Source organism: Hylaeus volcanicus, unplaced genomic scaffold (genome assembly GCF_026283585.1).
Source record: "Hylaeus volcanicus isolate JK05 unplaced genomic scaffold, UHH_iyHylVolc1.0_haploid 12175, whole genome shotgun sequence".
Taxonomy (NCBI): Eukaryota; Metazoa; Arthropoda; class Insecta; order Hymenoptera; family Colletidae; genus Hylaeus; species Hylaeus volcanicus.
Window position 1 is genome coordinate 243,189 of NW_026533131.1, and position 62,866 is coordinate 306,054.

Genomic DNA, 62,866 nt, shown 5'->3' on the forward strand with positions numbered 1-62,866 from the left:
TGCCGCGATAGCATCGGAGCGCTGAAAAGGGCAACGATGCAGGAGCGGCTGAGTCGCGGGCAGGAAGGTGACAGAGGCCAGAAGAAGAGTAGAGAGGTGGTCACGCAGACCGGGCGGGTCGTAGTCGGCTTGCTGGAAGGGACCGACGGGGTGGAGGGTACGAAGAAGAAGGCGGGTACCCCACCCACCGACAGCTCTAGCACCACTGGGATAGTGGTTAGGAAAAAGAGGGCGCTTTCCTGGGAGGGGTGGACATCGGTCACCCCTCGGAAAGAAAATAAGAAGAGAAACAAGAAGAAGGCCACGGAGGAGGTGGAGCAAGCCGCCGTGCCCCCACCCGTGCAAAATGCATGAGTCGCACGGGCTGCCGACAGGGCTGCCAGGGTGCGCCCCAGTGATGCCCCTGCCCCTACACCTAGTGGTGCCAATCAAGAGGGGGGCACAATCCTCCTCCCTGGCCCAAAGCAAACCCACAGAGGGAGGATAAGGGCCCAAAAGGAGGGAAATCCAAGGGGCCCAATCCTGGCAGTACGAAGGCTCGAAATAGAAACGGGCCGAAGCGGTCATCATCGCGTCCTCGGCCGGGGCGAAATATGAAGAACTGGTAAAGCAGGTGGCTAGCCAGCTGGGCGCCCAGAAAGGGGCGCTCAAGCAAGGTAGAAGGACCCGCAAGGGGGAGGTGTCCTTATATAGGTCGACCAAAGCAGCGGGGCAGACGAGTTGCTCAAGACCCTGGATGGTAGCATGGGGCCAGCCATCTCGGCACGGGCGATTGCCCCGAGAACGGAGGTGGAGATCCGCGATCTGGACCCCATAGTGGGTAGGGAGGAGGTTTTGTCCTTCTTCTGTGCCCGCTTGGGGATCGAGCCCACGGGAGGCGTCAAGGTAAAGGTGCTCAGGCCAACCTCCTGGAGGACCCAGGTCGCGATTTTGGAGGTACCCCTTAAGTGGCTGGGTAAGGTCACCGACGGAACCAAGATCTGCATCGGGCAGGTTTCGGCCCGTTTGCGGGTGGTTCCGACGGTGACCCGATGCTATAGGTGCCACGCTCTCGGGCACATTAGCGGGGCCTGTAAGGCAAAGGAGAGCCTGTGCCGGAAATGCGGCCAGCCGGGGCACGACATGATGGGGTGTAAAGCCACCCTAGCATGTCGTTTGTGCCTGGCCAAGGGGGCCACTCCTAAGGAGGCCGAGCATATTGCGGGGGCAAAGTGTGCCCCATGTATAAGGAGTACCTGCGGAGGAGCGGGGGTAGGTCAGCGGTGTGATGCGCATCCTGCAGATTAACCTTAATGGCTGCAAGATGGCGCAGGATCTGGGGTCCGGAGGATCTGGGGCGTCCACAGTGGTGGGTCTGACCCACTGTGGATCCGTTCTCTTTATTTGAGGGATGTCCCAGGTCTAAAACCCCCTTTCTCCCCACCTTCTCGCGGTGGACCCTGAGGGCGCACATAGTTGTGCGCCGCTAACGGGGAGAGGGGCACGCGGCGGGAAGTAGCTCCTGTGATGTGTGAGGCGATGCCGGCGGGATCTTCGGATCCTGGCAGGACCTTCCAAGCCGGTAAGGCTCACACTGAGTAGGGGTGAGAACCGCTGTACAGGGACGAGGAGAGGTCGTTTCCGGGGTTGGCCCTTTGGGAGTGTTCCCCTCGTGGGTAGGCTTTGCTTTCGGTCGCCCACATGGGGGGGGGGGGGGGGGGGGGTGGCGCCCGCGCGGCCGAGGAGGGAGCGACGCCCGGGTTCAGGATCCAGCCCCTTCGGGACCCCGACAGGGTAGTGCGCGGTGAGGTGCAGGTGTCGGAGCCTGCACCTGCTACGCGCGGGTCCCCCCTGTGCGGAATTCCCGGGGGGGAAAACGTATAGGACGGGCCCCGGGGAACTGGGGTAGGGGGTCTTGTCTTTCGTTAGGCAGGCCTCCCGAGGGTACACCCGTTCTCGTCCTGCGGCCCGCCCCACCGCGCACGATGCGCTGGTAAACCTGAAAACATGGACCATTTAAAAAATATAGGAAGCGTTGTAGCCGGGTCGTCCGGTGAGTGCAGGGGTGGAGAGACCGGGGTGGTGGATGTTCCTGGACCATCCAGGTCTGGGACATCGGGCGGGGTACGCGAGTGCTTCGTGGTGTTGGAGGGGCTGCCGCGCCCGGAAGCGGTCGCGGAGGAAGCCGTGTCGACGAAGCCCAGCTATAGGGCGTCGTCGACACGCGAGCTGAGAGCTGCTGGCTCGTCAGCTTCGCGGGCAGGCTCTAGGGCTGTTCGGCCATTCGCCGGCCTTGCTCCGGTCTGTCCGCGGGCAGGCTCCCGGCTGGGCGATGCTGAGGACGATGGCGTCTCCGTGACGTCCATGTCCTTAACATCTTGCGCCGGGGTCAAGCGCCGGGTTGGTATGCACCGGCCCGCGTCGCCCCCGGTGACTCGGGTGTCGGCCAAACGAGCCCGAGGTAAAGGTGCCTCGCCCCCTGTGGACATCGACGGTCCGCCTGCCGCCCTGTGGGACAAGGTGCTGGCGGAGAACCGAGCCCTCAGGGGGGAGAACGCGTCCCTCCGGTGGGATGTCGAGGGTCTCCAAGAGACTCTCGACGCAATACGGGGGGAAATGATGGCCCTCAAGCGGCGGCTTGATACCCCCTCAGCCAGGCCATCGCCTCCCCCCGCTCGGGGAGGTCGTGTCGGCGCCCATTCGTCGTCTCCGGCGACCAAAACGGGAAAGGACGATGGGGTCCTCCTGGCGCGGATCGGGGCACTGATTGACGCGAATTTGCGTCAATCAGGAGCGAGCTCCGCCTGGGCTTTCAGGGTCCCCAGTCACGCTCCGCAAGGCCTCTGGAGGGTGGATATGCCGGAGCGGTGAGGAGGCGGACGACCCCTGCGGCTGTGGTTGGTGCCGTAGCTTCCTCCACGCCGGCGGTTGGCGGGGAATCCTTCCCCGTCATTATTAAGCCGGCGGGGAGGAAGAAGAAGGGGAGGGGGAGAAAGAGGGCGCAGGCCGCCCTACCATCCACCCTTCCCCAACAGTCGTTGGCTCCTCCCCCCACTAATCCTGCGACGGCACCAGACAACCCCGATGGGGCTGCCTGGTCGCAGGTGGTGGGGAGGCGGGCGAGGAGAGCAACCGGGACCGCTTCGGCCGCGCCCGTGATCCCGGCCCCTCCTCAGAAGGGCACGAGCAAGAGGGCCGGAGGACTAAAGAAAACGCCTCCTCGCGTAGTGGCCCCTCCCCGTTCGGCGGCGGTGACGATCACCGACCCGGAAGGGAGCAAGGCAACCTACGAGGAGGCCATTAGAAGGGCTCGCCAGGGCGTCGATCTGGGTGCCCTCGGAATTGAGGCTCTCTCATGGAAGAGAGCCGTCACTGGAAGCCTGATCATTCAGGGGCCCGGTGCTGATGGGGCCACAAAGGCCGACGCTTTGGCGGCCAAAGTGACCGCCGCCCTGGGGGGCCTAGGCGAGAGGGTGGCCAGACCCGTCAAGAAGGCGGAATTCCGCCTGACGGGGCTAGACATATCCGTGACTCCCCAGGAGGTAGTTGCGGCGGTTGCGAAAGTCGGGGGCTGCACCGCCGAGTCCGTGAGAGTGGGAGAGCTGAAGGCTCCGCCCAACGGTCTCGGCACCATTTGGGTGCAGTGCCCGGCGGTGGCGGCCCTGGCCATTGAAAAGGCCAGGCGCATAAGGGTGGGGTGGTCCCTTGCCCAGGTGGTGGTGCTGGTGGCTCGGCCGCTGCAGTGCTTCCGCTGCCTTGCCGTAGGGCATGTACGGCAGCGGTGCACTGCGACGATTGACCGGAGCGGGCACTGCTACAGGTGTGGGAGCTCCACCCACAGGGCCGCCGAATGCCGGGAGGCCCCGCACTGCGCGGTGTGCGCCGAGTTGGGCCGGTCTGCGGGACATAAGGTGGGGAGCATGGCGTGATGATTTCCGGATCACGGAGTCTGACGTGTCCCGAGCTATCAGGGGGCTGAGGGCTAGGGGCAAGAAAGCTCCCGGCCCGGATGGAGTACCCGGTAGACTGCTAGCTTTGGCCTTGGGAGTCCTTGGCCCGGTGTACAGGAGCGTCTTGGACGCTAACCTGCGCCGGGGAATCTTCCCCAGTGTGTGGAAGAAAGCGTGCCTGGTTCTCCTCCAGAAAGGGAGAAAACCCGCAGAGTCTCCCTCTGCGTACCGGCCGGTGTGTCTGCTTGATGAGGCGGGCAAGCTTTTTGAACGAATCATAGCTGCCCGCCTCCTCGAGCACCTGTCGCGCGGTGGTCCCGACCTCAGCGACAGCCAGTACGGATTCCGGAGGGGTCGCTCAACGATGGACGCGTTGGAGCGTTTGCGCCTCCTCCGGGAAAGGGCTGTCGCTCGGGGCCGGGTGTTGATTGCTGCGTCGTTGGACATATCCAACGCCTTCAACACCCTGCCCTGGAGGGAGATAGCGGTGGCGCTGGATTATTTCCAGGTGCCCCCCTATCTCCTGGAGGTGGTTTGGGACTATCTCCGCGGCAGGGAGGTAGTATTTACCGGCCGGTACCAGGTTGTGCACACGAGGGAGACGCACCGCGGGGTTCCGCAGGGGTCGGTCCTCGGACCGCTTCTGTGGAATCTTGCTTTCGACGCGGTGTTGCGGGTTGCCCTGACACGGGTGTCATCCGCATAGCAGATGACACCCTGATTTATGCAGAGGGGAAGGACTGGAGTGGAACCAGGCATGCTGCTGAGTCCGCCTTAGACTGTGTTGTTGGGAGAATCCAGAAGATGGGACTGACCGTGGCCGCCGCAAAGACGAAGGCAATCTGGCTGTACGGATTGTCTCGGGCGCGGCGGTCGCCTTTAGGTCGGGATCTCCTGATTCGCGTCGAGGATACCTCCGTCGACATCAGACCCGCCATGAAATACCTGGGTCTAGTCGTCGACGGCCGCTGGCGCTTCAAGGAGCACTTTGACCTCCTGGCCCCCCGAATAGAGACCATGTGAGGCGCCCGCCGCTTTAGCGCGGCTGCTGCTCAATATCGGGGGGCCGGAGTTGCGGATCCGTCGCTTGTACGCGGAGGTGGCGCGGTCGAAGGCCCTATATGGGGCCCCCGTTTGGCACCGCTCGCTCGAGGCCAGCAAGCGCAGCCGCGCTCTTTTTGAAAGAGTGCGGCGGCGGCTGGCCTTACGGCTCATACGGGGATACCGCACCATTTCTGCTGAAGCGGCGGGCCTCCTGGCCGTGATTCCGCCTTTCCATCTGGCGGCGGCGGAGCGCGCGGCGATGTACGGGATCGCCCGAACCACTCGCCGCCGGTGGAAGTCGCGACCATGGAGGTAGAGGAGGTCGATGTGCAGAAGTGCCAGGCCCGGAGGGACACGTTGGCCCGGTGGAAGCATGAGCTTGCTTCATCAGGCCGTCCGATTGTCCGGGCCATCCTGCCCATATTTGAAACATTTCGAATGGATGCGGGGAAGGTTGACTTTCCGCCTCGCGCAGGTGCTGTCCGGGCATGGTTGCTTCGGAGAGTACCTGCACCGGATGAGGCGGGAGCCGACAGCGTAGTGTCACCACTGCGGCGAGGAGGTGGACACGGCGTGGCATACACTCGAGGAGTGTCCGGCATGGGCCGCGCCGCGCCGTGCCCTAAGAGCCGCAGGGGGTGGGTGGGGCCTCTCGCTCGCGGCCATGGTCGACCACATGGTCTCAAGCGAGAGGTCGTGGAAAGCGGCGGCCGCCTTTTGCGAGGAAGTTATGTCGCAACAGGAGGCCGCCGACCGAGTCCGGGAAAGAGACCCGGGCTCGACAAGGAGGGTGTGGGCGCGAGGACGTCCCTCGCGCCACTGCACGCCTCTGCGTGGTGGTAGGAATGGAGGGGGGCCGCGAGGGGCGCCCCCGCGATGACGTGTGCCTCGCACGGAGGCGGCAAATGTGGGGGGGGGCGTGAGCTGACCCTGGCCCCCGGAGGGGATACAATTCCCCTCGGGACGGGCCGAGCATGTGGACCACTGGATCTTGTAGGGGCATGGGAGGTGGGGTGGGGAGGGTCGTGGTGTGCCGGATCACGCCTCCGACGACCCTCCCTTACCGGTGTCGGCGTCTTCTTGTCCTGGCGTTCAGGGAGCTCATAGTTCCCTGAACCAGTACGGACATGAAGACGCCGGGGGCTGTGGGTGGACCGAGCGGGAGCTCGGGAAGCCCATTCCGACGACCCCAGGGATGTGGACACCGGGCGGGTCCCTCCGCCCGGGGTCTTATAGAGTAGGTAGTAGGGGAGGCTGGTACCCTCCCTCTGGGATTCATATAAGCTGGGAAGTGTCCTGCTGAATATCCGCGTGTTCCAGGCACTTCTCATGTAGCTCAGGCGGGTGTGGGGTTTTAGTGGGTAGCCATCGCGGACAGCCGCGCCTCCGGCGCTCCCCTCCCCGATGGTAGTCCCACATAACCTCGGTTTTCACCCCGGGAAACCGAGGTATGCGTAATGCATTTCTCCACAATAAGAAAAAAAAAAAAGAAGAAAGGATGGCGCAGGATCTGCTCGCCGTGACGGCGGAACGTCTTAAGGCGGACGTCGTCATGGTGGCAGAACCGTACAATATCCGTCGGGACTGGACAGCGGACCTGACCAAAAAGGCCGCTGTCTGGATTACCGGCTTCGGCGGTCTGAGGGGGGTTATGACAGGGTGGGGGCTGGCGACGGGTATGCCCTGGCCACGGCCGGGGCCACCCTGTTCGCCAGCTGTTACTATACCCCTCGGCTCGACCGAGAGGGGCTGGATGCCAAGCTGGAGATGTTAGAGGCCGCCGTTATAGGAGGACACCGGCGCCGGGTTGTTGCGGGGGACTTTAACGCGAAGTCCCCCGCATGGTGATCCCGGAGGCTCGACCCGAAGGGCGCGACCCTGTCCGAGTCCTTCGAGAGGATGGGGCTCACCCCATTGGATAGCGTGGGGCCGTTCCCCTTCAAAAGGAACGGCCGCACGTCCAAAATTGACGTGCTGGCGTGCGACGCCGGTACTCTGAGGGAGCTGGCTTCCAGCGCGATCCTGGAGGAGTACTCGGCGTCGGACTACTGGTACTTGTCGCACGTGTTCGGGCGGACCGAGAACGACCGGCTGTTCGGGCGGACCGAGAACGACCGGCTGTTCGAGCGGCGGTTTGCCATGGGCTGGAGGATCGAGACCCTCGATCCGGAAAGGCTTACCGCGTCCGTTGGACGTAGTGTTACTGGACTGGATCTAGGGGTCCCTCTGTAGCCCGAGCAAATAGAGGGCGTCCTGGATGCTATCGCGTGTGCAGATAGCATGAGATCCAGGATGCCCCCGCCTGTTAGATGCACGGCCAAGTACTGGTGGTCCCCTGAGATCGCCACAGCGCGACGAGGGGTGAGCTCCGTCCGTCGGAGACTCCAGAGGGCCCGCCAGCGGCGAAGGACCGGGGTCCCCGAACTGTTGGAGGAGTATAGGGAGGCGCGGCGTCGGTTGAAGGTCGCCGATTAATCATTCGGGGCAAGGAGAGAGTCTGGAGGCAGCTGTGCGGCATGGTGGAAAGAGATGTGTAGGGCAGACCCTACCGGGTGGTCATGAATATGGTCGCCCGGAAGGTCCCACCCCCCTGATGCCTACGCGCAGCTAGATGGCACTCTGGTCGGGCTCTTTCCGGCCACGGCGGACGCGGAGGCGGTGCCTCAAGAAAGATACCAGTTTTGGAGGGATCTGGGCGGATTCGTCCGTCGGCCGAACCCCCCGATCTCCGTGGAGGAGCTCCAAGGGGCTCTGCGGGCCACACACCTGGGCAAAGCACCCGGGTTGGATGGGGTCCCGGACAGAGTCATCGCCGAGGTGGCCAGGTGGAACGAGGGGTTGCTGAGGGCTACCCTGGACGGTTGCCTAAAGCACTCCTACGTTCCACAGAGATGGAGGGAGCAGAGGTTGGTCCTCATAAAGAAGGAGGGGAAGGATCCTGCTTCTCCTTCGGCGTATCGCCCATTGTGCATGCTGGGGCACCTTGCGAAGGTATAGGAGAACGTGGTTAAACGCAGACTGGAGGAGACGGTCGTCCCGCACGGGCTGTCGCAACATCAGTACGGTTTTCGTGCGGGCCGAAACACGTCCCAGGCGGCGATACACGTCCAGTTGTTGGCGGATGCTGCTAAGCAGCACCGACGATACTGCGTGTTCGTCGCCTTGGTCGTTAAGAACGCGTTTAACTCGCTCCCGTGGGTGTTGCTTATGAAGCGGATATGCGACAGAGGCATCCCCCGATACCTTCGCGGGGTGGTGCGTCGTACCTGTCCGGCAGGTACATTCGGTACGATACTGCCAAGGGTGAGCGACGCCGGAGAGTATACTGCGGCGGTCCGCAGGGGTCGGTGCTCGGCCCGCTGTTATGGAATATTTTCTATGACGGCGTGCTGGATCTCCGCCTTCCCAGGAGGTGCTCGACCATTGGGTATGCGGATGACGTCTTCATTGTGGTCACCGCACTGGACCGCGAGACACTGGATCGGAGTATCCAGCGTTCTATGCGGCAGGTCGGTGACTGGATGGTGTCGTCCGGGCTGGAGATCGCCCTCGAGAAGACAGTCGTCTTCTTGGCAAATCGAAAATGGTTGGGTCCCCGCTTCTGGTTCCGGTTGGGGGGCAGATGGTCCCTCCATCTGAGAGTGTGAAATATCTGGGGGTGACCTTCGATCGGTCACAGAACTTCAAAGTTCATATCGAGAAGGTCACCTCCAAGGCGACCTATGCGCTGGCTCGGCTCATGCCTAACATAGGCGGACCGGGGCAACGGGCCAGCGCATTGTATTACCAGGTTGTGGAGTCGGTGCTGCTCTACGCCGCCCCCATTTGGGGAGGGGCTATGTGTGTGGCAGCCCGACGCCAGAAAATGGTCTCTGCCCAGAGAGCAGGCCTCATCAAGGTGTGTAAGGTATACCGGAGCGTCCCCAATGATGCGCTCCCGGTTATAGCGGGCATATGCCCCATCATCCTCAAGATAGAGGAGAGGGGACTCATCTTTCGGCACCTCGAGGAGCATGCGGCCGATCCGCGGACCCGGTCCGAGGCGGACATTCCGGCTGCCATTAAGCGCATCAGGAATGATGTGCTCGATAAATGGCAGGCGGAATGGGATGCCGGCGGTGCTCGCCGTGTCATCCATGCCTGGATTCCAAATATCCGGGCATGGTTGAGGAGACCCCACGGAACGACCAGCTATTGGCTGACCCAGGCGCTACGGGGCACGGGGTCTTCAATGCCTTCCGATACCGGATAAGCAAGGCCCCGTCCCCGGAGTGTTGGTACGGGTGTGGGATCCCGGACACGGCGGAGCACACGCTCGTCCAGTGTGACAGATGGGCGGCGGAGAGGCTGGTCCTCGAAATGGAGCTTGGAGATAGGCTCCCCGTCACATTGAGGAGGATGGGGCTGGCCATGACGGCCCGCAAAGAGGGCTGGGCCGCGGTGGAGACCTTCGTTACGAGGGTCCTCACCGCGAAGGCAGCACACGAGAGGAGGCTTGACCGGGAGTCTCGGACTCTGGGGGCGCCCGGTGGAGACGGATGGCGGCTGCGGGGGATCCTGGTCCTCCGCCCGGGAATGGGGCCGTCCCTGTATAGAGGATGGCCCTGTCGCGGGGATTCGAACTGGTTGCAACACCCGGACGTTATTTATTTTTTTTATATTTTATTTTATGACCTTAGTTTGACCTCTTTTAGGTTTTATTCTTACACATTTATTTATTTTATTGACGTATTTTATTTTTGTTTTAGCTTTTACTTTATTTTTACACTATTTCTTTTTGCACAGGACACAGAACAAGGCTGTTTCGGGTTCCCGCACGATCTCGGCCTCCCCTCAGTACCGACTGGGGGGAGGTTGAAAATGATGGCACATGAGTCCCCGAGCGCTCCCAGTTCTGGCCCGGGCCAGACTAGGACACAACACTCCGCTCGGGGAATAATAGTCCCTTCCCCCTGCTAGGGGGGAGGATGAGGATCCTCACCGTAACCCCTAGGGTGGATCCCCCCTTCGGAGGAATAATACCCGGAGGGGTCGTGTTTGGGTGGGGGATTGCTGCTAGCGATCCCACAATTGGTGTCCCTCTAGGCCCGGGCCTGGGGGACAGAGTAGGGAGGCTTCGCCGCTGCCCCCGCCTGCCTTGGACAGGTTCTACTGCCCCCCGTGCTGGCGGAGGGACTGGTGCGGCGAATAGGTGGAGTGGCCTCCCTGGCGTCAGGGAGGCCCAACGTGGGAGAGGCCACAATGGCTGTGAGGGCTTGCGGTCGCCAGTTGGCGACCTCTCCGGGGCGATGTAATATTTCGGTTAAGTTCCGCCCCGGGGGGCTGTGGTGGAGGGGTTTTAGTCAGTAAGAATCTGACACTACGCCCCCAACAACATCTGGGAGGGTGTCTTATGTAAGATTTCCCCTCCACCACAGTACAAAAAAAAATAAAAAAAAAGGATGAATATATATATTATATTCGGGAAAAAATATATTGTTGTGAATATTAAATAAATATGTATTTTATATTCGGGAGATAATATTTTGTTGCGAATATCAAATGAATATCTATTTTATATTCGTGAACAAATATTTTGTTTTGAATATCAAATAAATATGTATTTTATATTTGGGAAAAAATATTCCATTCTAAATATTGAATAGATATTCATTTTATACTTAAAAAAAAGAATATTTTTTTCTAAATCTAGAATAAACATCATATGTATATTTAAATATTAAAATGAGATTCAATCTCTTTTATTGGATGAATATGTATTCAATATTTTGTGCTACTAGGGTATGTAAACCTGACACCCAACTGCCAAAAAATTAACTTTTTTTTACGGAGAATGATAGTGTTTTGTTTCGATTTTAGTATTAGGTGTGACGGAACCTGGCGTGGGCGGCCGGGACAGCCGCTATTAGACACGCTAGGTGGCACAAATCCCACGGACGAGATTTATTTATTCCTAAAGGAATCTTGGTTATCTTCATCCTTCCGACTGCTCAAACGGAGAGCGGGCTCAGAGGAGGTCAGGAAGACAAAGAAAATAAGGGAAACTCTGATCCACGAAAGTAATTGAGGCTTTATTTAGTCGAAAACCAAAAAAAATGGGGGAATTCCGCGGTACACTCACACCGGATCGGAAAAGGGTGTGGCGACTACGCGCCGAAAGGAAACGCGACGCAGAATTCCCAAAACAATTCCGAAAATTTGGTGTTACTTAATCCTACGGGGCCTCGCAAACAGGGAGTCCGTCCTAGAAGAAAATACAACAAAAAAAAAGAAACGCCGTGAATTAACGGTCTCGCGTTTCGAAGGGGCCCTTTCCTTCGAAAGGTGGCACGTTCTCAAACCGCGCAAGGCCACCCGGGAGATACGCGAAACGAACGGAGGGAACACCTAGGGTTCTCGCCTCCGGGGGTGGTCCTGTCGCGGTCGAAAAGTGCTCCGGAGCACACTCACAGACACGCACACTCGATCCGCGCTCGCACACACACTCCACAAAAGGAAACCCCGACGTGTGGGCCCTACCTGAAGGTTGCAGGCCTCGGGGTCCAAGATCCTTGCGTCCTCTGGGGGTATCCCTCCAAAATGGGGTACAGGTCCACCACCCACACCCGACATAAAAACAAACCCGAATCTCTGCACCTTCGTTAAAGGCGGAAAAGGGTGCACGCTCCCGTATCCGTCGCGATTCACGGTTCAACCGTTAATCTCCCAAAATTCGCGCTCTTCTCGTCGCCGGCTCGTGGCTCTCCCCACCCAGGAACTTTAAGGGGCTCCTTATGGTGTGCCACCACTATGGCATCTCCAGACGTCGATGGCTCTCCTTGCAGACGCGGCTCTGATCGCGAGCGCAAGGGGGCGCAAAAAGGGGGTCCCTATTGGGCCGCGGGCCGCACATCCCTCCATACTGTCGCGGACCACCTCCGCAGCGTGTTCAGCGAGGAGAGAGCGAGGACCCTCCGGGGTCAGGGTGCCTTCGTGACGGGGAGATAAGTTCTGCCCCGTCACATAGGTTGTTACAATTTTTTTTTATTTATCAAATGATGAAACTACAAACGAAATACCATCATTTTCCGTAAAAAAAATTAATTTTTTAAATCAGGTCCCACGTTCACGTAGCTTACAAGGAGACATCACCTAGTGTCCCCCGAATTATTTAATCAAATTTTTTTCATATGTAAAGAAGGGTATGTAGGACAATCTCTGCAAGTGAGAAGGCGCGACTCTCTTTCGTTTTCGAGAAATAAATTTTTAAAAATAGCTAAATTTCGATTGACGAGTGTCAACCGACTATAAGAGTCAGAGATATTATAGAAGCAGTGTGGCACGGTCGATAGAGTGCCATGTTTCGAAGACGATCTTTTTGCGCTGGAAGCGGTTACGATCCCGGTATGAGTCACTTTTTTTTTTTTACTTTTTTTCCGTTTGTACCATTTTTTGTTATGGAAACTACATTTTTATATATTTGGACTATATTTATACAATATTGTGCATCTTTTATATTTTTTTTCGCATTGAATAAGAAGTCAGAAAAAAGAAGGAAGAAAAAGAAAGAAAAGAAGAAAGAAAGAAAAGGATAAAAAAGAAAGAAGAAAGAAGTTGTGCAATGTTTGTTTAATATAATTAAATTGTTATTTACAATCTATAAGGACGTAAGTTTTTATAAAAGCTTGTAGAAACTCCTTTCACATCATGACTTCTTTTTCAAAGCGATAAAAAGCATAAAAATTGCACTATATTCTATAAAAATAATGTTAATATATAAAAAGGTAGTTTCCATAACAAAACATGATACAAACGGAAGAAAAAGTAAAAAAAAAATAAGTGACTCCTACTGGGATCGAACCGCGTCCATCGCAAAGCTAGAGTTTTGAAGCGACGACGACAGTAGAAAGAAACAGTTCGATGAAGAAGGAAGAGAGACTGAGAGTCGCGCTGGCAAATGTAAGGATACGGGATCGGGATGCTAAGCGCGATTTCGACCTCAGTGAAATGGCAACAGTGTAGAGAGACGCTGTTGTGAGAATAGCAACATCGCAATTGTATCGACATCACGTTAGCAGACGTCCTCAGTAAGCGCCATCTCCTATCGATTGTCTGAACTAAATTTGTGACGTAACTTGTTCTGCATTATCGTCAAAATGGCGGAACTCGTCTTTGGGAATGTTTTTACGATTTTTCGCTTTTTGTTCTTATATTAGGGTATTTTGGGTTGAATGAGGTCTCATTCGAAAGAGGAAGGTCCAACGAAGGGTGCTCTGGTCATCATTCGAGTCATCAAATCCATTTAGTAACCTAAAAATACTTTCATTCTACGGATGTGTTTTGCTCGACTTTTGTTCAACTTTGGACGCTCATATTATTAAATATCAACACACTATCGTTCTATCATGACCAGAGCATCCTTCGTTGGACCTTCCTCTTTCGAATGAGCCCTTATTCAACCCAAAATACGCTAATATAAGAACAGAAAGCGAAAAATCGCGAACCCCTTTTTAGGCCCACTTCTGCCGGTAATGTCACCTCGCTGCATTACCCGTGTCTATCCCCTTAAGGGTGCGCAGGAGGTAAACTAGCGCCACTAACGTAGAGGAGGTGAACTACTATATAGTAAGCTGGCGCCACCAACGGACAGTAGGAGAACTACTAGATAGCTGGCAAAAAATTTGTTTGATAATATGGCTGCTTCGCTATCGCGCTGTCCACTGCAGCGCTGCTATCGTCTCTGCTGCGGTGTGTGCCAGTAGTCTAAAGACGCTTTTCAGTATGGTTCAGTATCGTAGTAAGTTTAAAAAATGCCCGCGGTCATACATTTTTCTTTTAACTCTTTCAGTGCCGGGGGCCGATATATCGGCCCTTGCTGCACTGGCGAGAAGTGCCAGAGCCGATATATCGGCCCGAACCTTGTAGCGTTTTACTATTCGCATTGCGAGAGAACTCTATATTGTCTGTATATTGTTATATAAATTTAATAATGGGAAATAAGCAACATATTTATAAAACTATGTTATACTTGTATTTAATTTTGTCACGATAACGCGGTTCGGTAGCGGTCGAACCGCCGCGAAGGGTTGCGCCGGCTCAGCCGGTCGCCGGGGTTCGCTGAGTATAATATGGAGGTAGTCGTAGGAGTAGGGCCGAGCCCCCGCCGCAGGGGGGGTGGGGGTACGGTATCGGTAGTCGCACGCTTCTAGATCGCGATTCTAAGGGTGTACGAACCCTTGCACAGGAATTCGGCGGGTAGTCGGACTGCGGGAAGTGGACTGCTAGAGGGAGATGCCCCAGGGGGGTCGAATCGGCAGCGCGAGCAAACCTCTTTTTCCGGGTCGAGTGGCCGTGGAGGCCCGAAGACGGCTGTCGGTGCAGACACGTCTTTCAGCGACCAAGGATGTCCCACGCCTCGAGGCCGGAAGCCTCTGAGAGGGGACTAGGGGATAGACGGGGTTGACCGCGTTCTCAAAGGGATCTCGTGGTCGTTCTCTTTGAACGGGCTCCGTTGGCGGAATATATGCCGGGAATACAATAAAATGAAACGAGAGCGTTTGAACGGCAAATCGGTATATTAATGCTTGGTGCGTACAGTACTGCTCGTTCAGGCGTTCTGCCTTTGGAGCGTCGCGGTCTCGGTACTTATGCGCGACGCTCCCCACCTTTGGTTGTGAGAGAGCACCGCGCTCTACAGTGACGCTTGGTCCCGGCCTAGCGGTGGTCGGTGACATTATATGGGGGGTGGGGGGGGATAAGGATCAAGCGTGGACGGCGCGAGCGCGAGAGGAGAGGGTCGCGGCTATTATTCGCGTCACATTACCCTCTCCCCTCCGGAGACGCGAGCCTCTCCTTACGGTTCCCTATTCCCCCGTGGTCGTCGGTGATCGTTATATACATTATTTACATCTTATTTACAGTTAAACATTATATATTATACATTATTTACAAGTCAGGGTTCTGTATCACGAGTTCGAACCATGATTTGAACTCGGTGAGCGGGTCGGAGGGAGAAGGGGTTGTTGGTTCAGGGACTGGCTCGGTTGCTGGCGATGGCTGTGGGTCGGGTCCGGCTGCGGGGCCGTCTCAATGTACCGTGGTGGCGAGGCGCCGGGTGTCTCTTCGGCCGGGGGTAGCAAACGTGCCCGCAGTTGATTGCCGGCAATTCGGCGGATGTAAAGTCGGAACCCCCTGATTGTGGGGAGGACGAGGGAGTACGTCCTTCCGAGCCGATCGAGGTTGATGGTTAGATCGCCCTCCTGGGTGCGGGGCAGCTGGCGCTGGGCGGCTACGAAGGTGCACCGAGGTAGCCCCTGAGTTTGCGTGGCCACGGTTCTCTGGCCGCCGGCCGTCCTGGCGGAGCGTCTGCCTGGGTGCCTTGTTCCTCGGTGAGCCCAAGTAGCGGGGAGGTCTGAGTGGTCATCGTCCTGATGACCGGTCGGCTCGGTGGGGGGCTGGTCTGGATGCCCCGATTTTCCCGGGCCGGAAGGGCACGTACGACGGTCGGGAGAACGGACCGCCCTCTCTTGGTCGGTGGTAGCGTGGTGGCGGAGCCGCTCGGGGAGGCTGTGCGTGGGCGTCGATGTGGTGTGGGCGGCCGGCTGGTCGTTGGACGGGGTAGAAAGTTGAGCCGGGGAGCGGTCGGTGGCCCCGAGGCGGCGGTGACGGGAGCCGGTGGGGGTTGGACCGGCGTTGGAGCTGGAGCGGCTCCCAAGCGGGCAAACAGCAGGTCGACGGCGTCCTCGGTTGTGTTGCTGCTCGAGGTCTGGGTTGCAGCAGCGGGAGCGGGCGGTGGCGGGATCGGCGCTGGCGGTGGGATAGTCCCGGAGTGGGCCAGCCGCGTCCTGATGGCGTCCTTGGCCGTGGTGCTGCCTGGCGGTGGCTCGGTCGGCACGCTGGCCGAGGGTGGCCCTGCGTGGTGCGTGAGCGCCGCGGCTTTATCGGGTAGGCTAGGCGGAGGTCGCATCCTTGGTGGAGGTCCGCGTCAGAGCGGTGGGTGCGAAGCGTACCCCACCAACTCCACCGATCGGATCCGCGGCCGGGTCTCCATCGGGCGATTGAGAGTACCCCGTCCCAGGGGTGTCGGCGGTGGCATTGCGGATGAGGACTCAGCGTCGGGGGCGAGTATTTAATTATCTTACGGTGACTTTTGGCTGCGCGAAAATTCTCTTCCGTGGTGGCCATCTGGCGGTGACTGGTGGCACTGGGTGCGTGGGGCTCCTCTTCCGCCTGGCTCGGTTCTTCGTCCGTGGTGGGGGCATTTTTCAAATCTTGCACATGAGCGCGTATCTTGCGGTTGCGCGGACCCTGGAGCAAGACGACCGTTGGCCCGAGGTGTCGTAGCACGCGGCAGGGTCCCCTATATTTAGGCGCCAGCTTGGAGTATGAATGAAGCGGGGTATGAACCGCCGATACCATGACACCATGGCACCATGCCAAGGAAACGGCTTAACTCTTTTAATGAAGTGGGTGCGGGGATCCCCTGGATTGCTCGGACTTTTCCGGGATCGGTGCGGATGCCTTGTCTCGTGACGATATGTCCTAGGTAGAGTAGTTCGCTGCATCCGAATCGACATTTCTCCGGGTTAATTCGGAGGTTCGCGGCTTTTAGTCGTTGGAACACTTCTCGCAAGTTGGCTAGGTGTTCCGTGAAGGTCTTGCCTAAGACGATTATATCGTCCAGGTACGCGAAGCTCCGTGGCGTGAGTCGTGGGCCGATGACATCGTCTAATAAACGCTGGAAGGTGGCGGGTGCCGAGTGGAGGCCAAATGGCATAACCCGGAACTGGTATAATCCTCTACCCGGGACGGTGAATGCGGTAAGCGGTCGGCTGCTTTCTTCTAATGGCATTTGCCAGTACCCATCGACTAAGTCCAGGGTGGAGATGTAGCGTGCCTCGCGGAGTTTCTCCAGGGTGGCCTGAATCTGCGGCAACGGGTATGCGTCCTTTATTGTCCGCTGGTTGACTTGGCGGAAATCTATACAAAAACGGTACTGGCCGGTCTTTTTGCGCACTAGCACCACAGGAGAGCTCCCAGGACTGGCGGACGGTTCAATGATACCCGTAGCTAACATTTTATCTACCTCGAGGTCGATTATGGCCTGCATGGCCGGGTTTCTGGGCGTGTAGCGTTGTTTGGCGGGTTCGGCCCCTTCCTTCAGCCGAAGTCGATGCTGGATCCAGGAGGTTGTGGGTGCGAGGTCTCGAAACCCCGGCAGTTCCGTGTCCAGGAGCTGTTATAATGCCTGCCGCTCGTCTGACGTATAGTTGGTTAACTCGGAAGCTTCCATAGCTTCGTTTACCTCGGCGAATACCTATCGTTGGTCGCCAATCTGAATGGATGTGTGGAGCTTCTCTAGTATATCCACTCCAAGCAATACGGTATGGCTCATAATGGGTAGTACTCATATTGATGCTCCATTATCTGTCCGTTTAAGGAGGCGCGGATAATGATCTCGCCTGTGGTAGCGGCCTGCCGTCCATCAGCAGTGCGGACGGTCTGCGGTGTCGGGTCCCAGGTGGCACCTAGCTGGCAGCAATACCGTGCCAGGTCGCTCCGAATGTATGAGCGAGTGGCCCCAGTGTCCACCAGTGCGGGACAATGATAGCCGCGAACGGCGAAAGTCAGGTAGGCGCGCCCATCTGTCTCTACGGGTTGGTCGGAGGCGCTTCGGATGGGGCTAGCCGAGCGGCGCCTCGGGCGCTGGCTAGGGCGGCGTTTCCCTCCTCTGCGTGACATGGGCAGTCGCTGCTACGGCGTCCGGGGTTGCCGCAGTAGCTGCAGAAGAGCTTCGCGGGCCGTCGGCAGTCTTGGCGAAGATGTCCTCGCTGGCCACAGCGCCAGCAGCAGGAGTTTCGATCGTAGGATCGTGCGACGGGGCGGCTAGTGGTGGCTGGAGGTTGACTCGTAGCCTGGATCGGAGGGCCGATCTCGTACACCTGGGGTCGGTCGGCTGACCGAAAAGTCGAGGGGTGTCGGAGTTCTCGCTGTAGGTCCTCAAACTCCGTGATCTGGGCCAATAGATCGTTTCGGGTATGAATGTCGCATTTCCGAATGAATTGTCGGTACTCCGGCGGAAGGTTCCGATGGCATTGGGCCAGTTCTTCCTCCTCAGTGAATCTCCCGTAGCGTTGAATGAGTGTTTCCATCGCCGTGAGGTAATCTTGGCTGGACTCGCCGCGGCGCTGGATGCGGCGCTGGATTAGCCCGAGAAGCGTGCTCGGGTGGTGGTGTGGTAGGTATTCCTGCCGGAATAGTTCTTCGAAGTCTCTCCACGTTTCCCATCTTCGACGGTGATTGATGTACCACTGCAGTGCGGTACCACGGAGCAGGCATGGCAGGCCATGTAGGGCGGTGGCTGTCAAGTCATAAGTGACCTGTAGGAGTGCCAGTCGGTCCAGAAAGTCGTCCGCCCCTTTGCCGCCGTCGTAGGTGACGCCGCTCTTGCGAAGGACTTCCAGAGTGGTTAAATCAATCGATGGAACGCGGAGCGCCGGCGCTGCCGGTAGGTGCGCGCTGGATGGGGGGATGCCGTCTGGGGAAGAGCCAGGCGGATCGGTTGACTCACCGGCAATTGGTGCTTCTTTTTCCTCGTCCTGGGATTGCATACTGCGGAGACGGTGGACGATGCGGGCCCTCAGCTCCGCGAGGGTGCCGGTGGAGTCCAGCTTGAGGTCGGCGGCGATACGGACCAAATCTTCCTTGCGGTGGAGATAAACCCACCCTATCTTCTGCATTTGGTTTGCCGATCCCTGGTTTGCGGGGTCCCTGTTCGGGCGCCAGTTTTGTCACGATAACGCGGCTCGGTAGCGGTCGAACCGCCGCGAAGGGTTGCGCCGGCTCAGCCGGTCGCCGGGGTTCGCTGAGTACAATATGGAGGTAGTCGTAGGAGTAGGGCCGAGCCCTCGCCGCAGGGGGGGGGGGGGTATCGGTAGTCGCACGCTTCTAGATCGCGATTCTAAGGGTGTACGAACCCTTGCACAAGAATTCGGCGGGTAGTCGGACTGCGGGAAGTGGACTGCTAGAGGGAGGTGCCCCAGGAGGGTCGAATCAGCAGCGCGAGCAAACCTCTTCTTCCGGGGCGAGTGGCCGTGGAGGCCCGAAGACGGTTGTCGGTGCAGACACGTCTTTCGGCGACCAAGGATGTCCCACGCCTCGAGGCCGGAAGCCTCTGAGAGGGGACTAGGGGATAGACGGAGTTGACCGCATTCTCAGAGGGATCTCGTGGTCGTTCTCTTTGAACGTGCTCCGTTGGCGGAATATACGCCGGGAATACAATAAAATGAAACGAAAGCGTTTTAACGGCAAATCGGTATATTAATGCTTGGTGCGTATAGTACTGCTCGTTCAGGCGTTCTGCCTTTGGAGTGTCGCGGTGTCGGTACTTATGCGCGACGTTCTCCACCTTTGCTTGTGAGAGAGCGCCGCGATGTACAGTGACGCTTGGTGCCGGCCTAGCGGCGGTCGGTGACATTATATTTGGGGGGGGGGGGGGGGGCAAATAAGAATCAAGCATGGACGGCGCGAGCGCGAGAGGAGAGGGTCGCGGCTATTATTCGCGTCACAATTTTTACATTAAAATTATTTTGGAATATTGGGAATTGTTAGAAGATAACACGCTAAAATACATATGTATAGGGAAATGATGATAAAATGATTAGTTATGATGAGTTGGATCAAAGAGTAAGAATTTTGGAATGACAATGCTTATAAACATTTAAAAAGAACATAATTTATATTTACAGTACACGTCTATATGCGCAAATATACACTTTCTTACTCCTGTATAATTATGTATAACTATGCTTTACAACCGCCGACTAAACAGTAAACACCGCTTGAAAAGTTATTCGACCCTTATCCGATAATTTCGGATAAAAATAAAAGTACGAAAGAGTGAAACTTCAGTTAAAGATAAAAATGCGAAAATAACCTACGGGTGAATATCTCTGGAGAGAAACCAGGTAACACTAGCCGTCGAATAAAGATACAAATGCGGCAAAGTATCTTAGGGTTAAAACTCTCGGGGAGAAACCAGTTACCTCTAGCGGTCGGTTAAAGTTAAAAATGGGAAAACTACCCAACGAGTGAAATTCTCTGCAGATAAAGCAGGTATCTTTAGCCTTCGAATAAAAATAATTTAAGTTATCTTTATCCTTTGAGTACATTTACTTCGAATACGTTTTTTTATCCGGCTGTCATCGAATAAAGATAAAGTTATGTATCTTTGTTCAATTTTCTATTTAAATAATTTTTTTATCTAAATAAGGTCCATCTCTGCTCTACGGTAAATCGGGTGGATCGAGTAGGTTGGTTGCCGTGAGAGGGAGCGGGAAAGAGCAGGAAGGGGCGTCTTGATAATGTTTCATTATAAAGAAATTATGTAAAGCTGTTACCATTAGAAAGATCTTTCTGAATAAGGGGGAAGGTGTTGTGTGTCCTAGTGGCTCCCCTCGGCGGAATTCTATTAAATTAAGTAACGCGCCAAAATTCAATATTGTACAGGGGTGTAACTGAAGCAATGCACAAGATCATTGTTATGTAAAACCATTGCTGAGGTGTAAATCACTTACTCTTAAAACAAATAATTGATTTGATTGGTTATAAATTTTGTTTTAGAAACAAAAATAACATTTTACTGTTAAAATTATATATTTAATTGGCATTCATTAAACATAACTGTTCGAAGCAAGACATGTTTGTTTAATTTTCATAAATAACTAATAAATTGAAATATTCCTAAACGCCCATACAACAGTATCCCCCTTAAAAAATGCAAGAAAGTAGAAAAAGATGTGAAATTGAAATGAGCAGCCAGTACATGAAGGTCTTTTCCAGTAAAGTGCAAGGTGACACTGTGTAACATAATATCAAATTCGGTGCTTTCCAACTATGCGCAGCTAAAATGCTGTGTCCAACGGTGCAGATGTTCAGACTCTAATGGCAACTCATGTAAACTGACTGCTCCGAACTTTGGCGGTGAAATGAAGAAGCTGAATAATGTATCAACCACAAACTGAGACTGTTTAAACATTTGCCTAGATGTCCGTGGCCTGGAAGTTAAATGCTTGGCGTGGCCAGGCAAGGTCAAGGTTTTGATGTATAAGAATTATCTTAAAATGTAAAATAATGAAAATGCACTCATATTGTCAGCGTTTTAAACTGACAAATTATCTGAAAGCCTGTGAGAGTAGAGGTATCTGCGTCAATGAGTGTCCTTAGAAATATTATAAAACACAATGAAATGAAAACGTACTCATCTTCTCAAAGTTTTAAATTGACAAATTATGTGAAAGTCTGCGGGAGAAATAAAATAATTTTTTGGAAAAAAAATTTAACCGACTTCAAAAAAGTTACAGTGAAAAGTATGAAATAATTTCTAGTTAATTTATATGAATACGCACTAGCTCTAGATATAATTGCGTAAAAGTATTGGAAAATGGAGTGAAAAGTGTGAAATAATTTCTGTTTAAGCTGCATTGTTATTCACCATCGTTTGATGAATTTGGTTAAATTATTAAATACATCATATTAAATGCAATGCACCTTTTTCGGAGGCGGCGCAGATGTAAAAACTTTTTAATTCCGGTTTGGGTTACCTTTTGGTAGAGGCGGCAATATTGAATGCTGTCAATGTATACATGTTTATGACGGAGGGGCGGCAATATTCATTACTGCTAATATATGAACTCTCCTCATGGAAATACTGTATGAATAGGTTTGGGATAGTATTTGGTGGGGGCGGCGATATTGAATAGTGTTAATTAATATGATGTCTAAAGCGGATATAGTAATAGCAATAATTAAAGGCCATATTTTTTGTTTCTCGAACAGAAAGTTAAACCAAGTTTGATAGTATTTATTTTTGGGGATAGCTGAGACGATTCTGAACTACGATTTCGTTTGCAAAAATTTCGAATGGTGTCGAATTATTAACGAAAACGAAGCACTATCCGCAAAGGAAATTGTGGTTCAGAATTGTCTCAACTACCCCCCATTTCCGGTTCTTACACTAATTCAACGACACCCTGTATACTCTACCCATGAAAATACTGTCGGAATAGGTTTGGGATAGTATTTGGTGGGGGCGGCGATATTGAATAGTGTTAATGAATATGATGTCTAAAGTGGATGTAATGATAGCAATAATTAAAGACCATATTTTTTGTTTCTCCGATAGAAAGTTAAACCAAGTTTGGCAATTTTGAATATATTTAATTTTCAATTTTGCGCCGCCTCCGAAAAAGGTGCATTGCATTTAATATGATGTATTTAATAATTTAACCAAATTCATCAAACGATGGTGAATAACAATGCAGTTTAAATAGAAATTATTTCACACTTTTCACTGGATTTTCCCATACTTTTACGCAATTATATCTAATGCTAGTGCGTTCATATACATTAACTAGAAATTATTTCATACTTTTCATTGCATTTTCCCGTACTTTTAAGCAAGTATATCTAGAGCTAGTGCGTATTCATATAATATAACTAGAAATTATTTCATACTTTTCACTGTAACTTTTTTGAAGTCGGTTAAATTTTTTTTCCGTAAAATTATTTTATTTCACTCCTTCTAGTGGCAATCTATAACCAATAGGTTTCATGCAATAACAATAGTTATGAGCAATATACAGGATATCCCAAAAACGTTGGAGGTCCTTGAAAAGGGTTGTTCCGCGAGGGGGGGGGGGGGGGGGTTAAAACAATTTTACCTTAGCGAAAATGCTGCTCGAGGCTTCGTTAAGAAGATATTCCAGAAACAGAAACTCCCGACTAATCAGAGCGCGAGTATGCCGGAGGAGCGGCTGCGGCGCCTATGCTACCGCAGGCGCTCCACTGGCATACTCGCGCTCTGATTGGTTGTGGGTTTCTGTCAATATCTCCTTAACGAAGCCTCGAACAACATTTTCACTATGAAAACGTATGTTTCAAATCACCCCCCGAAACACCCCATTCAAAGACATCCAACATTTTTGGGACACCCTGTATAGTTGCAAATGAGATTTCAGGAATGCTGGAAGGTTATACAAATACGGAATTAATCGGGATCGGAATCGGAATTAATTAATGAACCAAGACAAAAAAATAGGAATTTTGCAATAACAGTAGTTATAAACAATATGAAAAATTCATAAATTTTTGCAAATGTGATCATCGCGTGTTACGTCCCAGCTTATCTGTGACTCTTTCTTGGGATCTTCGTCTTCAATTAAAGAGCTAAAGCTCACGTTAATTGTATTCGCTAACGGGAAAGAGCAATTCGGGATTGCAATGATTGTTTTCAAGGTTTAGCATTTAAATATATAAATGAATATATATTGTTACAAAATAACGAGTTTATATTACAATATCGGTTTTGGGAAATCAAGTATACAATTATGTAGGTACGTTACCGCTTGTCGGTCTTACAGTTTGGTTGTACCAGCTATCTGTTGTGGTCCCAGGGCTGTGCTGTTGCAAGGATCTGTTTGTCGGCAACTATCACTCGCGACACGGGTTTCTACTAATTAACAACGGACTTTCCTCGGTAACGACGCGGCGCACGTACGATTACTCTATCCGTGACTACAATAATTTAGTATTTGATGACCAAAGCGCGACGCTGAGTGGGTGTTCGATTGATGATAAAGGTTCGATGTGATCTTAACCGATTATACGTCGGACTTTCGTAGGTAACGACAACGCGTGAAGTTAACCTGTCCGCGACTACAAGATTTCGGTAATCACCACGATGATAACGTACTGACAGCGGAATAAAAAAGAGCCACCGTGGGGCGTGTCCACGGGTTTATATACTAGCTGATCCTCGCATGGCATGAGGATTTTTGCATCCGTTGAAATCGGGAGGGGTCCGAAGTTCAGCGGATGTGCTGGCGTTGAGTGCTGACGCCTATTTCGCTGATTCGCAGATCCCACGATTCGGTTCCCGAGAAACGGTTTCCGAATCGTATGTCAAGCGCATTTCTAAAAGTATCTGATCTTAACTATTCGCAATGCGAGGTCGATGAAAAGGGACACCGGCAGGGCCGGATGTAACAGCGAAAACCTGTACGGCAGCAAAATGTAAGGGATTTCATCGATTTCAGGCCAAACATTCGTGAAATAGTACGCTTTTTGTGATAACAAGTGATATAAAGTGGTGAAAAACAAAATAAGGACAAATGTTTTGTTATGGGACCAAATGGCAAATACTCTTCCAGATGCAAGAAGTTTCAATCTGATTGGTCCATCCGTCTCGGAGTAAGAAGCAAGACAAAATGTTTCTGTTTAAAAAAAAAAACGGGTAAAAAATGACGAATTACAAAATGTTTCTTTTACGCGACCAACTGTAAGAAATATTCGACAAGATGCAAGAGGTTTCACTCCGATTTCATCAAGCTATCTCGACGTAATCGGCAAGCATACCTAAAAATCACGGTTTTTTTTGCAAAAAAAAACGGGTAAAAAATGACAAATCGCAAAAAGTCTTGATAGCAGGATTACCGGGGGAACATGCTCTACAAGATGCAACAGGATTCATTCCGATTGATCAAGCCATCTCGGCGTAATCGGTGAACAGACATAGAAAAAAAACATGTTGAATTGAGTAACCTCCTCCTTTTCGAAGTCGGTTAAAAATCTTCGTACGGTATTTCCATTGTTACTGCTTCCAAATCCTTGCTTAGGTGTATCAATAATTAATCCAAGCTCATCTCTAAATTTATTTTGGATTGTTAACTTTTCCTGTTGCTTCTTCTGCTTATTTTCTGGTTTATTTCTGACTCCTTCATCTTTGAAACTTAAGTCGTAACTGGTATGTAAAATAAATTCCATAAATCGTATTCTTGCATGTAAAGGTGAAAGACCATATTGATAGTTCCCTTCTACATCTCCACCAGTAGAACTACCAAAATCTTTCGGATTTTTTTGACAAAGAACGAAGGTGGAACTCGATTTAGTATTTGTTAAATGTTGGGTAACTTTTCCATCTATCATTGTTAAGTGCAGTTTATGAAATACTGATATTTCCCTTCCGTGAGCTAAGCATTTTGTGGGGACTAATGAACTAATTGCTTTATTTACAAGTTCAACTTCAGTTTTAATCAATTCTTTCGTTTCTTTCAAATACTGAAACTTGATAGGTCTGCAAAAGTGTGCGGACGAGAGCTGAGGATTTTTCCGTATCAGACTCTCCGTACCAGTGCACTGTAGACGCAGAGGAACCATCGGTGTTATAAACATATTATTGTCTGTCAAGTTTGAACTATCATCCTCACTAATTTTCTGTTTATATTCTCTTTGTCCTGACAAACCATCGCATCCCCACTTACTCACTAAAACTAGACACGTATCATTTAAGGCTTCGATTTCAATCTGGCTTTTAAATTGCAAAATTCTGCTCCCTGTACAATCGAGCAAGTTTTGAAGCGACACTTTTGCGGAAGTAGTGGTAACTTCTTCAGTTTTTGGCAAGCATTCTTCTTTTGCTTGAACAATTTTATTGTAACTTGGTAACGCGTTATGTTTTCTCTTCTTCAATTCGTTTCGTAGCAAAATATCTATCCTTATATATCCTTTGAAAATCCCAAGTCCAGAAACAGAGATAAGGCTTCTTCTGCATTTTGAATGCAGTCCTTAATTTTGGTGAGAAGATCGGGACCAGCTTTATCGACAGCTTCCACAATGGACGCCTTTTCAAATTGTTTTTCCGATTTATAACGTACACAAAGTGCCTGATTCATTACATTAGTTGACAAATTTTCATTGTGCTGTCTTAACTTCTGTCTTTTGGAGACTACCGAACAATTATCCAAAGTTTTCCTTGGTCTACCTTTGATAAATGTACTTGGAAATTCACTCAATCTTCTTGTATAAGTTTTTGTAGTTTTCAAAATTATTCGTTTATTTAACCACGACTGATTGTTCACTTCGAATTTTGATGTAATTCTTGTAGCACTTTTCTATTTTTGTATTAAATTATGAAAATAATGCTTGAGGGGTTTTACTTCACTTATTTCTAAATTATTTACGTTTGCAATATGTCAAGAAAAATTTTCGTATTTACGAAAACCGTTTTCACGAATTAATTGGTATAAATCACGGTATTCACGGTATTCCTTCGCGAATCAGTAGGTGACTGTCTTTTGTTTTCCGTACCTCAAATGTTGCTGAGCCCCTGCCAGGCGGAGGGCTGCGCCCCCTCGACCCCCCGCTAAACTATAAACACCCCTCAGGCTAACCGTGTATATACACACCTGCGTGGTGCGCTGCAGTATTCGTTCCCCCGGACCCCCATTTTTATACTGTATGAATAAAAATCGTGCCTGACTTCCGAAATTTAAAAACCAAGTGTAAACCTAACTTAAATTTAACTATTCTATTTAGTAATTAATGTAATGGGTAAGGTTTACAAAAATGTCATCTCTTGTTTCAATTTTCTTTATTAATGTTATCGGAAGTTGGGAACATTTCTGACATTATTTCAAAAAATTTCATTATACGATCATCAAAACGTATTGTCGACGAAAAAAGTGTTCCGCTAAGTAGCCTACATAATGTGTTCGGCGAGTTCCATACTTCGGAATATTCGCTCGTACTTCTCGCCATACTCTTTCAATGTTTTGCGTGGGAGCATTTGTCTCCGGATCTACGAAATTGAGTTTATGGTTAACTCTTAAGTGCTGAAATCCTTCTTTGTGGAGACAATCGTACGCTTTCCAACAATCGCTAATAATAATTGTGCCAGGTTTGATCCAATTTCGGATCACTTCAAGTAGCGTTTCGGATCATCTGTTGGGAACTGGTACAATAAATATACATTTGCTGAAGCGTTCTATTTCTCCGAATATCTACTGGTCAGTTAACATCCTTCCTTTATTAAATTTTTGTTTACCAATTTTGGCTTCGTCGATCTCAATAATTTCATTCTGACCTCTGAGTGGAACAGAATATTTCTCTGCCCATAGAACACACATTTGACGACAATAACTGGCCCAATCAACTGCCATTTTCGCCGTTATTCGCAGTTCATTTTGTAGAAATTCTTGCCGTGGTGGTTTCAACATTAAATGATAGCCGATAAAGGCACAAATGTCTTGAATGGAAGCATCAAAGCTCAAAGCACTAATTCGTGAGCTGCACTGTATTTTCACTCTTTTTTTATGGCAATTTTTCGAATAATAGATTGCATTACAATAAAATATTAGCTCTTCCCGAATAAACTTCATTGGTTTTTCACTTTTGCACTTAGTACAATACATCTTTCCATGAATCACTCTTTGTTCAATTAAAAAATAAATTAGTGTATCATATCTGCCGCGTAGAGTCAAATATTCACGCAAGTTCATTTTTAATCCGTTGAAAGTAATTCAGTAACGTCATCAGTGTTAAACTAGATTTTTTTCTAAGCCTAAACAATCGCGTAAACAATGGACGCGGACGTGTATTCCGAGCCTAAACAATCGACGACTCCACGCTTACACGCACGCTGCCACGGACGCGTAGCTATACGTAATATTCATTGTAGTAGTAGCAATGATATTTTGCAAATATTTCGGAAACTAAGGCCGAGCGACGGTTATATGTATAGGAAAAAATTGTTCAAAATGTTAATTTCTACAATATATTCAAAAATCATCGAAATCGGTGAGGATGTACCTATTCTCTATAATTACCCACGACTTCTTGACACCGAAATCTTCGGCACGTCTGAATAATTTCTGCAAATGCAGACTGAATGGAACGCTATCCCGTCCATAGTTTAGATCACTGAAAGATCGTGCTTGAGAACAAATATCGCGTCGGTGTATTAATAGTTGCAATGATTACCATGTCATTACTGTATAACGTCATTATGCTGAATAGTACACGAAGCAACGAATTCACCAAGGCTCGGTACTATATCAATCTACAGTAATATTGCTCGTGCAGCAGGTTGAAGTAGATACACCGTTTGATAGCGCTTGTATGTTCCGTGCTCCGAGGCAACTTTTTAACGTCATCGCTTGTCGGAAATTTGTCTTCGACCCGTCGCGATAAGGATGAATCTCGAATATCCACCCTGTGATTGGGATCTTTCGAACATTCTGTCTCGAGTACGGGAATTTCTACTTACAGTGGCTCGAAAAAGTTTCTATACGCAAGGATTTTATTTCCTTTTGCACAGTAAATGAAAAAATAAAGAATTTGTATAAAAGAAAAATTAAGTAATATCTTAATTCGCTATGGTTCGTTGTTTGTTTTTAGTATTTTCTATATAATAAGATAAATAAAAATAAATAATTCATTCTGAGATAATTCAGGGTTGTATATTTAGGATAATTAACATAAACTAAACGATTTTTAACTTGACATAATACTTTAAAACAAAACTTAATTTCGGATACAATTTCAAACGAAATTTAAGAATCAAATCTTTTCTTTGCAAATACAATGATCTTAATTGTAAATCACATGTGATATATTTATATATATCCACACATGTTTTGTAAGCTCGACCTTTGCGCATATTATACACTGGATCTAATCCTCATGAAAAGTTTCGTTTAATTCAACAAATAACACATTCGGTTTCATCTCGAGATTCAGGTGTAGACTTTTTTTCCTTCGTTAGAGGTGTGAAAGTCTTTGATATCTTCCTAATATCTTTGCACTTTTCTACAAAAGTTTTTATATATGGAGATGATATTAAAATCTTACTTTTCTTGGTTCTTCTTTTGCGTGCAGCCAAGTGTCTTTCTGAAGCATTTGGTGAGGCAACAAAATATTATGTAATATTATGCAAATCCGATTAATTAAACCCAAATCCCTGAAATAACCACAATAACAATTACTTCCAGAAATATAATCGCATACTACAAATAGATTAAAATTTGTCCAAACACAAGACAACACATAAAGTTTAATAAATTTTTAATATATCTAAACCACGGCAACTGAATATCTTTTTCAATTGTGATGATATGAAAAATAGAAAATTGAATATCAAATTTTTTTTAATGTGCAATTTGGAAGTGGTCAATACGCTACAGCAAATTTTTTTTTATTTTTCTATTTTTAGATAGTTTTCAAGGTTATCGATTTTTTATATTTATAAGTGCATTTTTTCTGTTATATTACGTAGCTGGGATTAAATAATATTTTACTCAAAAAAAAAAATGGAACCCAGGATGGTGAAACCAACCGAAACAACAAATAAACCATGCAAAATAAATTTTGCATATAACATTTTAAAATTAATGATGTGCACATGGTGGAGTTGTAACATGGCCCTCGCATTCTTCGGATCTCACTACAATAGTAATCATTGGCGTAAGGTTAACCCTCGAATGGATTTCTTTTTTTGAAAGAATTTTTTACAACAAGTTTTTTACAACGAATAATCAACAACACAAAGAAAATAAAAAACAGAATAGTTAGAGCTTATGCTGCTATTAATTCAGAGACATTAATAAAAGTACATTAATAAAAGTACGTTTACTATCTTCATTTTATTGTTTATAAAATTTTAAGGCCGAAATTGCAAAATCAGGCCTTAGAGTCGCATCCGCCAAAGTGTAACGAATATATTAAAACAAGAATTATTAGAAAATATTGCTTCTTTGCTTCAATATCTTGAAAAAAAATCATGCTAGCCTAAATCGCCCTGTCCTCGTCTTTCCTGCAATTGTTGTATCGCCCTCTCTGTCCTTGTCCCGGAGTTTCCTACTTTTTCCGCAACTGTCGCTGAAGTCAACTCGGAATTTGGCTCTGGCTCCTAGCAGGCCCGTGCCTTCGACGCTGAGATATTTGGAGTTCGGTCGGGAAGGGCTTATATAGGAATGTTAGGCGGGACCATTGAGCTCTATCCTAACTGGAGTGTGAACTGTGAGATAGAAGCCGGCCCGAGAGAGATGCAAGATGAGTAGTTCCGGTACTATCCTATAGCAAATTTATGTGTGGAGAGAGCAGACTCCTCTTTGTTTGCTTTTCGCGGCACTAGGAATTATTTGATACGTAAAAAACATATTCGTACAGATTTGAACTTTATTTCCTTTTTATTTATATATAAAAGATAGAATCATTAATAATAATGACATAATAATGAAATAGTATGCATAATTTACATACCATAATTTAGATCATACAAATATATACAATCTGGTATAGAGCTAAATTTTATTATTTGTCACAATTCAATTTATATTGTATTTATCTAATTTTATGCGGAAAAGAATCTGAAAATAGAATTATTACGGCTATGTAATGCTTTAGGTCTACAATGCATAAAAACAAACGTTTAATTATAAGTGTATTTGCTATCCATACATAAATTAATGTTACAAACAAAAATATGAACCATACGTAAGAAAAACACCAAACGCATGTAAGGAAAATATATCTATAGAACAGTTAACTGTAGATACTTATGCGAGTATGATGTATTTAAATCAAAACCAAAGCTAATATATGTACGGAGGAAGTAAATATGAAAGAAATATGTGCAGAAGAAATATATATGCCAAAACGAAATATATACAAAAGATACATACGAAAGAAATATATACAAAAGATTCAGTGAATCATACATGCGAAAATAAAATAATTCTATGTAGTTTTTGTCGAAGATGAATACACGCACCTAAGTTTCTTTCTGTAACTTTTTTAGCGTGTGTAATAATTCTAATATTCAAATAAGTATTTGTAATTAATTTTAAAATCTGTAATTCATGTAGCTCATTAAAACCTTGACTTTCAATTACCGGGTGCGGGGGTGTAAATAAATTGATAATAACGTCACTAAATTTGTTGCAAACAACTGAAAACAAGCGGTGCTTAAAGTTATTTTTTATAAGCCCTTGCAAATGAATTTCAGCTCTGAAAACTGTTTCAGCATATTTAATGATATTATACGCAGCTTTAGAAGGAAAGTGTAATTTTCCTCGACTTACAAATGTCGTAAAGCTACATAAATTTTTATTCGGAGCATATGTATGATTCATATTTGTCAATGGTTGGAGTAAGAATTTTTTACAATCTTCACAGGAAATGTTTGAAACTATTTTTTTAACAACGAACCCCGTTATATAAAATAAAATGCTGATTGTTGAGCAATACTACGCTTTACTGTACGAAATTCCAAAATTGGTAAGGATTCGCTATTTTCCAGCAGACAATTTCCATTTTTACTTCCCGAAACGCTGTGTCTAAATAACAATTTACGCATTGCCCACATTAACTGAAGACAATTGGGATTGTCGTTCCAGCCTCCGCGAGATCTAATACATGAAAAAAAAAGTTCCAAATGATCCTGAGAGCATTTGTACGCTAAAATGTATTTCATATTTTGTTCTTTTGTAAGTAATGTAATACTTAAATCGACCAAGCTAAGCATGTTCATTAAGGGGTTAGTCGCAGTCAGGAAAATGGAAACGGACAGTTTCTTATGTGTTTTTTTAATGTATTAAATAATAATTTTTACTAATGAAATGTAAATATATTACAAAGTATGTCTTAAAGAACTATAAAAGAATTTTTGTTTTAAAAAAAGGTTAATTCATTTCGTCGTAACAGGGGATGGCATCGGTGGCCACTTGATTTGCGGTGAGCAAGATTTCTTCAAACTGGTGCACCTGAAAACAAAACTACAGGTAGATTTAGAAAATATATTAGACTAACGGGTCCCTGATCGAAGAATTTTTTATTTTCTTGTATACTTTTTTTTATCCTGTATTGAATCGCTTAATTTTAGTGGAAAAATTGAAAATCAACTTCAAATGTACGCCATCTTGTTTTAAATTAATTGTTTCCAAAATCCTTCGTTCAGGGACTTAGATAGATTAATCTATTTTCGAAATCTACCTTTGTTTTTGTTTTCAGGTAAACCAGTGTAGAGAAATCTATGTAGAAATCTATCTATGTTTTTAAATCATCGTCTACGTTATCGGCTGTTATGACGATATAAATTAAACGTTTCTTAAAACAAAAAATGTTTTTTAGTTCTTTAAAATATGCTTTATAATATACTTACTTGTTACTTATGCAAATTATTATTTAATAACTAAAAAAAAATCACAAAGAAATGTCGTTTTTCCTCTTCCTGACTGTGACTAACCCCTTAAGAAGCCAACTGCAAAAGTTTTTCTTCGATGGAACAAAATGTTTGTTCCGCGAATCTGTAATGTTTTTATATATTCCACTGTAGTTGAGAAAAAGTTTTCTCTAAGTTCTATATTGTGTGGAAATATACGACTTTTGAATTCTTTACCAAATGAGGATTGGCTGTTCATTATATCAAACAACCGATCAAAAATTTGAATAAATTCGGTAGTGGCTTCACTACCTGCAAACCGCGGATCACCGGTATTCCTAAAATAATCAATAGCGTCAGCAACGCTGCTACTGATGATTTGCGCCGCGAGTCGAACATTCATTTTTGTATTATAAACATTAATGTGGGCTGCAAATATTCTGTTAGCGAATTAAAAATCTTCTGCTTCTTGTAATGTGTGTAATTCCTGAATATATTTGAAGGATATTACACCCTTTGGCGACGTGATAATTTCTTCCGCCATAGTATTGTGGCATAATTTAATCATGTGGCATGCATCTAATATGCAATAAACTCTACTGTCTATTGTAGGGTGTTTAAATGATGTGATCATATTTGAAGTAGATAAATTACATCCTAACAATTCAATTATTTTTATATTTGTTGCACACTCATCACATGTTATGGAGCGTACCGTTATTCCTACTTCTTGTCTAGACTCTAGACTCTAGAGACGCGGTAGCGTCTCGGCGCCAAGTACATGAAAAATTATCCGTCACCGCGTATATACTGGCGTTGGAGCTACCACGTATCTTTTACAGGAGAGATGATCCATTCCAACCTAACCTGAATCTTCTTTCATGAATATCTCAACACGCCTACAGTATTTTCTAAATTTAAAGGCATTCTTCTTATGTAAACCGCATATAAGCTTTCGAATAAAACCAAAATCAATAAAATCGGTCTACGTACAACTGAGATATCGTAATATCATGTCATGAATCTGTCAAAAACGGTATTTTTCGTATGATTTTTCCGTTGTCAACCCTTAGCCAATCGGAGCTAAGCAAAAACCAAATGTCGTTCGTCGATTCCCGGAATCATTCGGTTCGGCATGGCTCGACGGCCATCGAGCGTCGAGAGTCGAAATAGATGTCATCATTCATAACCTGCCAAGTGTCAAAAGTTTTTCCACTATTGCATTATTAATTATATTTATATCAGCAAAATGTTATCAATTTAGACTTTTTATGTAGGGTTCAATAACAAATTGCAGCCAGTATTGTAAGGTGTTGATCAATCTTGACTACAAGGTAAGTTGTCAAAATCTGAATTGCCAGATACCTTTATTCATACAGAAAACTGTTTTTAATATAGATCCATACCACCAAAGTGTTTCGAATTTAAACTTTTTATGCAGAGCTTATACAAATGAAGGGAACCACAGGCTTGGAGGTTATTCGGTAACAAATTGCAGCAACTGTTGTAAAATGTTTATCCATTTTTATTACAAGGTAAGTGGTCAAAATCTAAATTGTCAGGTTCCTTCATTCATACAGAATAGATCCGTACCACTAAAGTGTTTTTAATTTAGACTTCTTATGTAGAGTTTACAGAAATATCTATTTTATTTTTATAAATTTAAAACAGATTCTATATAATAAATGATTTGTAAAAAGAAGTGAGATCTGATAAAAAACTTCAAAAAGGTAAAAAAATTACGCCAAGTACTTGAAAAAGTGGAGGACTCAAGAGGTTATCATTGAAAAATAGAAGATAACCCTTAAAAAACTACAAGAAAGTAGAAAAAGATGTGAAATCAAAAAGAGCTGCCAGTACATGAAAGTCCTTTCCAATAAAGTGCAAAGGCGACACTGTGTAACACAATGTAAAATTCGGTGGTTTCCAACTATGCGCAGCTAAAATGCTATGTTCAACAATGCGGACGTTCAGATCCTAATGACAATTCATGTAAAGTGACTGCTCCGCACTTTGGCGGTGAAATAAAGAAGCTAAATAGCGTATCATCCATAAACTGAGACTGTTTAGAAATTAGCCTAGATTTCCACAGCCTGGAAGTCAAATGCTTGGCGTGGCCAGGCAAGGCATTCTTAGATCATCAATACCCATACTTTCTCTCTCATAGACTTTCAGGTAATTTGTCAATTTAAAACTCTGACAATATTATGAGTACACTTTCATTTTATTGGGTTTTAAAATATTTCTCTGGTCATTCATCGATGCCAATACCTGTACGCTTGCAAGCTTTCAGATAAAAAAAAATATTCGCAAATCACGTTCTGTTATTTCGGGGAAATCAAGCAAATTTCCAGATGTTATTTTTTGAAACGGAGTCTTCCGTCTATTCCAGCGATGTGTCTCGGCTGCCACTCCCAAGGTATTTTCTTTTTCTTTTTGTTCCGAAATTCTTGAAATGATTTCTTCGGAAAGTTCTAAATCACTATGTAAACGCTTCCCAAACATATTTTGTAAAAAACAGGCTATTCGGAAGAATGACCGTACTATCGGAAGCAACTTATTATCTAATTGGTGAATAGGCGATATATTGATATTCTAGGCGGCTGAATTTATATATTAACGGCGCCAAGCGGACTGACCAGCGCAACGTGCTCCACGTTAGTGTGTGACAGCTTCAACCGTCGAGATGAGATAGTAAACTCATCTTTGACAGGTATCGCTTATTGTTCAACTCATTTGCCAACTCGAATTGACTCTATAAACAATGCATCAGCTCATTTTGTGTTTACTGCTCTATTGTGTGTGATTGCAACGAATTTTTGGATAGACGAGAATAAACGTTTTTATACTACAACCAAGACCGAGAGCATTCATTTCTGCAGTCCGCGCGAACCTAACACCCGTTCGCGAACAGCTATTCACATCCAAAAAAAAAACTCAGAATTTCCTGTTAATCCTTGAGAACTAAAAGTTTTGCAGACTATAAACGCAAATAAACGAAATAACAAAATACCCACTGAAAACCTTAATAGCAAAAAAAAACAAGTCCATAGAATAAGGCATATACATATAAATTCACAACAATGACGTATCTAAAAATTAAGTATTCATTGATGTCTTTTTCGACATTTCTAATGCTTTAACTTTTATATTATTTCATACATGTTGATACATACTATTTTGAACATGTATATAATGACCAGTCGATGCAGTAAAAACATATCAACAACCCGAATATATTACTCCTCTGCGCATGAAAGGTAGGAAATAACGATTTATAATTTTTTTATGTGATACACCTCTACAAAAAATTTGAAAAAATTATACATTGATAATGATAGTAAAATATTATAACTGTGACTATATAAACATGGTCACATGAAAAATTAAGGTAATGATACAAACAAATGTCGGTTTTTGATTTTTCCAACATCGTTCCACCAATTCCAAAAATCTGAAAAAATTATAGATTAACAATCATAACAAAACACTAACAGAGTAAAAATATAAACGTGGTCATTTTATAATTTCTATAAAAAAAAAATTATTTTTATACTTCTTGAATTTTTTAAAACTCCATTTTGCAGTGAAAAATTCTTTAAAAATTCACACACGCGTATGCTATAAAGTAGAATATCTCTAATTTCTTTCAAAATTTTTTATACGGTATAACAAAAGATATACAGCTTAAACTGTAAATTGCGTTTTGCACTGTAACTACCATTTCAATAGGGTATCGGGTTGAAACTTGGTGCAAATGATTTTCTTTTAACACTCTATTGATTGGTATGTTCATTGATCACTTTGGCACAAGGGCACTTTTGACCCCCTTATCCGGCTATACCTTTTCTAAACAGTCTCAGTTTGTGGATGATACGCTATTTAGCTTCTTCATTTCACCGCCAAAGTGCGGAGCAGTCACTTTACATGAATTGTCATTAGGATCTGAACGTCCGCATTGTTGAACATAGCATTTTAGCTGCGCATAGTTGGAAACCACCGAATTTTACATTGTGTTACACAGTGTCGCCTTTGCACTTTATTGGAAAGGACTTTCATGTACTGGCAGCTCATTTCGATTTCACATATTTTTGTACTTTCTTGTAGTTTTTTATCGGGATCTTCTATTTTTCAATGATAACTCCTTGAGTCCTCCACTTTTTCATGTACTTGGCGTAATTTTTTTACTTTTTTGAAGTTTTTTATAATATAATTACAGCGTTATTCAAAATTTGTGATTGAACTTCTGCAACTATTTTATTTAAAAAGGATAACGCAATAGGAACTTTAAATTTGTTATGATAAGAAACAATTTGAAGAACCAATACTTCTGTTGCTACCTCTTTGGAATCTACTTATATGGGCGATACCACCGTAGTCGACATACCGTCGGTATTTGTCGCAGCTTTTGTCGAATATAATCTCGCTACGAATAGCCATGCTATCAAACAGCAGCGCAACATCCTTCAAACATTCATCCTTTGTTATTTGTTCTTTTAACCCTTTGCTTACGGCAGTACGCGCCGCGGAAGTGACGCCACTGAACGGGGCATCGTGCCGTGAAATGTGCCGCACCCATACATACAGGTCATCCCGCGGGCCCGCGGTCGGCTATAGTTGGACCCGTACACACAGGACGTCGCACGGCTGCCGACCATAGTCGGCACCCGTACACACAGGTCGTCACGCGGCCGCCGACTATAGTCGGCATCCGTAACGAAAGGGTTAAGAAATTAATCACCTCCGTGCAAAAAAGCCTGGTTCACAATTAAAGCTACTTAGCCACTTCGTAGCATCGAATTATACGGTAGATTAAATTTGCTCCGTATAAAGTGATAAGCTTTTGGCGAATAAAAATTTAAAGTTAATGCGAAACTTGTAATTTCATCCGCATAACGTTTCTTTTTTACGGTTGCAAATGAATTGCGCATTTCATGCTTAAGCAAATCAAAGGAAAAGCCTTGAAAACGGTTGTGCTATAACTCCTCGACTGATTCATTACACACACCTATTTCTTTAAAATGTTGAATAATGTTAGTCATGTTGTTTAATTTGGTTTCTCGTCGCTGCAATCGTTTTTGCAGCACTCTAACTTTGTTCCGCAACTGCATTACTTCCTCTGATGGTGGTAAATACCTATCCTCTGTTTGGACACCAATGTCCTTTTTCATTGAGGTACTCGTTTCTTCCTGGAGCAATAAAATTTAGATTAAATTTTCAATGTGGCTTTTGGAAATAAAATTATGACGACATAAGGGATTTTTATTTGACTCCTATCAACTAACACCTTACAATTTGGTTCAGGCACACCTTTACACATTAGCATTCAAATTGAAGACTTACGTACCATACTAGTCCTCGAAGTTTGACACGACACATTAGCTGTTGATGTTCGACATACTAAATTACTACTCGACTTTCACAAACCCTATTAGTATGTGAAACTAAAGGTTCGCATGCTATTACCTATAAAATAAAAAATATTTATAATTATTGGATATGTATTTACATATTATATTACGTATTGTGTGTTTACATACCTCATTCAACTGAGTAGTCATTACTGTAGAATTCAAACTAACTGAGCTACGGAAATCATAATTAAACAATGTAGGGACTGCTTGTGGTTTCAATCGACGCAGAACAGTTGCAGTTGTTGTGGGCTGGAAAGATTCGGGTGTAAAATGCTTGCTACAGATTGTACTGAATTTCGTGATTTTCAGCTGCAAGCTCGGAGATATTGCTGCGACAAATTTTAAGTTCGTCTGGTTTTGTTGGGAATCTAGTAACAAGCAAAATTACGCTTTTAATAATAAGAAATTAAACTTTTCGTTACATGAAATATGCAATTATGTTTTCACTTTTACTTACTTATGAAAACTAACGTCGGAATTTAGCTTTGACGAATTTCTACAATTTTTAATACAACACGCTTTGCCCATTTTTTCTCACAATATCTATCGCACACGTTATCACTTAAAGTAACTCACTCGACAATGCTCAGCGATGCTCGGATAGGTTATGTTACGGCGTATGTTTGTTCCCCCTCTACAAATAAATTTGCTGTAGGATAATACCGGAACCACCTATTTCGCCTCTACTTCTTCCTACAGGAATTCACACTCCAGTTAGGATAGAGCTCAATGGGCGGGACCGAGTACTTGTGAGAAACGCGCGGGCCGCGCGGCTTTCCTCTGGTGGTGAGGAGCGGAGGTGCCACCACAATGGTTTGACGAGAACGAGTAAGGTCCGTGATAGGCGAGCGAGCCCTCTTCATTTTGTAAGTAACAGTAGAGTTTTTCTTTCGTTTGTTCGCGCGTGTCAGTGATCAGTATGCCTCCATGCGGTCCCCCGTAGGAAACATCCTAACCGAATTGGACCCTGAAGCCAACTGCACCCAGATAGGGCCCACGTGTTGGGGTCTCATTTGTTGTGTGCGTGCGAGTGAGCGGATCGTATGTGTGTGTGTGTCCGCGAGCGTGGTTTCCGTCTGCGACAGGACCACCCCCTGCAGGCGAGAACCCATGGAGTTCCCTCCGTTCGTTTCGTGTATCTCCCACGTGACCTTCCGCGTTTTGAGAACGCGCCGCGTTTCGAAGGAAAGGGCCCCTTCAAAACACGAGGCCTTTCCGACCTCCCTTGACCCCCTCTATCCTCTAGAGCAGCCGGAAGGGCGAGGATATACGGACGCGTGCAATTGGCTCTGACGCCCATTTTTGGTATAAATCGTCCGTGGAATTTGTACACAGAGCGTGTTGAACACAGCTTTCTCTGGCTGTCACAAAATTAACACCCAACGTGGGGCTTTAGAGAACAGGGCTCAGGGGAGATCGGAAAGGAAAAATAAAACTTTGATCCGCGAATGTTTCAAAAGGCTTGTATTACCCAAACTTTATCCTCGCAAAGGGAATTCCGCGGTATACACACCGCAAAGGAAAACGGTGTGGCGACTACACGCCGAATAGGAATTATACAACGAAGCGACGAAAACGAAATGAAAAGACCAGCGCGACTTAATTCCACGGGACGTCGCATACAAGCTATACGCCCTAGAATCAAATACAAGAAAAAAGTATATAACGCCGGGAACCAACGGTCTTGCGTTTCGAAGGGGCCCTTTCGTTCGAAACGTGGTGCACTCTCAATCCGCGAAAGGTCACACGGGAGATACGCGAAATGAACAAAGGAAACTCCAAGGGTTCTCGCCTCCGGAGGTGGTCCTGTCACAGACGGAAAAGTGCACTGCTGCATGCTCGTGTACACGACCTCTGGATCCGCTTTCTCACACTCACACACAAAGGAGTCCCAACCAGTGGACTCTACCTGGAAGCTGCCGGCGGCCTCGGGATCCAAGTTTTGCAGTGATCCTCGCTGGAGGACCGTATGGAGGACACGTCTGACACCTCACTCGCGACTCAAAAGAGAACTAGACAAAATTTTCTTCAAGCGGCGAAGAAAGGGACGCTCGCTCCCATATCGCACGTGTTCCTCTGACCGTTAATTCCCTAATCTCCGACACACTCTTCCGCGCTTCCTTTCGTCGCCAACTTACGGCTCACCCCACCTAGGAGATTTTGGGCTCCTTTTGGTAGGTCACCATCTCGACGTCCCGCCAGAATGGCTCAGCCGTCAGTTTCTCCGGGGCAGCTTGGGGAGTGGGGCGATAGCGGCAGAACATTGCTGGAGGGTCGGCTGGTTGTGCTGGTGGTGGCCATACCGGGGTTTCTCCTTAGGTGGAGGACAGTGTCCTCAACAATGATGGGTCGCTTTTGACCTGTGACATTATTACCCTTGAAGTAGCGATATTAAGGGAGTCGACTTCCGTGCCTTTATGTGCTCGTACGCACTCATACAGCTCCACGTCACTGTACACGTACACGGAACTGCAAGGGCTTGCGTATTGTGCTGTTTTTGCCTCGACAATGCAAATTTGAGACCTCTCAATAGTCGTTTCCGCTAGATAAATGTTCAAACTTGTGTGCAAGCTCCTATAGGTAGTCTACTTTTGCTTTTTGTGTCATACTTAACAATATTCAGCAGCGTATGTTAGCTCAGACAATGCGGCAGCACTGTCGCACCCCCATATTGCTTTTTTTGATCGCGAAATACTGTTGAATATTATTAATTATGACACAAACAAGCAAAAGTAGACTACCTATAGGAGCTTGCGCACAAGTTTGAACATTTATCTAGGGAAAACGACTATTGAGAGGTCTCAAATTTGCATTGTCGAGACAAAAATAGGATAATGCGCAAGCCCTTGGTAGTTCCGTGTACGTATACAGTCATGTGGAGCTGTGTGAGTGCGTACGACCGCATACAAGGCACGGGAGTCCACCACTCCCTTAACATTCCAACACTGCCTCTGCAAATCGCACAGTTTCTGAAGAAATGCAACGATCATAAAAACGAGCGAAAGTTTCGGAATCTTTCGACCAACCTGCCGTTTCCCGTATTACATCAAAGTTGACACACTGTCTTTTTCCCACTGATGTAGCAGCGTGTCGTGTACTACTGTACTGTATAAACCAAAAACGTGTCGAAATTTATGCCGCTTTTAGCCAAAACACTCTTTATCCACCTGCTTAGAGTTTGAGTGCCCTCCACTTTGTGTGGTTTCTTAAATGATATAAATAATTTAACCACCGGTCTACGTAGTTCTTTGGTTCTGTCTAAATAGGACAATAGCGTTGAAGCTGCGCAGACGGACTTATCTTGTAAATAGGACGGAAGTCTTAGTACTGACTGCTTTTTTCCCCTGGTCCAAAGTCTTAATGGTATCGGAAATTTTAATTTCCAACGTATTCTGACTTGATTTATAAATATTTCGCTTATCAATTAACAACAGAGTTTCCATACGGTGCCCCGAAATTAAAGCCAATAATGTCACAAGCTTGAGCGTTAGGCGTTCTAAGCTAATCTCGTCGTTGGGATACCACTTCGATAAATATTTTAAAACAATTCGGGGGTCCCAGGTCCAGTCATACCTCGGTGCTGCTGGCCTTAATTTTGCGACTTCTTTGAAAAAACGATGAATATACTCGTTTTGGGCTAAATGAGGTCCCAATATTAAAGATATTGCCGATCTATAACATTTTAACGAGCTATGCGAGGCTCCTTTGTCAAATTCCACTGTGAGAACTTCAACACCTCACTTGTGGAACCTGTGAACGGGTCAATTTTTTTTTTTTTTTGTTAGACCGATTCCAGTGATACCTCTCTCCGAATGAACGCTTCCCCGATAATTTGGCAGCAATTAGTGTAAGCCGTTGCCACAAGGGATGTTCCTCCCTGCCGGAAGAACAAATTCAATTAATATTGGGCTGGAAAGTAATCGGTTCTTCCTCTAATAACGATAAAAAAACAGGAAACCAAGGCTGGGCCTTCCAGTACGGTACAACCACTATACCGGTTGATTCTTCACGTTCTATTTTCCTCAACATTCTTAAAATTACTGAAAAAGGAGGGAACGCGTAAAAGAACCATTTTTTCCAGCATAACGTGAAAGCGTCTATGCCGATCGAGTCTAGATCCCTCTGCCAAGATACGTAACGTTTACATTTCGCGTTCACTCTACTTGCAAACAAATCTACTTGCAAACAAATCTACTTGTGGGTTGCCAACATTTCTAACGATTTTTTGAAACGCACTCTTGGATCACTCGAATGCAGTTTCCGGTTGTAGTCTCCATGTCTCGTAATCGGGTTCGACGTTTTCGCTAGAACGTATATACGCTGCCGAAATCCAAACTTCTCTTCGTTCGCACCATTGCCCAATTTCCCTGGCAAGTCCACTAAGATCCTCATAACGATTATTTATCCTTTTGTTTATGTATGCGATTGCCGTTCAACTCTTTCGTAATAAACATTTGTGCGTTAAAATTATTATTATTAATTTCAAGCGCGCGAGCTCGTACCTTCTCGAACGTCTTATGTACACCATTGTTGAGATGTAATTATTTTTAGTGTGTTTGTTTTTTTAATGTGCTAAAAATCGCGCTTATGCGCAGATGGATGCGCGAGTTTGGTGTGTGCGATGTGCTTTTGTTTTTTCTTCTTCCTCTTTTGTTCTGCATTGTAAAATGGTGGTCTGCACTATGTGTGGTCTGTATTATTCTGTTCGGCTAAATTTTCTTCTATAAACTGCACGATTCTTTCTTTACTTTTTTTTCCTTTTAATAAACAGTAAAACAAGAATTCAATATATTTAATTTATTTGTATTCCTTACACATGAAGCGAGGTAAGATTACAACAACCATCCTATATTTCAACGCCAGACAACGAGAAACTAAAATTTCTACGAAAACCGTGAATTCTCTTATACTGCACCGGGTAGTTCTACTGAACTTCCGAGTGAGTTCGACGGTTCGTAAAACTTTGTCCTTAGGTAATACTATGGCCATTCCCAACGAATCAAAAATTAGTCCCAAATATTTACACCGTTGCGTGGGAATCGCGCGACTTTTTTTCGTTATTAATTATAAACCCCAAATCCTGTAAAAGTGTTACAAATTCGCGAACACTGTCAAGCCATTTCTCGTACGATTTATCGATAAAAAGGATGTCATTGAGATAAAATACAGAAATAAATCTCCGTTTTCTAAGGTATGCTGCCACCGGCTTCAATAATTTCGTGAAGACATACGGTGCTACATTTAAGCAGAACGGTAAATAGGTGAACTCAAATAGTTCTCCCTTATACAAGAAATGTAAAAATTTTTTGAAGTTCTTTTCGATTGGAACCAGATAGTAGGCGTTCTTTAAGTGTAACGTCGCCATAAAATTATTGCGACAAATTAATTTCTTTGGTACCTTCCAGTTTTCGATTTTGAAATGCTCAACGTTAATGAACTCGTTAAGTCTCTTGAGATTTAGTATCATTCTGAATGTACTATCTGGCTTAGGAATTAAAAATATATTCGACAAATAATATCCTTTCGACGTAGAGCATTTTTCTATAGCGCCTTTAGAGATTAATTTATTAATTTGTTTTTGGATTAAAATATGTTCATGGTCAGACCACGTGGGTTCGACAGGAAACTGCTCTTATCTCGGATACGACGTGAAGGGTATCACAAAACCCTGAACACATTTATGGATTATCGAGTCCTTGGTTACCTTTGACCAAGCATTACCAAATAATTTGAACCGCCCCGCTGGTTTACCTACATCTTCCGATGAGATTAACGACGTCTCTTGTATTGGTGACTCGATCCTTTGTTATTCGTTCCAAATTCTTAGCCGTTTTTATTTTTTCCTCTAAATCCCTACCGAAAAGCCACTCATTGACCGAAGTGTCGAAGAGAGTGTTCTTCAAGGACGAATTCAAACTCGCTAGAATAAGCCCCTTACGAGCAAGAAAATCCTCTCGGTGCACTGATGCAAGAAATCTCCCCATATCGCTTAATTTTTCCAGCAACCCAAGTTTCTGAGAGCTGTCGATTTTCAACGTTATCGAAATCGCTTTACCCATCGCTGCTAGACATGCGACGATACGTTCTTGCTTCTCAACAATACGATTGTCTCTTTTAATAACGCCTTCTTGTACTGAAACAATAATCTCGGCGTTCCAGCTACGTCCTCATGCACCACGTCAAGATTTCTTCTTGTAACTCGACTTCATGTTCGGGAACTTCTGCCGTCTCGACCGCCGATGATTTTTTAATCTCGCTGTCCTCCTCGGTCCTCGAAACCGGTATCTCACACATACTCGATGATTGTCTCGATTTTGTTGAACGAGAATCAGACGAATGTCTCGACGGAGTGCTAGCCGCCGAATCCTCGACGAATGAAGCGATGAATGCCTCGATGTGTATCGAGATCTAGAGCGTGATCTACTAAAAACGCGTCTAAAATCGAATCTGTCTCTCGAATAACTTGATGAGTGTCGACCTCCTGATGAGAGTCCTCGAAATGACCGAGGTATCTCACGTACCAGCGAGTGTCTCGAAATATGTCGATGGCGTGAGCGACTACGTGACTCCAAACTTTTACCTGAAAACATCGATTCGAGTTCCAATAACCATTACCTGTCTATTCCATTTTGTATCAACAACGTGAAGTTTGATGAAACAAGCCAAGCACGTCTACAAGACGTGTTTAAAGGGTAAAACCCCGGCTGACATAAATTCTTGTACTATTTTCTTTCGTTACACGAAAGATGTGCGTTTGTTAAGAGCCAAAGCACACTGCATAACGACACAGTCGCTTACAGAATCGACGGATGTCGATACAGTACTCGAAACAAGAATTTACAAAATTCTGTTTCGAAACGTCTCTTGTCCCGCGGACCAAAGAAGTGAGATTCTCTCACAACTTACGCTGATCATCCTTCCTTCGATGCAATTTCTCCTCTAGACGACGAATTTTCCGGTAAAATCTGTCGTTCTCCTTATCCTCATCCATCGATGACGTCCTCTTCCTACCTTTTCGTCCTATAATATATTTTTTGTAAATCGTTTACTCAGTCTACGTGTGAAGACACTGACACAAAGCGAAATAATGAAGTTGGACGCGGACGTGCGAACGGGGTCCGAGACCGCGTAGTATAGGGAAAAACTTTTCCCTAAGCTTTAAATTTTGTGGCGACACTGAGGACAATGAGAGGTACTACAATTATGATCTCGAGAAAGAGGCGCGAAATACAATTCCGGACATATGCATACTGTTCCAACAGACTTATTACTTAAGATTTTATTACCATTTGTATAAGGTGTGTATGCATTGTTTTAAATATATGCCAAATTTAGTCTCAAATGGAATTGAAGTAGTTATTGTTTTGTACTCATGGCAGTAAATATTGTAATTTTTGTGTATCAAGAATTTGATTTCCGTTTGTGGAGATCGGAGCCGATCGGCGAAGAGCGAGGCTGATCGGAAGGGAGGCCTGAGAGTGGGAGAAGGACCCTGCCGACTGGAAGAGGTGGGCAGTCTAAGGGAAGCCATCGAGTTGTAAAGAGTGTAAAGTGTTACTTAACCAATAAAGCACCTTCTCCTCAGCGGCATATCGCGGGGTAGCACATCTGGCGACGTGGATTTCTTATCGACTACATTTAAATATCTTCGCGTGTGAAAATACCAATGGTCACGAAATAAAGTGCAAAAGAAACGCAGCGTATTGCGGGACGGCTGTGAGCCAGGAAAAAGAATAAACAACACAAAAAAAAAGAAAAGAAAAGAATAAGACAACAACTGACGGTAATAAAGGATATCTGTGGATATGGCATTAAATTTATCGGGGATAGGTATAAAACCTTTCCTATGCGACAGCATAGACAAGACTGTAATTAGAATTGAATGGGAAAGATGGCTTCGTTCACTGGAACTTTACCTAATATCTGAGGATATAACAGATCATGTAAAGAAAAGAAGCAAACTTTTACACTTTGGTGGCGAGCAATTACAAGAGGTCGCTTATAGTTTGCCTGATGCGATTGAGGTGGTGGACGCCAATAGGAAAAATGATGTTTTCAAAATACTAGTGGATAAACTGTCAGAACATTTTTCTCCAAAACAAAATTCCACCTTCGAACGTCATCTCTTCAGGAGCATTAAGCTAGAGGAAGGAGATGATTTCCGTAAATTTTTACTAAAAATTAGACAACAAGTAAAACGCTGCTCCTTCGGAAAAAACGAGAGTGAAGCAAGTGAAATAAATATGATAGACAAAATCATTCATAACTGGTGTTCTACGGAATTAAAGACAAAAATCCTGGAGAAGGAACGAACACTAGACGAAATTATCGAATTATGCCAAGTACATGAACAGATAACGAACCAATCGAGAGTCATGAATGCGAGCTTAGCAGGACCGAGTACATCATCCAACACATACACCTCAATAAATAAACTAGGATTTCAAAAGAAAGGACAGTCCCATCAATGCATCAGATGCGGAAAATTCGGACACACAAATAATATAAAATCATGTCCAGCAAAGGACGTAAAATGTCACAAGTGTGGTTTCCAAGGACACTTCGCTAGGTGTTGCAGGTCGCGTTATCAAAAGAAAAGACCTGCTTCGCTAGAACGACTTGGGCAAATGCAGAAACGATTTAAGTCAAGGATCAACTATGTTGATTCGGGAATCTCAGCATTTGAAACACAGGATAAGATTAAGGAATTCGATTGCTTCAAAATTAATTCGGAAGAAGGCACCACTGATAATTCTGACGATTTAATTGAATGCCTTATTGGAGGCGTACGTCTAGTAGTACTCATAGACTCTGGGTCTAAGGTGAATGTAATAAAAGGAAAAGATTGGGAATATCTTTCCAAAAATAAAGCAATAATTTGGGATCTTACGGAAACCACAGATGTTCGAAAACCATATGCATCCGGACGCCCACTTGAAGTTAAAAATAGATTTGTATCCACAATCAACCTGGTGGAAAAAAAGAAATCGTTGCGCCATTCTATGTAGTGACGAAAGGAGATACTTCGCTAATCGGAAAGGATACAGCAGAACAGCTAGGAGTATTAAAGCTGGGGCTAGAAGCGAATAGACCGGAGGAAATAATACCATTTCCGAAAATAAAGAATGTGATAGTAAAACTGTCCATAGATCCGTATGTAAAACCGATCCAGAAAGCGGCAAGAAGAGTACCAATATCAGTGGAAGGCCTAGTTGAGAGTAAACTGGAAGAAGCCTTGCGAAGTGACATTATCGAGCGTGTTCTACAACCGAGCACTTGGATCTCACCGATTGTAGTTATTTTCAAACCATCAGGGGACATCAGAATCTGCGTAGATATGCACAGGGCAAATGAAGCTATTCTCAGAGAAAACTATCCATTACCTACATTTGACTCCCTTATAACAAAATTGAGGAGAGCAAAATACTTTTTCGCGATTAGACTTACTAAGTGCGTATCACCAATTTGAATTGCACGAGGACAGTCGCGCCATCACTACATTTATAACGCACAAAGGCATGTTCCGCTATAAGCGTCTCATGTTCGGTGTACATTCGGCAGTTGAGATCTTTCAGAGAACCTTCGAGGCAATATTATCACATTGTGCAAACTGTATTAATTATCTAGACGACATAATCGTATTTGGATCAACGGAAACAGAGCACGATAGCTGCTTGGAGGCTGTATTGAGTACCTTAAATGATAACAACGTAACGTTAAACAAGACGAAGTGCCTCTTTAAAGTCCTTGAATTACACTTTCTGGGGCATAAACTATCCAGCGAAGGCATTGATGTAGATCAAAGGAAAATAAAAACAATTCTTGACTATCGGGCACCAGAAAACAAGGAGGAACTACGAAGCTTCTTAGGTCTAGTAACATATGTGGGAAAATTTCTACCGAACCCAGGAATAACGGTCGAGCCTCTACGGAAATTAACAAAGACAGATATTAAATTCGAATGGACCGAAATCTACCAACAACACTTTGAGTAGCTAAAACAATCATTAGCTAAACTTCCAACACTGGCATACTTCGATCCACAACTGCGGACACGGCTGATAGCAGATGCTAGCCCAGTGGCACTAGGGGCAGTGTTGCTACAGTTTAGTACGCAAGAGAATCCAAAAGTGATTTCGTTCGCAAGCAAAAGCCTATCTAATGCAGAAAAACGCTATTCTCAAACCGAAAAGGAGAGCCTAGCTCTAGTTTAGGCGGTGGAAAGATTCTACTTCTATCTAGATGGATTAGAATTTGAACTCGAGACCGACCACAAACCACTAGAAGCAATATTTAAGCCATCCTCGAAACCACCCGCTCGGACTGAAAGATGGGTGTTAAGACTACAAGCCTTCAAGTTTAAAGTCATTTACCAGCCCGACAAACTGAATATTGCTGATTCTGTGTCCAGATTATGCCAATTACAGGATGAGGATTCATTCGACCCAGAAGGGGAGCAACACATTTTTGCAATAGTGGAGAACAGCGCCCCAAAAGCAATAAAAATTTCCCAAATGATCTCAGAAAGCAGAGAGGACAAAGACATAGTTGACGCAGTCAACAAAATCAATAACGAATCGTGGCCATTACAGGACAAAAATATATATTTCCCTTTCAGAACAGAATTGACGGTAATGGGTCCAGTAATATTGAGAAACAATAGGATTGTGATTCCTCAAACATTAACAAAACAAATACTAGAATTAGCCCACGAAGAACACTCAGGAGAGACCGTAATGAAGAGACGAGTACGTGCTAAGATCTGGTGGCCGTCAATGGATAAACAGATCGAGAAATTTGTTAAAAGTTGCAGAGACTGGATATTAGTCTCACAACCAAACAAACCACCCTTAATAACTAGACACTAATTTCCGGAAGGACCATGGCAGTGCCTCGCCATCGATTTGATGGGTCCATTACCGAACAAAGATACAATATTAGTAATTGATTATTATTCCAGGTACCAAGAAATTAAATTTCTGAAAGCTACGAGTTCATCCGTAATAATAAGGCATCTCTCGGAAATGTTTTCGTGTCTTGGCTTCCCAAAAAGTATTAGAGCTGATAATGGAAGACAATTTGTCAGTAGCGAATTTAAAGAATTTTGTAATATTCACAATATCAAACTTATCCACACACCACCTTATTGGCCGCAAGCTAATGGAGAGGTAGAAAACATGAGCAACTCAATCCTCAAACGCTTGCAAATCGCACATGCTAATGGGAAAGATTACCAAGTGGAATTACAAAAATTCTTGTTAATGTACAACGTTACACCCCACGGATCAACTGGGAAGTCTCCGTCAGAGCTTTTACTGGGGAGGAACATCAGAGATAAAATACCGTCCATAACAGACTTAATAACCACAGAAGGAGACATGGAAGCAAAAGATAGCGACATTATCGAAAAACAAAAACGGAAGGATAGAGAAGACAAAGCAAGAGGAGCAAAATCCAGTGACATACAACCAGGAGACAAAGTAATAACACAAAATATGACAGCCTCAAACAAAAGCAGGTTCGGGAAAGACGAATACAAAGTGGCAGAAAGAAACGGGAATGAACTTACGTTAGAAAGAGACGGAAGAACATTCAAAAGACATACGACACATGTAAAGAAACTGCCACGTAGCCCAAAACAAATTGAGGACTGCAACACTAGGACGGTGACGGACGCGGGGTCATACGAAGGAGCTCAATACGAAGAAGGTCAACTCGAAGATAATGAAAATTTGGAATTAAAGACCCAAAAGCTTAAATTGAAAAAGGACGGATTGTGGAGATCGGAGCCGATCGGCGAAGAGCGAGGCTGATCGGAAGGGAGGTCTGAGAGTGGGAGAAGGACCCTGCCGACTGGAAGAGGTGGGCAGTCTAAGGGAAGCCATCGAGTTGTAAAGAGTGTAAAGTGTTACCTAACCAATAAAGCATAAATATAAAGTAAATCAGAGTGTCATTAGTAGCACCTCCCCCTCAGCGGCATATCTCGGGGTAACACACCGTTCATTATATTCTCAATGCATTGCCTTAAAATTATTTTCTGTTTATTACTGTTCTTTTTACAGTTTTAATAATAATTTTGTATTGTTTTATTTATCAAAGAATTCATGTTTGATAATTCCTTACTTAAATAATAGTTACATAAAAGTTTTGTTCGTTCCTGAATTAATGAAAGCTTGGACTCAGCTAGTACAATATTTGTTAGTGTATTATTTCGGTACCTTAAGGCTTTGCGGTATTGTAACGTTTTTGCGAATAAGAAAGTAAAGAAAGTAACCGTAATGTATAATAGACCAAACTAAACTTTAGTACAGATTAATTAATGTTTCGGGGCCGGAACCACATCATGTTTCGCACAGAAAATTTACAATACTTAGTGCTCTCGAACGTTTTCTTTGTATTTCGTTAATTTGTAGAATAAATGACATTTTAAAATCAAAAGTAATTCCTAGAAAACGTGCTATGTGACTTGATTTTATTACACATTTATCGGTTTTAATTAATTTCAGTTTCGCCAGGTCTAGATCTAAAAAATTGTTCTTTATTATATTTATTTATGTTTGGATCATATTTTTACCTCTTGAACAAAGTGATATTTTAGAATAGATTGCTATATCATCCGCAAATTGTGACACATTTACGCATCCTTGGGAGATTATTTGTGATACTTTAAACATATATTATATAAAAGAGTAAGGGGCTCAGTCTCCCCTTTGAGGTACTCATTTGCACATCATCCTACACTCTCCTCTCGTGATATCTCTATAAACGTGTCTTCCATGAGTTAGATACTTGACAAATTTTATTTGTTTTTTTGAACACTTTTTGTTCATCAAGACCTCATTTATTTGTAAAGTAAGGTTTGCAAGATTATCGATACATGACTTGCCATTTCTGAATCCAGATTGAGTATTAGGATATGAATTATGGTATGTATTCTACTCACCATTGCAATCTGTTAATTAGCGTTTCTAAAAATTTACATAGGCAAAAAAAAAACGATATTGAACGTAGGCGTTTATTATCTGCTTTTTCTATGAAATGAATGAAAAATTGTTTCCAGTTTGAAGGACAGTTATTATTTGCATACATTTGATTGTACATCAAAAGCAGTAGTTTAAATTGTATTTGAAAGCAATAGTTTACATTGTATAGATAATTCTTTTTAAATTTTGTAGTCTATACCGCCCATTCCTGGAGCTGATTTTATTCTTTTTTTTTGGCGGGGGGGGGGGGGGGAAGAGCGATATTAAACTCGGTAAAAATGAAATACGTGTTAAAAAGTTCATTTTGTGGGGGTATAGGTGCTTATGGAGGGAGAGCAAGAGAGGAGAAAAGGAAGGGAGAGTTTCGTTCTGAGCCTGCTAGTGTACTCATCAGTAATGCCGTGTCCGAACTGCCTGTCGCACCCAGAGATGGACCTTATTTAGATAAAACAATTATTTAAATAGAAAATCGAATAAAGATACATAACTTTATCTTTATTCGATGACTGCCGGATAAAAAAAATGTATTCGAAGTAAATGTACTCAAAGGATAAAGATAACTTAACTTAAATTATTTTTATTCGAAGGCTAAAGATACCTGCTTTATCTGCAGAAAGTTTCAATCGTAAGATACTTTTCGCACTTTTAACTTTATCCGACGGGTAAACCTGCGTTAACTGCAGAGAGTTTCACTCGTTGGGTAGTTTCCCCATTTTTAACTTTAACCGACCGCTAGAGGTACCTGGTTTCTCCCCGAGAGTTTCAACCCTAAGATACTTTTCCGCATTTGTATCTTTATTCGACGGCTAGAGTTACCTGGTTTCTCTCCAGAGATATTCACCCGTAGGTTATTTTCGCATTTTTATCTTTAACTGAAGTTTCACTCGTCGCGTGGGATAACTTTCGTACTTTTACCTTTATCCGAAATTATCGGATACGGGTCGAATAATTTTTCAAGCGGTGTTTACTGTTTAGTCGGCGGTTGTAAAGTATAGTTATACATAATTGTATAACTATACTTAATAGTTACGTAAGTATACGTAATATAATATAAATAATATAAGTATACGTAAATGTATACTTGCGCATATAGACGTGTACTGTAGATATAAATTGTGGTCTTTTTAAATGTTTATAAGTATTGTTATTGCAAAATTCCTACTCTTTGATCTACCTCGGCAACGAGTAACCGATCGAGATGATTTCATGATGATCCCATGCAGAAAAATGTATAAATTCCTCAATATTTATAACTATTGTTACTGCAGACTTCCCATTCTCCGGCGTAGCGCGGCAAGGGATTAACCGATCGAAATGGAACCTTTCACATTTAACAACAGCTGATTTCGCGATGTTCGAATCTGCATAAATGATGGTCTTTTTAAATGTTTATAACTATTGTTATTGCAAAATTCGTATTGTTTGCTACGACTCCGAGTAACCGATCGAGATAATTTCATTATGTTCCCATGTAGAAAAATTTATAAATTTCTTAAATTGATATTATTTATTTCAATTTCAATTTTAGTAAGTTTACCTATGTTTGAATATTATAAAATTGGAACATGTATATTTTGTCCATTAAACCAAATTTTATTTTGACTAATTACAGGAACATTTATTATATTAACATGATTAGGAAGACAATTAATCGAATATCCTAATATTGAACTTAGTAAAATTTGAACATTCATGAAATCTTAATTGGCATAAATTAATATTTAAATATTTATAAATAGGTAATGGTATAATAGTTATAACAACACCGCATGTACAAACTGCGTATTCATACAGAACAAATCAGAGTGAAATCAGTGTTCGACCATGTTGTGATTCAGCATACAGAATTCCTTCACTTTAAGGTCGCTTAAAGGAACACATTTAAAAATTAACTTCGGCGCAGGTCGAATCATAAACAATGACCAGCACCAACATGTGGCCGCCAGGTAGCCAAATAAAGAAGCCTTCGCCAAGGGTTGCCGATAACTTAAAGTGCAAATCTTGCCGAGTTCTGGTTTATAGTATAGAACGGCTAGTACGCTGCTTTACCCGTTCGATGCTGTTATAACTATTATTGCATTAACTATTTATAAATATTTAAATATTAATTTATGCCAATTAAGATTTCATGAATGTTCAAATTTTACTAAGTTCAATATTAGGATATTCAATTAATTGTCTTCCTAATCATGTTAATATAATAAATGTTCCTGTAATTAGTCAAAATAAAATTTGGTTTAATGGACAAAATATACATGTTCCAATTTTATAATATTTAAATATAGGTAAACTTACTAAAATTGAAATTGAAATAAATAATATCAATTTAAGAAATTTATAAATTTTTCTACATGGGAACATCATGAAATCATATCGATCGGTTACTCGTTGCCGAGTCGTAGCAAACAATACGAATTTTGCAATAACAATAGTTATAAACATTAAAAAAGACTATCATTTTTTGCAGATTCGAACATCGCGAAATCAGCTGTTGTTAAATGTGAAAGGTTCCATTTTGATCGGTTAATCCCTTGCCGCGCTACGCCGCACAGTAGGACAAAACTGCTCTCGGCGATCAAAAATCTGTAGCTTTAGTTCTACTGGAGATATTTTAATGATATTTGGAGGAGGTCACTACTGGAAACTCGCTGTATTACCGAATTAAAATTTTAACTTTACATGAGCTTTTAAAGACGATTCCCGTACATTCCCGAGATATCATCAGTATCATATGAAAGGCTAAACCTTGCTCTTTCAGAAGCAAAAAGAATTGGGTGCTACTTCCTGCTACTTTTAAAGAAAACAGCAATTAAAGTAAACTCTGCCTCGCGTGACCGCTACAGTCGGTCGGTACTATAGCGAGTGTTCAGTAGCGATCGTAACGGTCGCGCGAGGCAGAGTTTACTTTAATCGCTGTTTTCTTTAAAAGTAGCAGAAAGTAGCAGCTAATTCTTTTTGCTCCCCCCTCAACTTCGTCATAATCCTTATCAACTTTTCTATTCCCATTCTATCCACCCTTTCATCCTCCCTCCCTGGCGACCTTCGAGTCAGCCCACTTTTTTGGAATATGTCTCTTCCTCCTCCCCCCGATGTTTCCCCCTCTTTATCACTCCCTTTCCCCCCTTTGAAGAAGTCCTCCAGGTCCTTCTTCCTTCCCGCTCCCTTCTCTTCCTCTTATATACCCCTTTCACTACCTTCTCCCCGCCTCCTCCCTTTGCACTCCTTGTCACTACCCCCAGCCCTCTGCTCCCCCATTGTTTCTCTCCTTCCATATCCCTCACTTCTTCCTCCGCTCATAACCTTTTGCCTGCTCTCTATCGCCTGCTTCCCGCGCCCTACTTTACCGGCTCCTTCTTATCTCCTCTTTCTTATCGACTCTTTCCTTCCCAGCCTTTCCGCAACGTGCCTCTCTTTTCTACTCTGTCCTCTTCCTGCCTAAATCTCTCTCCTCCCCTTACCCTACCTCTTCCTCCTGACCGTACCGGCCACTTCCCTTCTCTCCCTTATATACCAGCCCTTTCTTCTCTTAAGGGGATAGACACGGGCAATGCAGTCTGTAATCCGACAAAATCTGGCCCGAAATATGGGTTAGCTTTGCCCACAGATTTTGTCCTTATATGAGCATATTTTGAGCTCAATGAGGGCTCATTCGAAAGAGGAAGGTCCAAGGAATGGCGCTCTGGTCGTGGTTGAACGATATTGTGTCGATATTTAATAATATGAGCGTCCAAAGTCGAGCAAAAATCGAGCAAAATACATCCGCAGAATAGTTGTATTTCTAGGTTACTAAAAGGATTTTGTGACTCGAACGACGACCAGAGCGCCATTCCTTGGGCCTTCCTCTTTCGAATGAGACCCCATTGAGCCAAAAATATGCTCATATAAGGACAAAATCTGTGGGCAAAGCATTGCATTCCCAAAAACGAGATTCCGCCATTTTGACGATAATACAGAGCAAGTGACGTCACAAATTTAGTTCAGACAATCGATAGGAGATGGCGCTTACTGAGGACGACTGCTAACGTGATGTCGATACAATTCCGGTGTTGCCGTTCTCACAACAGCGTCTCTCTACACTGTTGCCATTTCATTGAGGTCGAAATCGCGCTTAGCATCCCGATCCCGTATCCTTACATTTGCCAACGTCGACTCTCAGTCTCTCTTCCTTCTTCATCGAACTGTTTCTTTCTATTTTTGTCGTCGCTTCGAAACTCTAGCTTTGCGCTGGACGCGGTTCGATCCCGGTAGGAGTCACCTATTTTTTTGTTTACTTTTTTTTCCGTTTGTATGATGTTTTGTTATGGAAACTACTTTCTTATATATTAAGATTATTTTTATACAATATTCTGCAATTTCTTATGTTTTTTATCGCTTTGAAAAAGAAGTCATGATGTGAAAGGAGTTTCTACAAGCTTTTATAAAAACTTACATCCTTATAGTTTGTAAATAACAATTTAATTATATTAAACAAACATTGCACAACTTCTTTCTTCTTTCTTTTTTATCCTTTTCTTTCTTTCTTCTTTTCTTTTTTTTTCTTCCTTCTTTTTTCTGACTTCTTTTTCAATGCGATAAAAATCATAAAAATTGCACAATATTGTATAAAAATAATCTTAATATATAAAAATGTAGTTTCCATAACAAAACATGGTACAAACGGAAGAAAAAGTAAAAAAAAAAAAATAAGTGACTCCTACCGGGATCGAACCGCTTTCACCGCAAAAGATCGTCTTCGCAAAATGGTACTCTATCGACTGTGCAACGCTGCTTCTATAATACCTCTGACTCTTATACGGTTGACACTCGTCAATCGAAATTTAGCTATTTTTAAAAATTTATTTCTCGAAAACGAAAGAGAGTCGCGCCTTCTCACTTGCAGAGATTGTCCTACATACCCTTCCTTACATATGAAAAAAATTTTATTAAATAATTCGGGGGACACTAGGCGATGTTTCCTTGTAAGCTATGTGAACGTGGGACCTGACTTAAAAAATTAACTTTTTTTACGGAAAGTGATAGTATTTCGTTTGTAGTTTCATCAATTGATACATGAAAAAAAATTGTAACAACCTAATACTAAAATCAAAACAAAACACTATCATTTTCCGTAAAAAAAAGTTAATTTTTTGGCAGTTGGCTGTCAGGTTCACATACACTAGTAGCACAAAATATTGAATACAGATTCATCCAATAAAAGAGATTGAATCTCATTTTAATATTTAAATATACATATGATGTTTATTCTAGATTTAGAAAAAAAATATTCTTTTTTTTAAGTATAAAATAAATATCTATTCAATATTTAGAATGGAATATTTTTTCCCAAATATAAAATACATATTCATCTGATATTCAAATTCCCATCGAGGTAAAAAAAATTAAGATAACTTGTTTTAATGGAATCCAATCACAAGAAATAAAGTAATAGAAGTAAAATCTATGAATAAATGAAACACAATATAAAATTTGATTTAATTTTTTTTTAATCTCTTAATTTTCAAAATTTATTCAACATTGCCCGAATATTCAATACGCATCTTCTAAACATAAATTTCACATTATCCGAATATTTTTTAAACGTTTCTTTTAAAATATTTATGGGAAATAGGAATTATTAATAATGGATTTTTCAGGATATGTAAGTATCAGTTTTTATAATCAATTAGTATCAACTCAAAAAGTAATTTGTATTAAACTTCTTTATTTTTATAAATGTGTTACATCCGGCCCTGCCGGTGTCCCTTTTCATCGACCTCGCATTGCGAATAGTTAAGATCAGATACTTTTAGGAATGCGCTTGACAAACGATTCGGAAACCGTTTCTCGGGAACCGAATCGTGCAATCTGCGAATCAGCGAAATAGGTGTCAGCGCTCAACGGCAGCACATCCGCTGAACTTGGGACCCCTCCCGATTTCAACGGATGCCGAAGCGAAGGTTCTCGAACGCGGCTCGTGCCATAACGGCTCAGCTAATATATAAACCCGTGGACACGGCGCTTTTTTTTATTCCGCTGTCAGTACGTTCTCATCGTGGTGATTATCGAAATCTTGTAGTCGCGGACAGGTTAACTTCACGCGTTGTCGTTACCTACGAAAGTCCAACGTATAATCGGTTAAGATCACATCGAACCTTTATCGTCAATCGAACACGCACTCAGCGTCGCGCTTTGGTCGTCAAATACTAAATTATGCCGAGGAAAGTCCGTTGTTAATTAGTAGAGACCCGTGTCGCGAGTGATAGTTCCCGACAAACAGATCCTTGCAACAGCACAGCCCTGGGACCACAACAGATAGCTGGTACAACCAAACTGTAAGACCGACAAGCGGTAACGTACCTACGTAATTGTACACTTGATTTTCCAAAACCGATATTGTAATATAAACTCGTTATTTTGTAACAATACATATTTATATGCTAAACCTTGAAAACAATCATTGCAATCCCGAATTGTTCTTTCTCGTTAGCGAATACAGTTAAGGTGAGCTTTAGCTCTTTAATTGAAGACGAAGATCCCAAGAAAGAGTCACAGATAAGCTGGGACGTAACAAATGAAATTTAAATTGTTTTAAAAATTGTTTTAACGTTGAAAGAATCTATCTGCCATCTAACATACAGATGATTGTAATTGTCATATAGTAAGCGCTTTCTGAGGAGATAGGTATTTAGAATACATATTAATAGTGTCGATATCACGACACTAATCGCGGTATACGCGATGAACCGCGTAAACTGTTTCACGCTATTTTCTCGGAAACTATTGGTGATATCAACAAATTTTTGTTAATATTTTATGGGATGATAGGCCCTTTTATGTGTTCTATGGGCTACTATTGGATAGCTCCCCCCCCCCCCCGGGGGGGGGGGGCAACAGACTCGAAGTGCACATCAATCTATGTATATTTTTAAAATTCGTTCTGTTTGTGTATGAATTAATTAAACGATGTTGTCAGACATTCGTATGAATTTTATTAAACATTTAATAAAATGTTCGACTTATTTGGACATTATTGATTTCAATGTATTTGAATTCCGTATCGAAGTTCTTTCAGCAAACAATATCTTCTGTCATTTTGTCATAAACTATGCAGAATATGAAAACAAATTTCAAATAAACAATATTTTTTATTAAAACATTATGTAAAACAAGAAAAATTTATATGATATCCCATTTAAAAATGTGGATCAGTGTACACGCTGTCGACTTGGGGATGATCCAGCAGGACCTTATATGTACATATATCACATGTCTTATACAATATGAGAAATTATCTTGTAACAGTCTACGCGGCTTACACTGTATACAGGAGGGTATACCTACATAGTTGACGCCAACAATAAGGCAAGATGAAATAAAACCTAATTACAAATAAACAATGCACTCTTTTTTGCAGCACAGAACAAGGAAGACAAAAAAATTTGTGTAAACCGTCAATATTACGTTAAAGTTGATATTTCAAACTTTAAAATGCTTTTTTGTTTTTTTGTCTACGATGATTTTTCACCTAATATCGATACTTTCTGTAAGTGTTGGCGTGTAGAATTTTAATATTCTAGGCCTGATGCCGTTTACACTCTGAATAACGGAAAGGAGTTAATTAAACAAATTATAGTCTGTAATTTTAACGAGAACAATTATTTAACCGAAGTTTATTATCACTATACTTAGTTTCACTAATCTATTTGTGTACAGTTTATACAAGACTTATTATTATTGTAGAAAAGAGATCCTTGTGTTTATTAACACTTTATAACTAATATTTTATCGCGATTAGCGCGAAATATTGCAGCGATTAGCGCCGAGTTATAGCGGTGAAATACGTGCTTAGGCGAATTCGTCGCGCGCTTGTATTTTCGGCCGACTTGTTTTCGCACTGAGTTCGGAGAGAGAGCCACGTTGCTGTGTCGCGGTTTTTATAGACTCTCTCACGATCGCAGAGCCGGAAAGAAGGTAGCTGTTTTAAGCTAATTCCAATTGACGCGCCCAATTCGAAACAGTAAGAAATGCGCATTTTTGTTCAATGTCGTATAAATCGGTCAGAAAAAATCATAGAACAATTTCTAAAAAAGCATTGTATAGGTAACATATTGTAGTTTACACAATTTGAGTTGAATTTTTCGAAATAAAATTTTTTCATTGACTTTTGAGTTGTAAAAAATACGTAATTTTAAAGAACAAAATGACGTGTTATTTTTTAAAACACAAAACAAAAAAACAATAGAAATTTAAAAATCGCATAATAGCACATTAAAGTTGAAACTTCAAGCTTTACAACGCTTTTTTAATTTTATTTTTACGATGATTTTTCATCGACTTACAGCTATTGGAGTATAGCCTAATATTTATGGTTTATAAAGTGTTCCCTATTTTTTTTGTACGTGTGTATAATAAGTCTATTTATGTTATTTATATGTACAATTATGTGTATAAATGTATAATATGCATAAAGCATATGTACAATCACTTGTATTGTTATATGTATGTATATAAAACATAATTTATTTTTTAAATTAATATTATTAACATGTTACATAAAAACGGAGAAACATGAATAATTAGAATATAAATAAAATGTTGCAATGACCATTGCACAAACAATTTCTGCATTTTAATTGTTAATTTACATCCAACGGTATATACCACATACATATTCACCTTAATAATTATTAAATTGATAAACATGATACGTAAGTGAAAGTAGGGATAATACATTTTCCTAATCTATGCATAACCTCTTCTTAAGGGTTACACAAACGGAAACTTTCATTGAAAAAACGAATAACGTTAGTGGTTCTGCGGAGACATAAATAATTAGTTACAAAATTGACAAAACGAGGACAAATGACCCGGAACCGAGCGAATCGCTGCAACTTTTCCTTAATTGAAGTGTCTCTTTTTTCTGAAGGGTGGACAAATGAAAATTGTGATTGGACAAACGTGGACAAATCTCTTACAACCAAACTTCATTAAGAAACCTAAAAAAAATTTGCATGGAGGTGCTGAATAAAAATTTTTTTTTTAATAATTTTTTTTGGGGGGTGGACAAATGAAAATTTTTGTTGGGCAAACATGGACAAATCGTGGACAAACAAATGTAATTTGATTTTTATCAAAATTTGCATTTTGGGGTGCCAACTTCACGAAGCTGACTTTTTTATACCGTTATACTGATCACACTTATTGTTAGTATGCATTTGGATGATACCCATAACATGATTCCCTTTCAAATAACGGCTTGCCGAATTCACACACGTCTTTCAATGATATATTAATTTCAATATTTTAAAATTCCTGTACGCCATATAACCAAGTACATCACTAATTAATATCTATCTCTGCAACAGTTGTCTCTAAAAGTACTTGAACCTCTTAAGAATACATCTGTTTACCAAAGTTAGAAATCACTGAACCAAGAATCCTCTCTCTCCTCTTGAGACATGTTGTATAACATATTTGATGGTTTTAATTTAAAAACCATCGCTTGAAAATATAGATTTTTTTATAACTTTCTAAAGTCAGATTTGGCGAAACAGAACGGTATTTTGAATGTTTTTCAAACAAGTGAAGAACATCATACGTGTCATATTCGAAATAACCGATTCAATTCTAAATAAACACAGAAACAAAGTTTATTTATGATGATCCATATGACAATCGTAAATCCGTTAGAGCAGTGAACATATGTATAATCGGTAGAGAGGACTCTTTTGACTAAATGTATATAGAGTGGGTGTAGAAAGTATACGTACACCGATCAATTTCCAAACGAACTATGTACAATTGTAATTTATTAACTTATTTTTTATAAACAATAACATTCTACATATTCTCGGAGATCTCTAGAATAGATAGATTACAAAAAAATATAGCTATTTGTGTAAATTGTGAAATTAACAAGAAAAAAACAATTAATCGATAGAAATATTGAAGCAATAAGTATTCGCACAACTGTTTAATTTTTAAAACTTCATGAAAAAAAAAGAAATTTACATTAATTTACAAATATATAATACTTCCTTCGTGGGATTTCCTTTTGATTTTATAATTATTGTAACTTTTCTAAGAATTAAATTAAGTAAATTATTTGTTACTCGAAGTGGGATCTTTTTCCATTCCACTATTAGAACCTTTTTTAAAAGTACTTTACTGGAAATTTGATGTTTTCTAATTCGTAAGGAGCAATAAATTAATGTGTTTACGTTACAAATTCTACTGTAAATGGTTCGTCATAAGAATTGTACAAACACTTATTGCTTCTATATTTTTACCCACTCTTCGCATTTTTTTGTTAATTTCACAAATTATATTAACTAGTAAATGTTAAGAAACTACAATTTCCCCCCCAAAATTTGGGGGAAATTGATCAGTGTACGAATACATTCTACACCCACTGTATGTACGTGACTCGCGTGCCAGTAAGAACATCTTGAAACAATCGTAACTCGTGAAAATAAAGGAAAAACCTAACCGATAAGAGAAGATGGGCAAGAGAAAAGGGACCAGGGTGCAGCCAAGTTGTACGCGTAGAAGTGGGAACGTCGGCGTCGGTATGTTGCGGCTGACAGCAGGAGACTTGGGTTAGGAACTTAAATCATCGGGTAACAACGACGGTATCGACGACGGTGACGATCGATGCGACCATAGGCTCGGATCTCCGCATCGATCATTCGTGAGAAGAGATCGATACACGGACGGTATGCGAATGCAGGGGGGGTCAACGTTCGTTGGTTGCGAAAGTAGATGGCCACGTAATGCAGTAACACGAAAGGAACACCACAGACGTGTCCCAGTCTTGACTTTTTAACAGCACACGATGAAACGCGCCGGTCAGTCAATGTCCTGGACTTTAACCCTTTTAGTGTCGACGCAAGAAGTTAAACCTGAACGCGAAATTCGACCTAAGCGATGTAGTTTGGTAGAGTTTGGAACAAAAATGATGTAAATATACATTTAGATAATATTTGCAAAATTTAAAAAGGAATATGGTACGAAATAAAGAGAATTAACTACCGACTGAAATATTTCAATATTAGTTGAAAATTATATTAATAATAAAATTATATTAATAATAGTATTTACAATTAAAAAGAGTTGCCACACTACTACAATTTCGCGTAGAACATATTATATAAAACATAAACAACTTATATTTAATTAACGCAACAGTAAAAGAAACAATAAAAGAAATAAAAGTTCCTAACATTACAAAACATAACAAAACGAGTACAAAACAACGAGAAAAAGAAGCGATTACAAGAATACATTAAGAAGCGATACGGTAATTATAAACACGTCCGATGTGGTAAATAAGTAATTAACGACTTCTACCGAAACCGTCGCGAGACCCGAGCTATACTCAATCCACCCAGGGCTCGCGGGGGGAGGGGGACAGGAGACGTAAGGAGAGGCCTAGCCGAACCGTTTGCGTACGAAACACGCGGCTCGCTCAGTACGTCGGCGGCCAACCGTCGCCCATGTCATTTTCCCAAACAATAACAATATTGTTACGCCGGGAGATTGAAGCACGAGAATTCATTTAAACTAAATATAACGTTTATTAACAAACTATAACTTCTAACAATTTAACGATAATACAACGATAATCTTGGAAACTTGTAGCGAAACGTCTTCTCTCTTTGAGATCTCGAATCGCTCTCTTCTATTTTAAAAGTTTGCCGCTTCCTGGCAACCGGAAGCGCGGGAACTCGTTTCCGCAACTTCACATCGTCGCAACATCTTCACAACGTCGCACAGTGGGCGAAATCCGGGTAAAATGGACAAAATTCAGTATCTTAGTCAATTCTGCAGCAAATTTTTAGAAAATTGGTATCTTTAGGTTGTTTTGGACGTAGATTCCAAACTTTGAATCAAAATGATGAAATTCGAAATGGTTGATTCGATATGGCGGACCGAAAAATCAAAACTAAGTGGAATTCAAAATAACTGATCCAACCTGTCCAAATCCGGAAGATGAGGACAAAAATAAATAACTTATACTGAATGAAATTATTTGAATATTGCTAGTCCAATGTGTGTTTTTTAATTAATGCTGATTTCTGGATTGTTAATATTGAACATTATCTTCGAATTAAACAGTGACTGGATTTGGTTTGATTGCTATTTTATTTACATTTTAAAATGTATGCAATTATAAGTCTTTTCACCGCGACAAGGTACCAGTCTAAGAAAAGGTTTTTTCGTGTTTTTTTCGTGTTTTTTAAAAATATTTTTTGTTTTCGTTTTTTAATTTTAATCTGTTTTTTTGTGTTATTTACAATAATACGGAAAATATTTAATTTTATATTTTATGTAGTGAACTTAATTTTGCTACCTCTATCTAAATATTTGCTTCTTCAAGATTTTCAAAGCAATCTTCAAAATCGAAAGATTCATCAGAAATAGTATCACAATTAACTGAATCTTCTGAAACAACATCATTATCGTTTTCATTGTTTGTTGTATCATTACTATCGATTCACTCGATTAATGTTTTCGCTTCGGTTGATAATTCTTTCGTTATTT

At 43.3% G+C, this 62,866-nt stretch overlaps 2 protein-coding genes across 2 annotated transcripts; one reads left to right on the plus strand and one right to left on the minus strand.

Moving 5' to 3' along the window:
- Positions 1-15,240: 15,240 nt before the first annotated feature.
- Positions 15,241-15,918, minus strand: LOC128882752 (uncharacterized). The gene has a single exon (XM_054134481.1). The coding sequence runs from the start codon at positions 15,916-15,918 to the stop codon at positions 15,241-15,243; it is 678 nt and encodes a 225-aa protein (XP_053990456.1).
- Positions 15,919-48,385: 32,467 nt separating this feature from the next.
- LOC128882753 (uncharacterized protein K02A2.6-like) lies at positions 48,386-49,174 on the plus strand. Its single transcript, XM_054134483.1, has one exon. The coding sequence runs from the start codon at positions 48,386-48,388 to the stop codon at positions 49,172-49,174; it is 789 nt and encodes a 262-aa protein (XP_053990458.1).
- Positions 49,175-62,866: the final 13,692 nt, after the last annotated feature.

Excerpts from the sequence above, each read along its gene's own strand:
- LOC128882753 (XM_054134483.1), top strand. The coding sequence starts at position 48,386 with ATGTTTTCGTGTCTTGGCTTCCCAAAAAGTATTAGAGCTGATAATGGA.
- LOC128882752 (XM_054134481.1), bottom strand. The coding sequence starts at position 15,918 with ATGCGACCTCCGCCTAGCCTACCCGATAAAGCCGCGGCGCTCACGCAC.